The following is a 72089-nucleotide window of genomic DNA, read 5'->3' as shown; positions in this document are numbered from 1 at the left end:
AAAAAAGTATTTCCTTAGATTATTCCTAAGCCTATCACTTCTTAACTTCATCCTATGCCCTCTCATTCCAGAGCTTCCTTCAAATGAAAGAGACTTGACTCATGCGCATTTATGCTTCATACAGCTCTATCATATCTGCCCTCTCCCACCTTTCCTCCAAAGTATATATATTGAGGTCTTTAAGTCTGCCCCTATATGGTGCATGATGAAGATCATGGACATTTTAGTAGCCTTACTCTAGACTGACTCCATCCTTTTTATATCTTTTTGAAGGTGAGGCCTCCAGAATTGTACACAATATTCTAAATGAGATCTTACCAGAGTCTTAAACAGGGGCATCAATACCTCCTTTTTCCTACTGGCCATACCTCTTCCTATGCACCTTAGTATCCTTCTAGCTTTCGCCGTCACCTTTTCAACCTGTTTGGCCACCTTAAGATCATCACATACAATCACACCAAAGTCCCGCTCTTCTGTCATACACATAAGTTCTTCACCCCCTAAACTGTGCCATTTCCTCAGGTTTTTGCAGCCCAAATGCATGACCTTGCATTTCTTAGCATTAAATTTTAGCTGCCAAATTTCAGACCATTCTTCAAGCTTCGCTAGGTCTTTCCTCATGTTATTAAACATAGAAACATAGAAAATGACGGCAGAAAAGGGCCATCGGCCCAACAGTCTGCCCACTCTAAGAACCCTCCCCCCTAAGCACTTCCTCGAAGTGAACCCATATGTTTATCCCATTTTTTCTTAAAATCGAGCACGTTGCTGGCCTCAATTACCTGAAGTGGAAGATCATTCCAACGATCAATCACCCTTTCAATAAAGAAATACTTCCTAGTGTCACCATGGAATCTCCCACCCTTGATTTTTAACGGGTGCCCTCTTGTTGCCATAGGTCCTGTAAGGAAAACGATGTCTTCTTCTACCTCAGTATGGCCAGTAACATATTTGAACGAATCTATCATGTCTCCCCTGCAACTTACCTAGACGCTCTTCATATGGGAGATCTTTGAGTCCTGAGACCATTCTAGTGGCCATTCGCTGAACCGACTCCATTCTTAGCACATCCTTTTGATAATGTGGCCTCCAAAATTGAACACAATATTCCAGATGAGGTCTCACCATGGACCTGTACAACGGCATTACAACTTCGGTCTTTCGGCTGACAAAACTTCTACGAATGCAACCCAGCATTTGTCTAGCCTTGGATGATGTTTTCTCCACTTGATTGGCGGTCTTCATATCCTCACTAATGATTACTCCTAGGTCCCGTTCTGCAACAGTTCTTGTTAAGGTCTCATCATTCAGGGTGTAAGTTCTGAGTGGGTTTCCACTGCCAAGGTGCATAACCTTACACTTTTTGGCATTAAAACTCAGTTGCCAAGTTGTGGATCATTGTTCTAGTACGAGTAGGTCCTGCGTCATAGTGTCGGGCACGGTGCTTTTTCCCACTATGTTGCACAGTTTAGCGTCATCTGCAAGTAATGCAATTTTACCTCAAGTCCCTGAGGCAAGTTCAGTACAAAGATATTAAATAGGATTGGACCCAAGACCGAGCCCTGCGGCACTCCACTGTTCACTTCTGATGTTTCGGAGGGATTACCATTTACCACTACCCTCTCGAGTCTGCCACTGAGCCAGTATTTAACCCATGCAGTCAATGTTTCTCCTAGTCCCAACAAACTCATCTTGTTCAATAACCTACGGTGTGGGACACTATCAAAAGCCTTACTGAAGTCCAAATACACGACATTCAGGGACTCTCCCATATCTAGCTTTTTTGTTACCCAGTCAAAGAAGCCGATTAGATTGGATTGGCAGGACCTTCCCTTTGTAAATCCATGCTGGTGGGGATCCTTCAGCCTCTCGTTGCTCAGGATCGTATCTAATTTGTGTTTAATCAACGTTTCCATAAGTTTACACACTATTGATGTGAAACTTACCGGTCTATAATTTGCAGTCTCCGATCTGCATCCCTTTTTGTGTAACGGAATGACATTAGCTGTTTTCCAGTCCAATGGGACTCTTCCCGTGCAGCTAACGGCTTCGCCAGGATATCTCTCAATTCCCTAAGCACTCTGGGGTGCAGTTTATCCGGTCCCATGGCTTTGTTCACTTGGAGCTTTGATAGTTCTTGGTAGACGCTGCCGGTGGTAAATTCATAATTTCAGAATGGGTCTTCTGAGCTCTCCCTTGTCTGCAGCTGTGGACCGGAACCCAGTGCCTCACAGGTAAAGACTGAGCAGAAGTATTCGTTGAGTAGTTCGGCTTTATCGGAGTCCAATTCTACATAGTTACCGTCGGGTTTCCTTAGGCGCACTATCCCATCTGTTTTCCTTTTTCTGTCACTAACATACCTGAAAAAGAATTTATCCCCCTTTTTAATATTCTTAGCTAGATTTTCTTCCATCCAGAGTTTGGCATCTCTGACTGCTGTTTTAACAGTTCTGGTTTCACAAGATAGGCTTCTTTAGCTTCCAGTCATTGTGATTGTTTGTAGGATACAAGTGCTCTCTCCTTCTGTTTTACGAGTTCCGAGATCTCCGCAGAGAACCATTGGGGTTTATTATTTCTCTGTCATTTACTCACTGTTTTTATATAGAGGTTGGTTGCTTCCTGTGGGGTAGATTTTAGAGCTGACCACAGTACCTCCACACTATCTGTTGTGCCCTGGTTAGTCACGCCATCCGGGGTGTCTACTGTATTGCAGACTTTGGTATCATCCATAAAGAGGCAAATGTTATCTGACAGCCCTTCAGCAATATTGCTTATAAAAATGTTAATAATAACAGGCCCAAGAACAGAACCTTGAGGCACACCACTGGTAAGATCCCTTTCCTCAGACCATTGACCACTACTCTCTGTCGTCTTCCATTCAACCAGTTTCTGACTCAAGCCGTCACATTGGGGCCCATGCTGAGGGCACTCAGTTTAATTATTAGATGTCCATGTGTAACCCGCTCTTGACACTCCTCAAGGTCCGCCATGCCCATCTCGTGCTCTGAACGTACAGCAGCTGGAAACACCTTGCTAGACGCACAAAAAGATGATTTTGATTATTGGCACTTGGATGTCCTGACAATTAGGACGTCCAAGTGCTGATTTAGGATGCTTTTTGGACATTTATGTTTTTTAATTAAGTCCCCTTAGTGTTTTAAAGAAAAAGTGACATTGTAAATAAAATGAAAAAAAAAAAAAAAGAAGAAAACAAGATCTGTGCACTGTTAAAAAGAGTTAAAAAAGCCAAATGGAATGCATGCAGATTGTTTAATTTTTAAACAATTTAATATATACCACCCTTTTACAAGTCAGAGTGGTTTATAATTTAAAAAACTCTGAAGAAGAAGTTTAAAGACCTAAGTGCTGCTGCAGCTGCTTAGTGAATAGCTCTTGCCAGGCAGACTTATTGCACCAAAGTTGTCATCAATCAGCCCAAACCCTCTCAACATTCACTTTTAAACACTTTCCCAAAAATTGTTAATGCTTAATTGTCTTAGAAGAAATATTTTAGATGTACTCATCTAAATCTTCTTCTTAATTGGCCAGGGGAAGACTCTCCGACACAGAGTACATGTTTTGCCACATGTGTTTTCAAGGAATTGACAAAAATGACTTCAGCTAGTATTCTCTAAAAACAGCTTTGCGTGGAACCGCCTTATAGAATTTGCGCTTAACAGACATCATTCTGTAGCAATCTTTGGGCACCATAAACTGAATCTACCACTGTAAACCTATAATTAGGTACCCGGAGGACACCTAATAGGAGCCTTTTCCATAAAGGAAAGTAGGCACCTACATTACTTTATTGAATATTTATCAGAACTGTTTGCTTTGTTTGAAGGGAATTGTCCATTACGCACCACACCCTTATTTGTCTTTCTGCCTGTTCGAGGTTGCACTCATAAGTTCTATCAGCGTTTACTCATTTATCAGGCAGCTAGTTGGGTAGAGAGTTACGTACTCTGTTTACAAGGTCCGGCTCATACATAAATTTCTGAAAGTTGTTAAAATTGACCCTTTGGCACCCGGACATAGATATTACTGCCGATGACGAGCTTTGGCAAAAAATGTGGACTAGGGTATTTAAATCTACTTGATTGGCGTCAGTCCTTCAATCAATATACTTCCTATTGCATCGATCTCATTGGACTCCACAGAAATTTGCCAAATTTTCTAATAAAGGCTCCAATCTATGCTGGTCTTGTGGAAAATTCATAGGCACGCTGCCTCACATGATATTTCAATGCCCACATCTGAAGATATATTGGGACAAAATTTGGAATATTATATCCACCATCTTTTTTTTTAAATCATTTTTATTAGAGAGTCAACAAGAGAAACAAGCAGAACACAGGGTAAAAATAGGCAAACAATGGCAATCAGAGGAAGAGAACAACAGTCATCACCAAGAAAACATAATACATCATGAAACTACTGGACTGTCCAAAAAGCAAAAACAGCCTGTCTCTCACATCGGCTCCACAATTTTTGTTTCTTTTGACAACGTGGTTAGTAACCATCATCTTAAACATTCATGAACCTTTGCACCTTAAATTTATCATTCTGGGACAACATGGGCTTACATAATCTTTGAAAAAAAGAAAAACTTGGGAGAAAATCCAAATTATATATTGAATTCACAAAGGACAAAAATAATAATCAAATTCAATAAACAACACAAATAATAACATAAAACCTATATTATACTATATATTGTGAGTGCTCAGTATAAAACCCCATAAAAATACAGCGTTAATGCTCATTAGTGGTGCTCAAACCAGACATCATCGCACCCACCTGCCTGCCCAAATTGATATCTATAAAGAAGATCTTATATTGTATAGACGTTGTACTTAGATTGAAAGGCAGTGCTGCAAGTTCAACTTCCAAGTCAGGAGTGCGAGTGTGATAGAAAGAGTGATGAAAAGAGTCTGTAATGCTGGTTCTTTTCCAAAAATAATCTATTCCCCGAGCGTTTCTCAGTCCACAAGTGCTCCAAAAAACAAAAAGTGTCCGTGAAAACCTCTCAAATGAGCTAACGCGAAACTCCCATTTCCTCTCAGTTGCAGTGGAGAGTGATAGGTTGATAGGCAGATAGAGGGGGGATAGTGGTAAGAAGATGGGTAGAGAAGGAATTTAGGAACAGGTGGTGAGTTTAGAGGAGGAAAGAAAATGTGCAGTTTCCTCCTCAGTAATTTCAGCAAATGAAGATAAGGTGGCAAGGGCCGGGGTGGGGGGTTGGTAAAAAAGGCTGGGGGAGGTGGATCGGTTGAGAACTCAAGGTTAATTTTGTGAACCTTCTCATACTCAACCATAGTTTGGGGGGGAGAGTGACAGAGGTGACTGAGGGGACTTTGAGTAAGGAAGTTCAGTGTGACAAAGAGGCGGCGAGGGTTGGAGCCAAAGGAGTTAGTCAGACGAGTGTAATAATCTTGTTTGGCAAGTGAAAGAGCAGATTGGAAGGAGGTCAGGAGGAATGTGAAATGAATGAAATCAGCATGAGTACAGGATTTGAGCCAAAGCCATTCAGCAGACCTGGCACAGAAGAGTAAGTAACAGATTTTAGAGTTTAGTCATGACTGGAGTTTGGAGCAAGGGTATTTAGAACAGAGGAGAGAGTGGTGTTATAGGAGGAGACAGCCTCGTTTACAAACTTGTGTAGCATAGTGGTAGAGGCAGGGCAGGATTAATTCTTTGAGGGCCCCTAGGCACACAAGTATACTGGGCCCCCCTGATGCATTTCTCCAAACAAGGCTAGTCAACACTAACAAAAAACCATGTCTTTCAAACAAACAGAACACAGAAAACACCTTCTCCTAGTATGGAATATGTAATCACAAACTAACCTCTCCCCCTTTTACAAAACTGTAGTGTGATTTTTAGCCATGGTGGTAACAGCTCAGATGCTCATAGAATTCTGAGCATTAGAGTTGTTACCACCACGGCCGGCGCTAAAAAAATGCTCTACAGTTTTGTAAAAGGGAGGATAAAATAGAAATATGTAGACAAAGGTTAAATTGAACCACCAAGAAGCTAGACTCTGCATACAATACAACATCACAGAAACAGCGATGCATGTCCCCTAAAGCAAAAAAATAAATAAATAGAATTTTATTTTCTACCTTTTCTTCTCTGGTTTCTGCTCTCCTCATCTTCTTGTCATTCTCTTTCTTTCATCTTCTGTCCTTCTATGCCACTTCCAGATGTATGCCTCCCCCTTCCATATTTCCCTTCACCCCCATTGGTCTGGCATCCATCTTCTTCCATTCTCTCCTCCAGTGATCTGGCATCTCTCTCCTCTTCTTCCCTTCCCTTCCCTCTCCCATACCCACACCCCTATGGTCTGGAATTTCACTCTCTTCCCCCACTTCCATCAGCATCTGCCCCCTTTCTTTCCCTCCAACCCAATTCCATCCATTATACTTCCCCCTTATGTCTCCCCCCCCCCTTTTCCTGCATACCAATTCCATCAACATATGACCCCTTTCCTTCCCTCCAACCTAAATCCATCAAGTATCCTTCCCCCTTTCCCTGCATACCAATTCCATCATTAGCCCCCTTTCTTTCCCTCCGACCTAAATCCATCCAATATCCTTCCCCCTTGTTTTCCCCCTTTCCCTGCACACCAATTCCATCAGCATTTGCCCCCTTTCATTCCCTCCACTACCCTTTCCACACAACAGAAATGCACCCCCCCAGCAATGGCAACGGGTCCCCCCTACAGCAATGGGCCCCCACCTGGCATCGACGATGACAATACCGCCCCCCCAACCCCCGGCATCGATGGATGGCAACGCGGCCTCCCCCGGCATCAGCGTTAACGTGGCTGGCTTAGCTCCATGATGATCCCGGGATGGCAACGCAGCCTCCCCCGGCATCAGCGTTAACGTGGCTGGCTTAGCTCCATGATGATCCCGCGATGACTGTGTCTGCTGGAAGATGTAAGTGACGTCGGAGGGGGATGGACTGGCAGACGCATTCATCGCGGGACATTTTTGGAGCTGCGTTGGCTGCGTTGACATTGATGCCAGTGGTTGGCTGCATTGCAGTCCATCGATGCCGGAGGGGGGGGGGAGCCGGCATTGTCGTCGTCATCAGGTGTGGGCTCGTTGCCGTGGAGGGAGGTAAGAGGGAGGCCCCGTTGCCATCTGAAAAAAAATGGCATGGTAAGTTGTCCTTCAGTGGGCCCCCCTGACTATTTCGGGCCCTAGGCATGTGCCTACTGGGCCTATTCATTAATCCAGCCCTGGGTAGAGTGGAAGGGTGAAACAGGTAGAGAGAGTGCTGGGATGATGGCCTGAAAATTCCTAAATGTACAGGTGTAGATCGACTGAGGCTGGGGGAGGTAATGAATTGTGAAAGTTATCAGATGATGGTCAGAGAGAGAGGAAGGACTGCCATGGAGAAGTTTGTGATAGAGCAGTTGGAGAAGAAGACAAGATCAAAGCAGTGATCATTTTGGAGGGTAGGGGTGGTGAAGCAGGCGACCAGTCTATCCACTGACCAGCATATTCAGTGGGAGACAGACAGTTATATCCTGATGAATATCAGAGGTTAGCTGGCTTAGCGCTGTTTAGCTCACTAGGATCTGTTCTTTGCTGGCTAAATATCGCTGAAATTAGGCGGTTTATGTGCCTATTGAACTCAATTAAATTAAATTATTTGGTTTAGAACAATCCAGAGGACTGTGACTATTTTTGTGAATGAGTGAAGGAGTCTAGAAAGGATTGATAGAACTAAAGGTCTCCCAACATTTCCAGATTTGTTTTCCCAATTCACTGGTACCAGACATTTGAGCAGTGGAGAGAGCTGCAGCATCTGATATGTGGATGTTCCATCTCTTGTGAGGATGGGGTCGTGGTCCTTGTACAGGATATGAAAATCTTGTTACAATTATAAAAAAAATAAAATAGAAGGCCACAGGGAGATGCACTCATGCCATGGTTGGTCAGCCACATACATGCACATGCATAAATAAAAGCATAGAAACATAGAAACATAGAAATAGACGGCAGATAAGGGCCCTCGACCCATCTAGTCTGCCCACCTTAATGTCCCTCCCCTACCTTTGCCCTGTGAATAGATCCCATGTGCTGATCCCATTTGGCCTTAAAATCAGGCACGCTGCTGGCCTCAATCACCTGTAGTGGAAGACTATTCCAGCGATCAACCACTCTTTCAGTGAAAAAGAATTTCCTGGTGTCACCTCGTAGTTTCCCGCCCCTGATTTTCAACGGATGCCCTCTTGTTGTCGTGGGACCCTTGAAAAAGAAGATATCTTCCTCCGCCTCGATGCGGCCCGTAAGATACTTGAACGTCTCTATCATGTCCCCCTTCTTTCTGCGCTCCTCGAGCGAGTATAGCTGTAATTTGTTAAGCCGTTTTTCGTATGGTAGATCCTTGAGTCCCGAGACCATCCGGGTGGCCATTCTTTGCACCGACTCCAGTCTCAGCACATCCTTGCGATAATGCGGCCTCCAGAATTGCACACAGTATTCCAGGTGGGGCCTCACCATGGATCTATACAATGGCATAATGACTTCCGCCTTATGACTGACGAAACCCTTTCGTATGCAGCCCATGATTTGTCTTGCCTTGGACGAAGCCTGCTCCACTTGATTGGCAGACTTCATGTCCTCACTGACGATTACCCCCAAGTCTCGTTCTGCTACCGTTTTTGCTAGGATCTCGCCATTAAGACTTGCATGGATTCTGGCTGCCCAGGTGCATAACTTTGCATTTTTTGGCATTGAAGTTGAGTTGCCATGTCCTAGACCATCGCTCCAGTAGGAGTAGGTCGTGCATCATGTTGTCGGGCATTGAATCTTCGTCTGTTGTGCATTTGCCCACTAAATTACTCAGTTTGGCGTCATCGGCGAATAATGTTATTTTACCTCGAAGCCCTTCTGCCAAGTCTCTTATAAAGATGTTGAATAGGATTGGGCCCAAGACTGAGCCCTGTGGTACTCCACTAATCACCTCCGTCATTTCGGAGGGGGTGCCGTTCACCACCACCCTTTGGAGCCTACCTCCAAGCCAGCTCCCAACCCATTTCGTCAATGTGTTACCTAATCCTATAGAACTCATCTTGCTCAGTAACCTGCGGTGTGGTACGCTATCGAATGCTTTGCTAAAGTCCAGGTACACGATGTCCAGGGACTCCCCAATATCCAGCTTCCCTTTACCCAGTCAAAGAAGCTGATCAGGTTGGATTGGCAGGATCTCCCCTTAGTAAATCCATGTTGTCGGGGATCCCGTAGATTCTCCTCATCCAGGATCTTATCTAATTGGTGTTTGATTAGAGTTTCCATTAGTTTGCTCACTATCGATGTTAGACTCACTGGTCTGTAGTTTGCTGTCTCCATCTTTGAGCCTTTCTTGTGGAGTGGAATGACGTTAGCCGTCCTCCAGTCCAACGGGACGCTGCCTGTACTAAGGGAGAGGTTGAAGAGCGCGGACAGTCACTCAGCTCCCTAAGCACCCTGGGGTGCAGGTTGTCCGGCCCCATTGCTTTGTTAACCTTGAGCTTTGACAGCTCACCGTAGACACTGCTGGGCGTAAACTCAAAGTTACTAAACGGGTCAACTGAGCCAACCCTTGTCTGTAGCTGAGGGCCGAGCCCTGGCACTTCTCGGGTGAAGACTGAGCAGAAGTATTCATTTAATAGTTGGGCTTTTTCCGAATCCTTTTTCACATAGTCTCCGTCTGGTTTCCTAAGACGTACAATCCCGCCTGAGTTTTTTCTTCTATCACTGATATACCTGAAGAAGGATTTATCTCCCTTCTGGATGTTCTTTGCTAGAGACTCCTCCATGAGGAATTTAGCCTCCCTGACTGCTGTTTTGACGGCTTTTGATTTGGCCAGGTAGTCTGCTCTAGAGTCCTGCTTCCCTGGTTGTTTGTAAGAGATGAATGCTTTTTTCTTCTCCTTGATCAGGTCTGAGATCTCCGCAGTAAACCACTGTGGCTTATTGTTCCTTCGCCGTTTACTTACTGATTTTACATAGCGGTTTGTTGCTTCTTGTATGGTTGCTTTCAAAGTCGACCACATGTCTTCCACGTTATCGGTTTCTTCTTGGCTTTTTTAGCGCCTGGTGAACGAAGTCTCCCATTTCTTTGAAATTTGTGTCCTTGAATTTGAGGACTTTGGTTAGTGTAGTAGATTTAGTGAAACCTTTCCTGATATTGAACCATACCATGTTGTGGTCACTGGAGGCCAATGTGTCGCCCACCGAGACCTCTGTGACACTTTCTCCATTGGTAAGTATCAGGTCCAGTATTGCCTGATCCCTTGTCGGTTCCAACACCAGTTGCCTGAGGCTTGCTCCTTTCATAGAGTTTAATAGCCTCCTGCTGCTGCCGGAAGCAGAGGTAAGTGTAACCCAATCCACATCAGGCATGTTGAAGTCACCTAGCAATACTGTGTCCCCATGCAAGGTGATATTTTCTATATCTTCGATTATTTCCATATCCAGGTCATCCTGTTGTCTTGGGGGTCTGTAAATTACGCCAAGATACAAGCATTTGTCCTTTTCTCTGGCCAAATTAACCCAAAGGGATTCCCCAGTATACTGGACATCTGAGATTCTCGTGACCTTAATGTCATCTTTAGTATATAATGCTACACCCCCTCCCTTCCTACCCTCTCTGTCCCGGCGAAGCAAGTTGTAACCCGGTATGACCATGTCCCACCCTTGGGAGTCTGTGAGCCAGGTTTCGGATATCGCCACCACATCCAGGTCGGCATTCCTTATTTCTGTTTCCAATTCCAGGATCTTGTTTCCTAAACTGTGTGCGTTGACGTACATAGCCCTCCATGTTATATTTTTGTTATGTCTCAGTGGGGATATTCCTGTTTGAGCTATTTGAACACCTTTAGCATTGTTTGTGTTATTTGTGCTTTCCTGAGGCTCAGAACCACAATGTATACTCCCCATATACCCAGAACTACAGTGTGTACTCCCCCTAGACCCGGAATTACAATGTGACCCATAAATATGATGTGACCCTACTCCCGACTCAAAAGTGTGTGCACTCACCCCTGACCCAGAATTTCGGTGTCTACTTTCCTCAGCCTCATAAATGTATTGGCATTTTAGTTCGCCTGGTATGTTGTTTGTGCCTGTACCCTCCCCCGACTTACCGACTTATGCATGCACACATTCATAGATACATGCACACAGAGATATACATGCAAATACAAAATACAGACAGATCTAAAGATATGTATGCACACATGCAGTGAAACATACAGTACACACACACAAACTCACACACATATCCAATACAGGCACACACAAACAGAATACACCCACCCACATACACATACCAGAAAGTGACATTAGAGGGAAAGCCAATGCTGGCACGAGCAGCAGGCCGGAGAAGCTTCTTGCACTGACAAAGATTTAAAGAGGTCCTGGGGGAAGGGAGGGCGTGAGTGTGATGTGGGGGGAGGGGCGGGGAAAGACCGGGGGACAGAGAGGAAGGCATGGGGGGGGGGGGGGTGCCACTGCCCCGGGTGCCTCCTACCATCGTTACATTACTGATCTGGAATAAGCTAGGTCAGCAAAATGACTGCCCTATCCAAGTACCAGTTTGAATATCACCAGTACCCAGATATTAAGCACTGAATATCAGGATACATAGGAGCCAACTTTCCAAAATTATTGGGCCTGCTAAACCCAATGGAAATTGCCTCTCCTTGGACACAGTCAATAGGGGGGGGGGGTTGCGCTCAAGCACCCACACAGTTGGCTTTCACATGTTGAATATTGACCTCTCTAAATTTTGGATTTTAGGGGTAGTTTTTAGAGTTGTACTCTGGGGGGACCTATTTAATATCGGACTAACAATAAAACAAACTGTCCTCATTTTACTGCTGTGGAATGGACAGTGCACCTCAGTTTACAGATCTTGATAATCATAACCATAATACTGCAACTGCTGTTTGGTCCCAGTTGTTATTGAACTTCTGTTAACCTCCCTCCCCCCCCCAGAAAAAAAATTATCTATCTTTAGTCTGTTGGTTTTTTTTCCATTTAAAGCTGTACTACATGATAAAATGATAAGCTAGCTTTAAGGACTCTCTTAACCCAGCAGAAAATCCAGAGTCATTTTATATTCAAACAATTTTTATTGATGACAAAAGATATCCACAGTACAACAATCATGGCATCCAGTATGCAATTCAACCAGAATGCATCAGCCTAGCAAATAACAATAATGTTGTAGTTATCAAACATTTATAGCTTATTATAACCCAACTCCCCCTCCCCTCCCCTAGCATCCCCCTCCCTGTCGTTAAACAATTTTTATGATGACAAAGGAATGCCCAGCTGCAAGAAATACAAGGCAATGTACAAAACCTCCACCAATGCAGGCAAATATAGCAAAGGTAAATCCAATCAGCAAAAGTTTTGTAAAAAACATATCCCCTCCTCCCCAAATCAACCCTGCCCCCAAACCTCTCCTCTCCAGAACCACCCCAAAGAAAACCCAACAAACCCCCCAAATCAACAAGTTCAGAAACCAGAATCCTTACGGTTTCTGAACATAGCCAATCTTCCCAAAGTGGTTCTCCAAATAACCAGCTGAAACAAAATGAAAAAAAAGGGGGGGGGGGTGTCTATATAGATCTAATCACAACAAGTTCAAAAGTAGACTAAGTCTCCCCCCTGGGGGGGAGGCAAAGACTGTAAATAGGCATCCCAAATAAGCAAAAATATTTTCCTTCTGCCTGGGTGACCCTCCACCATTCTTGCTTCCCATGTAGCCAAGACATGAAGCTGATTTCTCCATTTCCAAAAAAGATGAATGCATTTGCGGGCCAGGAGACACACCTTACAACAAAAGAGATGATGTCCCCTAGGAGTCTCTCAGAAAGCTCGGGCCACATCCAAGACCAATTGTACCACCGTGCCCTCCAAGGGATTCCCCAAAAGGTTTCGCAAGTAATGATATATAGAGCACCAGCAGGTCCAAAAGGAATTTGAAAATGTATTAGGCTCCCTACAACATTTTAAATACAGAGGAGACTCTATTCCTCCCATCTTGTGCAATTGCTCTTGTGGCAGATAAACTCTATAAAGCACCCTAAGAGAACACTCTCTCAAGATCGCCCCCTCAATCAGTTTTGGTAAGCCCTGAGTATTACCCAACAAGTCTCAATCATTCAGAGAAATTTGAAGTTCCTTTTTCCAAGCAGTCTTAATAGACTGAACATCCCTGCTGCATTCAAGATTACAAAACGCCCAGTGCAATGAAGAAACTGAAGTGTTCACAGGTGCCACCCCCAGAAAAAATCCCCGGATCCTTTGTCACAATGTACAACTTAACTTGCCAGCTGGAAGGGAAGTGACATAATGTTTTACCTGACAATAAGCAAACACATTCCCTCACCAAACTCTCAAAGTGGGTATTAAATCAGCCAATGGTTGTAGAGTGCCAGTGTCTACCACCAAATGTTCCACCAAAAGAATTCCCTGCCGCTCCCAAGCTGCAAAGGCAACATTGTCCATCCCAGGTGTAAAGGAAGGGTTGCCCCGCAAGGGCATGAAAGTGGAGATACACAGATCTTCCCTCAATTTAAGCACCAAGAACTCCCAACAGCCTGCAATGACCCTAACAGGACACTCCCCCAATCCCCAGGTAAATTCCTACCAGGTAGGTGAAGCATAGCAAGAAGAGAATATGGGGCATAATAAACCACTTCCAAGGAAAGTGGAGTGTATATTGATTCAAATGTCTTAACAAGCAAGCCCAATTATATAAACCTAGATCGAGAAGCCCCAAACCACCCTAGAACCGCGATCCAACCAGATACAAGTAACGGAGTCTAGGTTTCTTACTCTTCCAACAAAATCAAGAAAACAATTGATTTAAGGTCCATAGGTCCCTGCGCAGAAGTTTCAAAGGCAACGTCTGTAATAAATAAAGCCACTGCGGAAATACCACCAAACGGATCAAGGTAATACACCCTATTAACGAGAGCAGTAAGGCCTGCCACCAATCCAATTGCTCAGTCGTTTGTTGCAACACTTTAGAAATATTAAAGGAATATATCTGTGCAGTCGTAGCCATAAGTTGGATACCAAGATAGCGGATAGAACACTCCGCCCAGCACAACAGAAAGTTAGAGCCCCAGAGAGATTTTATAGCTATGGTGGATGGCAGAAAGATTTAACCTAAACCTTACAAAATCTCCGTATTCCTTAATATTTTCCAAAAGAACATCCCAAATCTCCAGGGGTTCGTAAGATGAACTAAAATGTCATCTGCAAAGGCTGAAATCAGTCATATACAACCTTAGATAAAGATATTATTTAACCCAGCGGTGCAAACTGTGAGAAAGTTTCATTCACAGAATTGTATGCACTAAAGTCTTCATCGGTTTCAATGTTTTACATATTTTCTATAAATTTTTATATTTAAATACTTCATTTCATAAATAAGTTTTGAAAAGTACTCATCTCTTTTAGAGAAGCATAGCAGGGGTTCTTCACCAACATATGCTATGTTTCGCCCAGAGGACTTTATCAAGGTATTTTCCCCTTTATTATGCCGGTTCCATGAATACTGCTGAAAATGAGTACTTTTCAAAACTTATTTATGAAATGAAGTATTTAAATATAAAAATTTATAGAAAATATATAAAACATTGAGATCACAAACTGAAATTGAACCCAGATAAAACGAAATTCATCCTCCTAGAAAACAACAAAATACCAACCATAACCAACATTGAAATCAACGCAATCAACTACCCCATACAAACCACCCTAAAACTGCTAGGAATAACTATCGACAGATGCTGCACCATGCAACCGCAAATCAATAAAATAATACAAAAGTCATTCTTAGTCATGAGAAACTTAAGACAAGTTCGGAAATTCTTTGAGAAAACTCAATTTAAAATTATAGTGCATGGAGGTAAGCCTCGAAGACGTACTCAAGCAGATAGATAGACTAAAAACTGACAAATCTCTGGGCCCAGACGGAATCCACCCGAGAATACTAAAAGAGCTTTGAGACTGTAACCCCACTGTGGCCCGAGCAGGACTCCACAGCGCTCCAAGAGGTTACCTGGATGAATTACACCAGCGTGTGACCCGAAATGGAGTCACCCTGCAGGACTGGACTCAATCCGAAATTCACAAATCAGAGTCTCACAAATGAGGTTTGTAAGAAAATAGTTCAGCTTTACTGTTCCAAACACAAAGATAAGCAGTTCATAAATAAAAAGGCAAATGTCAGTAGTCAAAACAACAGCAAAGCCAAAATACAAAAACGGCAGAAAAATAAAGCAGCACAAAATAAAGTCAAAATGACAGCTGAGGTTTCAGCTCTCCTCAGAGCCAGCACAAGCCTGCTCCCAAACAGGTTGTTCAATTTATCACAATATAGTTCAGTGCACTGGTTCCAGCAATTCACAGTGCTTAAATTCAAATAAAGCCTCTGGCAGATTTAGTCCACTGCCAGGAAAGGAGAGTGTCTTAGGTTTTGCAAATTAAAGCCTCAGGAATGGCTTTCAAAACTCCCACCCAGGGTGACAACAAAACCTCTCCCCAAAATGACACTCTTAGCTTTACAGAAAACAAAATAGTCCAAAACAGGCAAATAGTCACTTGAAAACCAAAACTCACTGTTTGCAGCTGCCAGTCAGGCCCACCTGCATAGGCTCAGGAAAATTGGTATCCCCTTCAGGAAAACTCTCTTGGCATTCCATGGGCAGTTCAGCATCCAACAAAGACAACTCCTCAGCTGGTCCAGACTCCTCCACTTCCATCGGTGTAGGGTTAGTGCACCTGCTTAGCCCAGGGAGTACCTCAGGGAGACAAGGCCTAAACCTTTTCCCTAACCAGCCTACTTGTCTGTTCTCCACTGCTGGGGAATGTAAAGAACTTCAAAGGGACCTGAACAAACTGAATGAATGGGCAATTAAATGGCAGATGAGCTTCGGTGTAGAGAAATGTAAAGTCATGCACATAGGGAGAGGAAACCCGATGTACAATTACACGATGGGGGATGATATTGGGGGAAGGCAACCTAGAAAAGGACTTGGGGGTTATAGTGGATAAAACCATGAAACCGGCGGTAAAATGTGCAGCGGCCTCTAAAAAGGCGAACAAAATGTTGGCCATTATCAAAAAAGGTATCGCTACCAGAACCAAGGAAGTTATCCTCCCGTTGTATGGGGCGATGGTGCGACCGCATCTGGAGTACTGCGTTCAAATACTGGTCGCCGTACCTTAGGAAGGATATGGCGATACTTGAGTGGGTCCAGAGAAGAGCAACAAAAATGATAGAGGGCATGGAAAACCTTTCGTATGCTGAGAGACTGGAGAAGCTGGGGCTCTTTTCCCTGGAAAAGCGGAAACTTAGAGGGGATATGATAGAAACTTACAAGATCATGAAGGGTAGAGAGAAGGTAGAGAGGGACAGATTCTTCAGACTGGTGGGGACAACAAAGACTAGAGGGCACTCGGAAAAATTGAAGGGAGATAGATTCATAACAAATGCTAGGAAGTTCTTCTTCACTCAGAGGGTGGTGGATACCTGGAATGCGCTTCCAGAGGAGGTGATAGAGCAGAGTACGATTTTGGGCTTCAAAATGGGCTTTGACAAGTTCCTGAAAGAAAAGGTGTTTGAAGGGTTTAATTAGAGGGTTACTATACAATGCAAAATGGTTTAGAGTAATAGATTGCTTACAGGTCATTGACCTGGGGGGCCGCCGCGGGAGCGGACTGCTGGGCGTGATGGACCTATGGTCTGACTCGGCAGAGGCGATGCTTATGTTCTTATGTTAATTCCAGCTCATAGTTCAGTCCTTAATACTAGGCCTACTTGACTACTGTAATATCCTCTACCTCCCATGCCCTACAGCCATAACAAAACAACTACAAACTATCCAAAACACAGCACTAAGACTCATCTACTCATTAAAGAAACATGATCACATTACAGAAGCATATCTCCAATCGCAATGGCTTCTGATCCCAGCAAGAATACAATTTAAATTCTACTGCCTACTATTTAAGACATTATACGGAGACAGTCCAAACTACCTGAATAACCGCCTCATCCAAAACACCGCAACCAGACATAGGAAAACTCACACCCCATTCTCATACCCCCCAATTAAGGAGGTCAAACGGAAAAAACTATATGATGGCCTCCTGGCCACTCAAGCAGCCAAACTAGATAACCAAATCACCTATCTACTGACGGCATTCCTCGACTACAAGACTTTTAGAAAAGAAATAAAGACCATACTCTTCAAGAAAACTCTGAAAAAAGAAATAATACCACAAGTCTCAAACTTCACCTCTCACTAAAGCCAACTACCCCAAACAAATAACCTTACTCATTTCTCACTCTTTTTGAAAATGACCAATTTTTTTTTTTTTTTGTAAGTTCTTGTTGTAATACATCTTGGATAATTCTTTTGTAATCCACCTTGAACTGCAAGGTAATGGCGGAATAGAAATCCCTAATGTAATGTAATGTAATTGAGACCGATGAAGACTTTAGTGCATACAATTCTGTGAATGAAACTTTCTCACAGTTTGCACCGCTGAGGTCCTAAACGGGATAAATAATATCTTTATCTAAGGTTGTATATGACTGATTTTGGAATTTAACCTTGGAAAAACAACGTTCTATTGCCTTATATATCTGCAAAGGCTGCCAGCATAAAGCCACTATCACCAATTTGAATTCCCTTTATATCTGGGTTTGCATGTATATCATGGAACAAGGGATCCAAAGACAGAGTGAAAAAACAATGGAGACAACAGGCATCCCTGCCTAATGCACCTAAAGATCTCGAATAAAGATGACCTATGATCATTAACAAAAAGAAGCGCTTGTGGGGAAGTTAAAAGCTTCATTTCAAAATTGAGCAAAGAGATGTAATGGTAAGATTCCAGCTTAGTAGGATTTTTCCCCGGCTTGGGAAGAACTATACTCTGCTTCCACATTAATCATGATATTGAAAAGATTAGTAAGAGGTGACACTATATCCGGCTTAAAAAGTTTATAAAATTCTGCCCTATACCCATCCAACCCCGGCACCTTCATATTTGAGTTCTGCCCAATGGCCAACTCCACCTTCCCTTCCTGGATAGGTACATTCAACAAATCCCTTTGCATATTTTTCAGGCCAGGCAAATCCAAACCATCCAAATATAGTTCACCCAGTAGCTCATGATCTGAAGGGGTTGGATAAAACCAAGCATAAAACTCCCGAGACGAAATTGATGGCTAAGGTGCTGGCAAATCGATTGGCCAGAGTGCTGCCTTCCTTGGTATCAGAACAGCAGGTGGGTTTTGTGCATGATCAGCTGGCATCTAAGAACCTTCGCCGTATTTTGCTGGCCCTGGAGAAATCCGGGGTGGATGGTAGCCCCGCCTTACTTGTGAGCTTTGGCTTTTTTCTAACATATAACATTTCTTCTCCTGTTTACATCCCCTCTATTCATATGCTCTTATAAATCTTTGTCCTCTCTCTTCTTATATTTTTAAGCTTTGCAAACCATGTCGAGCTCCACTTCCGTGGAGATGATGCGGTATATAAACTTAAGGCTTAGTTTAGTTTAGTTTAGTTTAGCTTTGACGCCAAAAAGGCTTTTGACCGGGTGCGGTGGGAGTTCCTCTTTGCTACGTTGCGGGTGTATGGCTTTGGCCCTTTTTTTCTTAATGCTATTTTGGCATTATATAGTGATCCTGTGGCGCGGATTTCGGTGAACGGTGGCTTTTCGAATCCCTTTCCCATCCGTAGGGGTACTCGTCAGGGCTGTCCCCTGTCGCCCCTGCTGTTTGCGCTTCATTTGGATCCCTTGATCAGGGAGCTGCAATCTAACGTTGACATCAGTGGCCTTCAGTTGGGTGCCTCTCATTTTAAGATTGCGGCCTTTGCCGATGATCTTTTGGTCTTTTTGACTGACCCGCACCGATCTTTGTCTACTCTCTCTTGGAGAGTGTTCGGGAGTATGGGGATTTTTCAGGGTTCACCTTGAATTTGAAGAAATCGGAGGCTTTGGCCTCTACTGCGCGTATTCGGCGATCTTGGAGGGAGACCTTTCCGTTGCAGTTGGCTGATTCCTCCTTTCGCTATTTGGGCATCCAATTGTCTATGGATGTTCAGGAGCTTTACCGGTTGAATGTCACTCGCTTGCTCTCCACTACTGGTTCTGTCTTGGCAGCTTGGCGTGATCTGCCTCTTTCCTTGATGGGGAAAGTGCACCTTTTTCGGATGGTTTTGTTCCCTAAATGGCTTTATGTCTTACAGACTTTACCTTTGTGTCTCTTGCGTAAAGATATCCGGGCCCTCTACTCTTTGTTGTTGAAGTTCCTATGGGGGGGTTGGAAACCTAAGTTGCGGTGGCAGTTGCTGGTGGGTTCCTGGGGCCGGGAGGTTTTGGGGTGCCGGATATTGCTCTTTATAATCAGGCGTGCCTTTTGCGCCATGTCAGGGATTAGGTCTTAGGTACTGACCTTTATACCGACATCTCCATGGAGCGTGATTATTTTTATCCTTCTCACCTCCTTTCCCTGCTTCATGCTCGGTTGGCGGTGCTGCCAATTTCCTGTCGCCGTAGTATTTTGTTTCGCCCACTTTGGGAGGTGTGGCGGCGGCTGCTGCCTCTTTGGCGGCAGGATCCTCATGTTAGTGTTTTGCTGCCTCTGACTGGTAACCTCTCCTTTCCCCCGGGGCTGTTTCCCTCTGTCTTTGGGCGCTGGCGAGCTCGAGGTTTTGAGTTTCTTTTTCACATGCTACGGGATGACGGAAAGCTCCTCTCCTGCGAAGAGTTGCTGCATTGTGGTCTGCCTTCTTCGGGTCTTCTCTTTGCTCATTGTCAATTGCGGCATTATATGCAGTCCCTTCCTCAGAGTTCTCTTTCTTTAGATTTTGGGATTAGTTTTCGGGCCTTTTTGGAGGGAGGGGACCCTGAATCTCAGGTCTCGGTCTCCTTATATCATAAACAGCTTGGGGCTCTTGGACCCCCGCGGGATTTTTCCTTTGTGCTGACGACTTGGCAGAGGGATTTGGGGCGGGAGCTTGGGGTGGATTTTTTGCTGCGGGCTCTTCGCTGTATCCCCGCTTTGGTACATAGTGCGTAGCTTCGAGAGTGCCACTTCAGGACCTTGTTGAGAGCGTATGCCTCCCAGAGTCGGGCCTACCATATGGGCTGTGTTGATACCCAATACTGTCTCACCTGTCACACAGAGGTGAACTCTTACTTTCTTGGCCTTTGGGGTTGTGAGAGTATTCAGAGCTTTTGGGGGGCCTTGGCTTCCTTTCTTCAGAGTCTTCTACAGGTTTCTGTTCCTGTCTCTGTATATCACATGTTGTTCGCTCATTTTTCTCTGTTTTCTGTGTATACCTCTACTGAGAAATTTGTTTTTGAGCAAATGTTATATTCTGGGGAAAAGGTGCATTCTGAATTTCTGGTTGGCTGATACTCCTCCCTCCTTCTGGTACTGGAGGAATAAATTGCATGACCTTCTAGGCTGGGAGGCCAACCTGGCTTCTTCCTCTCGTCGACGGAGCAGAGACTTTGTTCATATCTGGTCACCCTATTTGGACAGTTTGTCTCCTCGGGTTCGTAGTCGTATCTTGAACAGACTGCAGTTGTATTCCATTCCGCCTGTCTGATCTGGGGGGAGGGGGCTGGGGGGGTTGTTTTTTTGGGGGGGGTTGGGGGTTAGGGGCTCTTTGTAACCTGAGAGGACATCAGAGTCCAGTCCTCTTGGGGGGGGGGAGCCTTGTTTTCTTTTTTGTTTGTTTTTACTTGAATTCTTGTCTGCTGTTTGAATTTGTTGCCGTATGGTTTGTTTCTTAATAAAAAAACAGATTTCAACTAAACTCCCGAAAAAGATTGCAGATTTTAGCATCATCAGTGACCAGCTGGGAGCCCATAGTCTGCATAACTAAGATTTTCTTCTTTCCCTCCCACTGGGAGATGAGACAGGACAATTTACCGCACTGATTTCCACAGGTATGAAGACGATACTTATAAAAATGAAGTGCATGTTGGGTTCTCCGAAGAAGACACTCATTTAAAGCCACCTGAGTAGCTAATAGGGTGTTCTTGTTTATTAAAGTAGGATTGTTCCCATACCTTTGACGCTCCAGCCCAAACTACTTCGATAAGAGTAAAATTTCCCTGTCCTGCAGTTTATATACTTGGCTAGTGTAGCTGCTTTTGCAGTTTCCCAGTACAGAATCGGATCTTCCTCATGTCTTTGATTATGGTATTTACAATTTTTTTTAGACCGTAACATTAATGGATGCTAGAATAAATGTGTAGACTTAGGCATTTCTTTCTTTCTTTCTTTCTGTCTGATTGTCTTTCTTTCTGTCTCTCCCCCTGTCTGTCTTCCCTTCTCCCTTACTTTTACCTACCCCCTGTCCAGCAGCACCCCTTCCCTGCTCCCTCCTGTCCAGCAGCACTCCTTCTACTTACCTTTTACACCCCCCTGTCCAGCAGTACTCCTTCCCTGCTCGCTGGCCTACAGTGTACACATGCGTGGCAGCGGTGCCATTTCCCAGCTTGGTATGTTTTATGAAGCAGCTCTGGCAGGTTTGGTAGCGATAGGGAAAGCGTTAAAAACCACCATAGGCTCAGCTGGAGGAAACCACCGCACTCGTCAGACACGCAAATCGCCACAGGCTAGCAATAGGGGAAGCGTCACACACCGCCACAGGCTCAGCTGGAGGAAACCGCTGCACGCATTGGACTCGCAAACCACCATATGCATCACAAACCGCCAAAGGCTCCTACTGTGCATGCGGTGACATAGAGCCATGGATCACGAATCAGGGATCACAGCCACACGGAGTTTCAACTGCGCATGCATGCTAAGGGTTTTATTATAGCGGATAGTCCTGTCAACATTTTACTAAATAAGTAGAAAAGTGTGGGTCCTTCACCAACCAAAGTGGATACTTCCATGCCAGTCTCCCCAGGAACCCATCCGGCAGTCTCTACTCCAAGCAAACTCACATATGGTCAGGGATCGCATAGGGCCCAATCTCTGCCTGGTCAATATTAGCAAAGAGACCATGAGAAATCAGTCAATGCAAGACTGTATCACATGCACTCTAGACAAGTAAGTAAAATCTCTCTCACCTGGATGGAGCATCTTCCATACATCAATAAGATCAAAAAGGAAGGTAAGCCTTTAGCTTCAAAGGGCTCGTTCGATTGAGGAAGTACCAATCTATCCAAATGAGATGCCACATTAAAATCCCCCCAACAAACAAGAGGAGGCCCCTTGAGAGAGAAGTATTGTTTGCAATTTATTGTAAAATAATAATAATAATAATTTATTTTTATATACCGCCAAACCAGAGAGCTCTAGGCGGTTCACAACAGTTAAGTTTCAAGTTTATTAAAATTTTGAAATAAACGCAATATCAAATATTTTCAATGCGTATAACAATAAAAAAATTTTGGGGGGAGGACAACATAAAACAATTTAAACAGGCAAACATACAATCAATGTACACAATTAATAAGTGATACATAAGGAAAAAGGATTGAACTACAATTATTAAAGAAAGTAAGAGAACATTTAAGGAAAAACAACATCAGGAGGGTAATTAAAAATGTTTTACAAATAAAACAAGGTCTAAAAATGAAAGGGAGAAGTTGTGAACTATATATAGATCTGGTTAGATATAAATATTTGAACCTGAGATTGTTGATAAAAGAGTTATCCTGTTTATGACTCGAATGCATCTTTGTATAGGTGACTTTTTAATGTGCTTTTAAATTTTTCTAAAGAAGTTTCACCACGCAAATAAATTGGTAACTTGTTCCATAGCTGGGGTGCTATGATTGAAAAAGTTGTAGCTCTTCTGGTGCCTATTATTTTCAGAGACGCATGGTCAGCAAATGCTGATCTATTGATCTTAAAGATCTGGCTGGGGAATATGGTATCAAATAACGATGTAAAAATATTGGTATGTTGGTTTGTTGAATTTTGAAGGTTAATAGTGCAATTTTATAGATTATTCTATGTAAAATTGGTAGCCAGTATGCTTTTTGTGTGTGCATAGTAGAGACTTGGCTCTCTACTGGAGAAGAGGCTTATCTTTCTTTCACGTGTCCCTCAGGATTTTCTTACATTTATAATCATAGAATAGAAAAAAAAGGGAGGTGGATTAGCTGTCATTTTTAAACATTCATTATTATTTAAAGTAGACCAATCTCCAACAGGAGCACTCATCGAATTCCAACATTTTAAAATTAATACTTCCCCACCAACTGACTTTTTGCTTTTATATATTCCTCCACCAATGAGTCGTGACACCTTTGATTCATTACAAGCACTATTATTTGATTTTAATTCATTATCAAATAATGTCATACTGCTTGGTGATTTTAACATGCACTTAGACGACATATGTAATCCTTTTACAGAAGAATTTTTAGAATTAATCTCAAATCTAAATCTTACCACTTTAATCAAAGAACCAACTCATTCTGCTGGTCACACATTAGATATGATTCTTACTTCTGCATCTCTTAAAGAAGCTTTTTCAAATCTTAAAATTACCTCTGTTCCATGGTCAGACCACTCTCTGATTACCCTGAGTTTTCTTTCTAAATCTATTAGGAACAACTATCGCTCAAAAACAATCACCTATCGAGATTACAATAAAATTGAACTTTCCTCAATTATCGCTTCATTTGACCTAAAAATAGAAGATTTTTACCTTTTACCAATAAATGAACAAATCAAAGCTTGGTCCATTGCAACAGAAAAACTAATAGGAAATTTAGCTCCATTATTCACAAAAACTATTAGTCAAAAGAAAATAAGAAACCCTTGATTTACAGAAGAACTCACTCTAATTAAAAAACAACTTAGGGCTTTAGAACGGAAATGGAGACGAACTAAATCAAGAGAGAATTTAAATAAATATAAAGAACAACTGCTATATTATGAAACTAAAATAAACTTAGCAAAAACAACATATTATTCTAAAAAAATTGAAAGTGCTAAAAACTCTTCTGCCCTCTTTGCTATTTTAAAAAATCTTACAGCCCCCAAAATAATTGAAAACCCTGAACTAGAAGACCAACAGCACAAAATCTAGCAAATTATTTTGTAGACAAAGTTAATAAATCGTTTGAGATTCGACAGATTAAGTGCATACAATATAAAAAGAAATACATACAATATAGGAAGAATACAACAATGTTAACATAAAGTAAAAAGTTAAAAGAATAAGATACATTAAAAACCCAGCCTGTTAAATAATTGAGTTTTTATCTGTTTTCTGAAATCGAGATAAGAAGAAGCTTCTAACACAGTTTTTGGCCAGCCATAAATTCAGTTTGGCCGCCTGAAAAGAAAAGGTTCTCTCAAGGAACCTTTTATAATGACATAATTGTATTGAGGGATATGTAAACAAGTATCCTCCTGGAGGATGTTGTGACAGAGATTACTGTTCTGGGATGCAAGCGCAAGTTGGATGCACACCTTCTTGCAAATCATATTGAGGGCTACGGTATATCTGGGTCTCCATTCGGGAGTACCTAAAGGGGCCACCGTGTGTGCGGATCGCTGGACTGGATGGACCTCGGTCTGATCCGGTGAGGGCTTTTCTTATGTTCTTATGTTCTTATGTATATTCTTCGAGAACCCTTGTTAGTATAACTCAAAGTAAAATGAAGAGTAAAATAACCCGGTAACATGCCAAATACTGTTTTGTAGCAAATGCATGAAAACTTAAAACTCTGGATGGAAAACAAAACTCTGGAGTAAAAGGAATGGTCATAAGTGTTGGAGGCATAAACACTATCACTTTTTTGAAAAAAACCTTATATCAAAAACAAGAACCTATTTACCAACTGAGACACACAGTTTCACCATGCATATTGCTCCCTTACAGGTCTAATCAATTCAAACCCCAAAATGGTGAAATTTGGAGGCTTCATGGGCTTCATGGGCCAAAAAAACTACCAACACCTCTTTTTGCAAGGTTTGTTGCAAACATTCTAATCACATCAAAAATCAAAATATAGCAAAAACAGTTCCCAGCAGCAAAATTGTCCTTCCAGAAATACACAGCAGCAAATATCCAGCAAATGTCACTTAGCTCTTATTGATGTTAACCGTGCTCCATTATTGATTCAAACGGTTGAGTCCCGCAGTGTTTATTTCAGCCGCGTTCTCCACTTGCTCAAGTCCAAATGTGAAGATCTCTAATTTTCGGTCGATGGGAAGCAAGTGTTTGTCGAGAATTGCCTCGAGCATCGCAGTGATCTCATGAGTGATCGCAGTGATCTCTTGAGTGATCTCAATGATCCAAGTAGAGGCAATGGAGGACTCCACAGGGCTAGGAGGCGCCACCATTTTTTAAAATCTGGCTCATGTGTCTGGTCTCTCTCTCTCTCTCTCTCCATACCACTTTGTGAACATTATTGCAAATTGCCTCCTCCTAGGCCGCTAACATATGAAGCAGCTATCACCAACACTATATAGCTATTGGAGGTAGAGATTGAAAATCACTAAAAAAGTGAGATTGTTCAGGTTGGGCTGCAGGAAAGCTATGCTTCAGCGTCTTCTCCTGAGCATAGCGTCACATGATCTCAATCCAGAGTCATTTTAAAAAAGCATGCATAACGTTTATACCTGTAAATAGCAGTATTTAATTATATAAACACCCTGTTCCCCAAATTGTATATATGGTATACAAAATTGTGCATGCACATGCCCAGTCTGCATGTACAATTCAATTGAATAATGAACTAATTAGTGCCATTAATTGGGCAATAACAATCATTGGTGCTAATTGGCAATAAATCACAATTTACGCTTGCATCTTGTTAAGCATATTCTATAAAGATGTGCATGTAAATTCTAGTGCGTGAATCTGAAAAGGGGGCATGGCTGTGGGAGGTGTATGGATGGGTCTTGGGCGTTCCAACAATTTGCATGTACTGTTAGAAAAAAATCTGCCTGATCTGTGCCAAATTTAGGCGCACGGATTTACACCAAGTTTCAGTTGGTGTAAATCCTTGTGCCTAAAAGGTGTGGATCCCAGCACTAAGCCCTATTCTATAAATGGCACCCAAATCTGAGTTCCGTTTATAGAACAGCCCTTATTACGCATTTTATCAGCACCAATTTTTTGGCGCCATATATAGAATTTGGTGCTATGCACTTGTGTGCAAATAGATCTCATGCATATTCATTGGGGAAATCCTGAAAGCCCGAATGGGTTGCGGCCCACGAGAATCAAGGTTGCTCACCCCTGTCCTAAATATCTATTAGCCCAATATATGTATCCCTTCTGTTCTGTTGGTTTTCTGTTAACAAAACGCATGGTAAGGGGGTTGGGGAAGCAGACTATCCTGAGCGCTGACTTCGTGGGGGAGTGCTGCTGCCTCTCCTCCTCTCCATCCCCAGGTACTTCTTTAAATGTTCGCTTGCACGAGCAGCATCTTCTGCTTGCTGCTCGTGCCTGACTTGTTACAGGATCAGGATGTGATGTCAGAAGGGAGCTGAGTCCAGCACGAGCAGCAGATGGAAAATGCTGCTTATACTGATGAACATTTCAAAAGGTACACAGGGGATGGGGGTGCGCAAGCAGTGAGGAAGAGTATGGAGGCGCATGGCGTGGCGATGCTGGGTACCACTGCTAACCTCCCTCACTACACCATGGATACAAATATCCACACTGCAGGCAATCTTTCTTTTAGTGTTATTAACTGTTATCTCAAGGAAACACTGTGTGCTGAGCCAATCTGTTGATCAGTTCCTAGCCTGAGTTTGCAAGATATATTATAGAATGACAACACTTAAGCACCCAGAACTTTGAGAAGCTGAGACTGGAGAAGTTGGAAAGAGCAGTGAGTGTTATTTTCTTGTATCTAACTTTCAGCATCTAATTAAAATTATGGAGGCAATTCTACAAATGGCTGCCCTTTTGTAGGCACATTGATGCCATGCCAGGAACACCTGTTCATCAACAGCATTTGAACATCCAGATTTTGTTAGAGAATACTAGCATAACCTGGCACCAGTGCACCTTTCATGTTGCCCCTGAGCATGCCAAAATGTGGCAAGGGTGCGAAAAATTTATGGTATTCTATAAGTTGCACTTTTAACGGGGAGATATACCTATGTCCTGTCCATGCGTAAGCTGCACTTGCATTTGTGTTAATGAGCACCTATGTACACCCTTACAGAATACCACTTAAGTTGCTTACATGCAGAAGTTCTACATTATAATAATAATAATAAATAATAATAATAATAACAGTTTATATACCTCAGGACTGTGAAGTTCTATGTGGTTTACAATGATTAAAGAGGTTACAGGTTGAGTGGAATAAACAAAGTTCAAAATTAGTGATTAACAGTACTAGAGATCATATGTTGAGGACTAAGGTTGTATAGGTCAGTTACCTAAGTATTTCAGGAACAGATGTGTTTTTAGGCGCTTCCTGAATTCCCTATAAGTAGTAGGCATGAGCAGTTGAGCAAAGGAGTCCTAACCTCAGCCTTTTAGTTATAGAATTGTCCCTTATGCGTGCGTGTGTGTGAGGGAGGATTTTAAAAGCCACTTATCTGAGTAAAAAGCACTGCCTGAAAACTGCCCATCCTTAGCCCAGCTACAAGTACCCATTCCACAGTACGTGCACTTTTTACGGGGTTATGGGGAGGATATTCATGAGTATGTGTTTTAGATGGCATTAGGAAGCAGCACCTGTACATTGCGTTTTCAAATGCATACCTGTTGTTCCCAGTCAAATTTAGTCTTCAGGCTGGTTGTATTTGTAGACAATTTTCAAAGGGAGAGTCTACATGGACTTTATGGCTACAGATTGGGTCAAGCTTGCGCCGCTTTACTATACGTATAATTATACCTGTTTATTCATCTGTTGGCTAAAAATTTGAACTTTCTCATTGCTTTTACACCATCGAGACATAGGAAAAGGTAGGGGAAATTGAGAGCCATGTTCAAGCTTCAGAGCCGGTCTAACACTTTGGGGTCTCAACCGGAGTGAGGTACATAACACTCTGAGGGCCACCGAAAGATTTTAAGCTTACATATACAGTACTACTTATTTTGTAAACCACCTTGACCTACATGTATAAACTGGGTATTAAACATTAAAAATTAATACTAATATTGATTCTACAACTTTTCAAGGATATATTTTGTTTATTTGGGTATTAAACAGGGCATCCTAGATCGACTGCAGCTAATACAGCGGCCAAACTTATCTTTGGAAAGAGAAAGTATGATCATGTGTCCCTGTTGTTGAGATAGCTTCATTGGCTCCCAGTTTGTTATAGAATACAGTTTAAGTGTGCATGTGTCGTTTTTAATTTCTTTTATGGAATATTTGATCCTTCAATCCCTCTATGCTGGAATGCTATTAGATCCTGCCATTCAAGGATTGCAACAATTTATAAATTATCATTTCCATCTTCTAGAGGACTTAAATGTTCCGGGAAACTTAGCAAAACTTTGTCATTTAAATTGGTGGAAATTTGGAATAAACTGGCAGATTCTTTAAGACTGTTAGGTCAGTTACAGCAATTTCAGAAAGATCTAAAAACTTGGTTGTTTACGCAATAGTTATTCAGACCAGTTCCTCCAACTATTTAAATATCTATCTAATCCTAACTAATAGTATTCTTTCCATTCGCTCTACTAGATGTTATCTTATTTTTTAATTGTAAACTGAATCAAGTTCCTTCGGGAAAGGGTTCGGTATATAAATTGAAGACTAGATTAGATTAGATATTTTAAAAACTCACTTTATTTTGGATTGTCAACAGTATCAAATTCCATAAATGAGACACCTGAGTAATGCACTCAAGAGATTGTTGTAGTTATTATATCAAGTGGATAAGATGTGATAAGATGTGAAATTAACACATTACAGCATTTGAAGAACATTTCAGCAAACTGAGGGCCACCATTGAGGACTTCAGGGACTGCATGCACTCTGGGATCACATGTCGGAGACTACTACTGAAGATCATCGCAAAGCCCCTTTGTTAAAGCCTGATTTTTGTAGGATACTGTCAGGTGGAGAGAGAGAGAGACCAATAATAGATATAATTGTCCCTTGTTAGCCTACCATATAAATTTTGCACAGAGGGAAGCAAAAAATTAAAAATAAACTATTACATCAAATCCAGTATTCTGTTTTCTTTTTTTTTAAATTCTTTATTCATTTTCAAGCTTACAATAAGTGTGATAAAATGTCCAAACAAATTAACAATATCAATATCGCTTAATCATCAATGGTAACAGTGATAAATACTTAACTCCCACCCTTACCTCCCTTACCTATCAAATAATCAATATTTATACAATACATAACTATAAAATTCCCCCCTTCCCTCACAATTGAACTTGTAAATTTAAGGGAAAAGAAATTTTCATCTATTCAGTACAACACTTTGTTAATGGCTCCCAAACATCTTGAAATTTCTTAAAACTACCCTGCTGTATTGCCAGAAATCTCTCCATTTTATATATATGACATAAGGAATTCCACCAAAAATTATAATTTAATCTACTCCAGCTTTTCCAATTATACGTAATTTGTTGAATGGCAACACCAGTCATTATGAGTAATAATTTGTTATTGTTTGTAGAAATCTGACTTTTTGCTCTCATTGCCATACCAAATAGCACAGTATCATATGATAATGCCACTGGGTTATCTAATAAACAATTAATTTGGTCCCAAATTGATTTCCAGAAATTCACAATAAATGGACAATAGAATAATAAATGATCTAAAGTCCCTGACTGGAAAAACCTTAATAATCATTATAGTATGGAGTTTCTATGTTTTCAGGCAGACTTCTTGGGTCACCAGGCCGCCCAATGGTATAAATTATTAAATTGACTTATTAAAAAGAAATTAAACACTGGTCTTAGAGACATTTAGAGCATTGAGCTTAAGCATCAAATACTGTATCTCAATGGCCACAAATTTGGTCTTAGAGAATGAGATGTACAGTGTCAGCATCTATGAGACAAACTTGGTTTTTTTCTGTTACATAGAGCGTTATGGACCCCTGTTCGGTTACAAAAATTGGATAGCTCTAAGTCTATTAGATGTTGGCACTGTCATCTCGAAGCAGGGACTTTAGATCAGTATTCTGATTTCTTAAAGAACAATGGAATAAGTAAGCCCGAGAGCTTGTCTCGACGGGCGACCCTAACGCGGGGCTGGGTGGCCCGCTGAGTCGCCCGTCGGGCTAGATAGGATAGAGGGAGTCAGGATAGGAGAGGGAATGAGAAAGCTGGGGGAGGGGGGGGGCGGACCGTGGTCGAGAGATCTCTTCTTCCCCTCGCTTCGGGTTGTCGCGGCCGAAGGGGATTGTGGGTGGGAGGGGTTAAAAAGGAAACGTGCTCGGAGGACCTAAACGGTTCGGTCCTCCGAGACAGCTTTGCTCACCACGTGCGGGTCCATTCCGGGGTGCGCGGCCTACTGGTTAGGATCGTGTCTGGATTGCTGCGTGCTTCTTGCTCCCAGTCGGTGCATCGGTCCTGGCTCCTCGATGGCACGCACGCCTCCTGCATCGGCCGCGGACACAGCGGAGCTGTCCCTTTTGGCGGGCGACTCCTTAGACGAAGGAGACACAGCTCCGGTAAGTGCGGCTGCGGGTGCGGGTCGGGCGTTGCCTCCCAGGCGCTCGCGTTCGGCCGCCCGAACAGCGATTGCGTTGGAGGTAGTGGGGGAGTTGCCGGTAGTTCGGGAGTGCGCAGGTTTGACCCACAGGGGTAGGGGCCGCCTGCCTGGGTCGTGCTCACGTGGCAGGGCCTCGGCTGGGAGGGCGGTGGTAGTTTCCTTGCCTGTTGCTGCTTCGGAGCCCAGGGTTGTGTCTCGGGAGGCTGGGGTGGTGCCGGACGCGCGGGCAGAGGACCGGCAAGTTTTGGGGGTTTCTTCTTTAGCAGGGTGCGTGAGCGGAGCGAGCGGGTTTCCGGGGGCTCCCATTCTCCCTTCTACTTCTGGTGCGGTTAGTGGCCTGCAGGGGGGCACGGCGGGAGGTTGGTCCCCATGGGGCATGTGGGGTTCTCCTTGGGCGATGGGTCCATGGGCTTCGGTCCCCCCTTCTTTTCCGGCTGTGGGCCCTTCGTCTCCTTGGGGTCCGGGTTTTGTTGGGGGCTTAGGGGGGGGGTGAGATCCGTGGTGAGGCTACGGGTCCTGCGGGGCTAACTCACCCTCCTGCTGTTCAGGTTGCTGGCCCCTGTCCGGATTTCTCCCCACAGACGGTCACCGCTGGACGTGTTGCCATGGCCGGCACATCTACTGCGGGACCAGTTCGTGAAGGACACGCTGGAGCCGTGCGGATGAGCGTCGAGGAACCTGCCCGGACTGCTCAACGTCCTGCTATGGCGGTTGCTGCGGAGGGCGCCGCTTCTGAAGCTGTTGAAGGTGGATGTGGACGAGGAGATGACCGGATTATGGGTAACATGGCCCTAGGGGCTGGGGTTAATAGCCGGGGTAAGAGGGGGAGGAAGAAGGGTAAGGGTAAGAAGCGCCGTAGGGACAGGGATTCTTCTTCGTCCTCTTCCTCTTCTTTAACATCCTCTTCCTCTTCTTCGTCCTCTTCCTCTTCGGGGTCCAAGCGGCGGGTAGCGAGTGAGGGTCTAGTGCAGGAGGGTGCTGATAGGGGGGCTCCCGCCTTGGTTGCATTGTCGGAACTGTGGGAGAAGGTCCCGCGGTCCCTGCGACGTAAAATTAGGAGGCGGGGCTGTGTTGATGTCTTCGCGCTTATGGAAGGTCGAGTTCGCAGTAGGAAGAAGAAGGGTAAAAAGGAGGGTGGGAAACCCAAGGTGGGTGTGATTTCGCGCAATATTGTCAACTGGACGCGCGCGTTTTTACGGTTAGCCAGTGTCTGGGGGAGGGAGAGACCTCAGGATTATGGCCTTTTATTGGCATACGCGGACTCCGTCTTGGATGCGTATCAGCGCTTCGGGGGTTGGGCGTGGCTGAATTACGACGAAGCGTTCCGTGACAAGATGGAGGAAAATCGGCATATGTCCTGGGGTACGCAGGACATTAATCTCTGGCTCACCCATATGGCGAAGCCGGGAGGTTCGGGTCCTGGAACTTTGGGTAAGCAGGTTCCGCCGGCGGAAGGTGGGGGGCGTTCCTTTCGTCCGCCCGGGGGTGCGGGTGCCGGGGGAGGTCCAGGCCTCTGCTGGCAGTTTAATAAATCAACCTGCTCCTTTACTGACTGCCGTTTTTGACACGCTTGTTCCCTGTGCGGTCAGGGTCACTCGGCAATCAAGTGCCCCAAGAAGGGAGCAGGCTTGCCTCCTCCCCCGATTAAGTGAGTCGGGGTCCCGTGGGTTGCCCACTCCGGTTGTGGTGGGTGCCATGCGTCCGTGGCTGGCTCAGTATCGGGATGCGAGGGCGGCGGACGTTCTATTGGGGGGGTTTAGTGTGGGATTTAGGATACCGTATAGGCTGCCTTTAGCTAATGTTCAGACCTCTAATGCTTCCTCTGTGTCGCATCTTCGGGTGGAGGTCCGCCGAAAGTTGTCGGAAGAAATCGAGCTGGGGCGGGTGGCGGGGCCCTTTCGCGATCGCCCGTTTCCGGTGATGGTAGTGTCCCCTCTGGCTCTCATTCCTAAAAAAGAGCCGGGTAAATATCGCTTGATTCACAACTTGTCTAGGCCGGCTAGACGTTCGGTAAATGACGGCATTCCGCGTGATCTATGTTTGGTCCGCTATGCGTCCTTTGACAGTGCCCTCGGTCTCATTCGTCGGGTTGGCCCTTTAGCTTTGTTGGCTAAGGTGGACATTGAATCGGCGTTTCGGTTGTTGCCGGTTCACCCGTCTTCGTATCCTTTGTTGGGTTTTAAGTTTGAGGGAGCCTTTTATTTTGATCGATGCCTGCCGATGGGGTGCTCTGTTTCCTGCGCCTTTTTTGAATTATTTAGTTCCTTTTTGCACTGGGTCACGGTTCGGCGGGCGGGAAGGGACTCGGTTGTTCACTACTTGGACGATTTCCTTTTTGTAGGGGGAGCGACCTCTGGCGATTGTTTCCTTTTGAAGTCCACTTTTGAGAACATGGCTGCAGAATTTGGAGTTCCGTTGTCGGCCGATAAGTCCGAGGGTCCTTCCACATGCCTCACGTTCCTGGGGATTGAGATCGACACCGTTGCGATGGTTACTCGGCTTCCTCAGAGTAAGGTGCGGCAATTGTTGGACTTGATATCGTTGGTTCGGGGTGCTCGTAAGCCGACTTTGCGAGTGGTGCAGTCCCTGTTGGGGTCTCTTAATTTCGCCTGTCGGGTTTTGCCCATGGGTCGCCCCTTTTCCCGTCGTTTGGCGTCGTCGACAGCTGGGGTTCGAGACCGCAGACACTTTGTGCGGATTTCGGCTGGGATTAGGGCTGATTTGCGGATGTGGTCCCTTTTTCTAGAGCGTTTCAACGGATCGCTTCCCATTCAACTGCCTGAGATTACTAATGTGGATCTCGAACTGCAATCCGACGCGGCGGGTGGTGTTGGTTTTGGTCTTTACTTCCAGGGCGAATGGTGCACGGCGGCTTGGCCGGAGGCTTGGAGGCAGGCGGGACTTACCCGTAATGTCACTCTGATAGAGCTTTTTCCGTTACTGGTGGCTTGTGAGTTATGGCCGGGCAGGCTGCAAAACAGGCGAGTTGTGTTTTGGTGTGACAATATGGGGGTGGTCGATGTGGTCAACAGGCAAACTGCAAAATGCTTGCGGGTGACTGCGTTGATGCGCGAGCTCGTCGTGCGCTGTTTGAGGCTTAACCTGTTCATTCGGGCGCGTCACGTTCCTGGAGTGCAAAACAGACTAGCTGACGCTCTTTCTCGTTTTCGCTTTTTGCAGTTTTGTCAGCTGGCGTCGGAAGCGCAGCCGGAGGGATTGCAGATGCCGGAGCATTTGTGGAGCCTGGTGGGGAGCGGATCTGGTACCTCTTGCAATGCTCCATAGCGCCGTCTACATGGGTCCGGTACAACAGGGGTTTTGTAACAGTATCCGGCTTTCTTCAGTCTCGGGGATGGACCCCTGGACCTGTGTCTGAGATGCTGCTGGCTGACTTCTTGGCCTCGTCGCAGCTTCGGGGCTGCTCCCGAAGCACGGCGGCGGGTCATCTTGCGGGCTTCACGTTCTTTTTCAGGGCCCTCGGGTGGTCTTGCCCTTCGTCCGGGTTCTTGCCGCGTCGGATGTTGGCGGCTTGGGGTAGGATGGCTCCGCGAGTACCTGACTCTCGTTTGCCTATTACCCATGCTTTGTTGGTTCATCTCGTCAATGTGCTGCCTCGGGTGACGAGATCGGGTTTTGAGGCGTGCTTGTTTCAGGCTGCTTTCTCCTTATCATTTTTCGGGGCGCTGCGGATGGGTGAGCTACTTGTCCACCCGTCGGATGTACGGGGTCTGCGTGGCTTGCTGCGCAGTCAGGTGTGTATCTCCGGTCCCATGCTGCGAGTCTTCATTGCTCGATCTAAGGCGGATCAGCTGGGCAGGAGGCGTACGTTGATCCTGCATCAGGTGGAGGGTTGTGCGTCATGCCCCGTCCGATCGCTGGATGCCTATATGGCGATCCGTCCTTCCTCGGCCTTGGCGTTGTTGGTGCATGAAGATGGCGCTCTTCTCTCACGGTATCAGTTCCTGGCGGTGTTGCGGCTAGCTTTGGGCGTGTGTGGTGAGGACCCGGCTAGTTACGGCACTCACTCATTTCGCATTGGGGCGGCTACCAGTGCGTTCGCGGCAGGGGTACCGGACGCGGCCATTCGACGGCTGGGTAGGTGGTCGTCGGATGCATATCGTGGCTATATTCGCCCGTCGAGTTCGACTCGTGTTGATTCGCGGTTGGGGAGATTGGAATAGCGGGTTACAGGTGGGGCATGTGTTCGGGGCTGTGGTATGTTTCGGGTTGTAGGGTGAGGGGGTGGGGTCCCTGCATGGCTCCCTTTTACTAACTTTCGGATACGGGTGGTCCGTGTCTTACTGCGGGGTTTTCCTTGCAGGTGCTGTGCAGCGGGTCCTGTCTGTTTGGATTATCGGGCATTCCTTCGTCCACTGGGCTGGGGAGCGTGCTGTGGTCCGGCCCGGCGGTCGACACCTGGGCCTCGGGCATCGTGGTGTGTTTGTCTCCTGGTGGGGGCAGCGGGGCATGCGCTGGCACCAGTTGCTCCCTCTGCTGAACGATCTTCGGCGGCGTCCTCGTCGTCCAGATCTATTGCTTCTTCACCTGGGGGGCAATGATGTTGATGCCCTTAGTGGCAAACACCTTATCGATATGGTAATTGGGGATTTGGGAGTGGTACTGGGTTGGTTCCCCGGGGCGCGATTGGTCTGGTCCGATATCATTCCTCGACCCAGCCGATTGGCGTCTCGGAGGTGGACCAGGAGGCTCGTTAAGGTTAATAGGCAGGTCGGTCGATGGGTAGAGTCTCGGGGAGGTATTCAGGTTAGGCATGACTGGGTGGATGTGTCTTGCGCGGGGTTGTTTTATAGGGATCAGGTACATCTGTCCGATATAGGTTGGGATTTGCTCTTAGATGACTTCGCCTCATGTTGTGAGCGTCTGTTGGTCTCCTAGCCGCAGCTCTGTTCCTTGTGGGGTGGGGCCTGTAACTGGTTATAGGCCTGTGGCGGTATCCCGAGCTACTGGCGACTGGGGCTCATCAAGGGATGAGCGGTGGGCCGGCTGGGAGCCGTGCCTGGTGGGTCGCTTGACTCTTGATAATGGGGCATGTGTGGGACATGCCACCCCTCAGACCCTAGCTTAGATGGCGGGGTCGGGGGCCAATTACTTCTGACGGTAGCTCGGGATCAGGTAACAATGGTGATACCATTGTTATGGGGTATTTGTTAATGTTTTAATTGTGGCTGTTAACTTATGTATATTTAATTGTGTTAAGTGTTTTAAGAATATGTTATTATTCAATAAACAGGGCAGCGGCCAGGTGTTTATCAACTAAGGTGTATTTGTCTTCTTGGGATTGGGAAGGGGTATGCTGGGGGGCGGGGTCAAGTGTAACAGGAAGCGGGTCACTCCAGGTACTGCTGTTATTGCTTGTAATCATTAAGAAATCTGTAAGAGATGTAACTCTAGTTTACTTCTTTACAGCTGGAATTGTGCAAGAATGTTGCAAGAGGTGAGTGTACGGTCAAATTACTTCCTCTGCACTTTTTTGGGTTTTGTTCCCCTTTTCTTTTCTTTATTTTAGATCTTCCTCTTCCTCCAGTTTTTATGTAATGTATTTTTGAAGACTGTGTTCTGAAGACTCATGCTCATCTCAGGGTTTTTAAATATTGGTTCTATATTTGGTTTAAGCAGATTTTTAATACCATGTCCTTCCTTCCTATTTTGCTGGATCTTTAAGCATTTTGGAAGAGTGTAGCGCAGAGGTTAAAACTATAGCCTCAGCACCCTGAAGTTGTGGGTTCAAACCCACGCTGCTCCTTGTGACCCTGGACAAGTAACTTAATTCCCCCATTGCCCCAGGTACATTAGATAGATTGTAAACTCACCAGGACAGACAGGGAAAAATGCTTGAGTACCTGAATACATTCATGTAAACCGTTCTGAGCTCCTCTGGGAGAATGGTATATAAAATTGAATAAATAAATATTCAGAAAGCTCCAGGACCCTTTATTTATAGTGATTATCAGATATGCTGTAGATGGTACCATTCATCATAACTACTGAATTTATTTTATATCTAATAACACTAGCTACTTTTTTTTTTCTTTAAGCTTTTGTAGTTGCAGCTGGTTGGATTGTCTTTCAGAAAAAAACATTTTCTCATAGGAGTATAATTTTATTCTTCCCTATGAGTTGTGGGGTTTTTTTTTTGTGTGTGTGTATATATTGTCACGTGGTGGACCCTATGACTAAGAAGGGTAGTAGGAAAATAAATGTGCCAAGTGCTAGGCAAAGGAAAATGCAGATCCAAAATGAAAATACACTACTGACACCTCAGCCCAGAACTAGAACCAGTTAGGGAAGGTTTAGTAAAAAGCAGCATAATACCCATTTATTTTCACCTAATTTATGGAATGGGGAACAAGAGGCAGGTGGAACCAACAGTGCTGGGAATATTGTTCATAGGGGGAATGTATATGGGGTAACTCACAACATTCATGGGGGACCCAGTTTAGATCAACACCAGGAACATTCTAGGCACCAATTTAGCCAGAAACAAGCCACACCTGCAGCTTGTTATCAGGAGGCTTATAAGGGCCAGCAGCAGTGCTCACAAGACAAGCAACCACTGAATCAACCCAAGCTGGAAAGGAAATCTTATGAAGAAGCCAGACCAGTTCCTAGGACCAGCTTGCCTCAGCCAAACATACAGGTCAGATCTACTCATAATTATTTTGAAATGCTAAATGATGAGCTTTATGAAACTTCTGAGAATAAAGAGAATTTATTGTGTTCAATATGTTTATTGGTATTTAGTAGTACAATGAAGTACAACAATAAACAGAATAAACAGTGAGAACATCAACCGTAGATAAGCAAGGAAAAATAAAGCCAACGTCCAGAGCATAACAAAAGTAAATCCCAGATCAATTAGCCAAGTTACATATGATCAAGAAAGAATGATAAATAAAGGATTGCAATATACCTGTATATGTCATATAGATGAGATAGAACTGTAACAAGTAGCACATATGATACACTTGATGGTAAGGAACATTAGAATTATGAAAATCAATGTAGTGTCAAGGGATGAAATCATTGGGGCCTACACAGCAATATTCTATTGAAAGGTCACTTGGACACACAAAGTCAGAGGTGTGAAGAAAGTACAAGTTTTATTCACAGCATGCATGCTGGACCCCTGAGCTCCAAGCTGGCTCAGAAGTGCCGAAACCAGGAAGTTACAGAGATATTTATTCATTTTTCTGGCTATACAACTGAATTCTAGAAAAAGCTTTTCACGTGTTACTTTTCTTAACACTCATTGGTTCTAAGCTCACACTAGCAGGTCACTAGAAGGACACCTATCTAACTCTTACAGTTAAATGTACAGAAGGGCAGGGTACATCATGGCTCAAACTCTTATCTATTCAGCTTACAATGTGGTAAGGTAGGGACATACATTTTAGGCAGATGCAGTCAATAGATTATACACTGTTTTCAGCTATGTAGGCCAGAGCAATATTTTAAACAACAGTTAACTATTTCATGACCCTACATTCCCCCCTTTCAGGCTGGCGTACCTAAGGAGCCAAGCCTGACAAAATAAAGTTAGGGGTCAGGAAAGTCGGGGTCCCCAGTGGGTAAGGGACGATACTGGGAGAGGGCCAATGCAGCAGTGGAACGTTTGACAACAGAGTCCATAGTTCAGTGGAGCAGCTTTATGGCTATGGGGACCATACAGGGCAGGCAGCAAAGGAGCAGAGAAGACAGGGCAGCAACCAGCAAGATGATCTTCAATGCTGAACCAGAGGGCAACCAGGAGCTGAAGGTACCAGAGATCCAGTCTGCAGTAAGGTCACGCCAGGTCTGGTCAGGAACATGAGCCAGTTTGGTGATATGATCCACATCGTTCTCAATCACTTTACTCAAGTTCAAGGCAGCATTTGGAGAGGTTGAATTTATCACAGGCACAGCAGCTAGTAAATAGTCCAAAGCTAGACGATTCTGATAAATAGCAGTGCACATTTTAGCATTCGCTCTGCCAATGGTACTCAAAGCTCGGGAGGTCTCATTGGTTATCAGTTCAAGTACAGCTTATAGACAAATAATGCAGTTCAGCATATAGATTGGGGTCCGATAGCCCCAGGTGTCATCCTCGGTCCATGTGGCAGGTCCATAAGCAGCAATGATCCGTTCTGCAGGCCAGTCATCACCCCATTCACCTATTTTAAGGGAATTGGTGGAAGTAGACCGCTTTTGGCGACCTCTGGTGTTGAATACAGGGGCTCCCAGGTGTTCACCATCGGCCAGCGGTAACAGGAAGAAGCTGGGACGGATCATGCAAAGCACACATGTACCAGTCCATTAAGCAGGCAACCAAGAGTAGGCAAACGGATCACAGAGCCAATATCAACTATCAGGAGCTGACCATAATTCATAGGAAGTTCCATTAAGCAGTGTCTGAAGGGCTGAAGACAGTGGGAAGCAACAATGGAGGTTCACAAGGCCCATCGTGAAGGTCGTGGACCTGACGTAAAAGTGAGGGTCTGTGAAGTCAGGTTTAACATGTCCAGCTGCATTGCCTCCCATAGCCACTGTTCTCCCATACCAGTCCCTCCTCATACAAAATAATTGCTAACATTAAGAGTCTGACCTATAGTTTCAGCAAACTATATAAACAGATTTCTAGTGATTACAGGATATTAGTATCTACTTTCATAATTTCATAAAACTGGGGAAACACCACAGAGTGATAGACAGGAGCACATGAGTGGGATACAATTCGGACATATACATCAGTACCTGGGTCTCACCTTTTACCATCAATATACAATGCCATGCAGTCTCTGGCCTTCTGGACTTGGACATTGGCATTCCAGTTATATGGGTCAGTGATAGTGAAAACCATGGGATTACAGTAGCCTGTAGTACACAAGGGGCCGGAGCTAGGACCTATAGTAAGGGAGGCAGACGGGGTATTCTTTCTCATAAAGGACAGGCTCCACCATTAGTGAAGGTTTCCTCATAGGGGCAGTTCTTAAAGGCATCAGGTTATACAGACCTATATACTTAGCACATTTGGTATAATAACGCTGTCAATCTAGGGAGCCACACAAAACTGAATTAGGGGTAGTACCATGACCTTGAGAAACATCAAATAGCACACATGTATCACAATACAAAGACACCAGGCGAGTGGGGTCTACAATAAGAGTCTAGTTGATAAGTGGACCCTCAACATCATCAATGCAGATTTCCGCCCACTTTTAAACTTCATCACCAGTAGGTTGGAAACAGAAAATACCCTCAAATGTTTGACACTTTCTGTACTTAACTCCTTCATGCAAACAAACATCAGGCAAAGGGGCTGCACTTGTTAAGTACAAAATACAGAAGAAAGAAACATAAGTGAGGGCAACACAAATATCATATCTATATATACTAACATAGGAAGCTCATTTTTCTTTCAGGCACAACTTAGAAAACTTCAAACAGTTATACTCAAGACACTTGCTAAAGGCAGTGTGAACCACAGGCAGTCAATTAAACTCAAACACTTATAAAGAATTATATTCAGAACACCTGCTAAGTACAGTGGTAAATATTCAGAACTTTTGAGGTCTTAGAAAGCTTCAGCTGAAGATCCGTGTTGTAGTGGAACCAAGTTTCATGTCCGGACACCTTGACAACTGTAAGAGAAGAAATTATTACAGTAAAAGGACCTATCCACCTAAGTTTCAGGGGGTCTGACTTCCAAGTTTTAGCCATACTGTATTTACAGGGACATACCCATGGACTTGTGTAGCTATCGATAGTGGGGCCCTTTCCAGGACCCATTTGTGGAGCTCTTAAAGGGCTTTAGCTAAAGACTGGACCTGACTCTGGAGGATATCTGATCCCAGAGTAGCAAAGGAACCAGGATCTGGGTTCACAATGGGTGGTGGCCGGCCGGACATGAGCTCAAATGGGGCTTAGATGGGATGCATCTAATCTGAAAAAGAACAGAAGGCAGCAGGACAGGCCAGGACAGATTCGTTTCTTCAATTCATTTTGTGAGAAGGGTCTTAAGAGTTCTGTTTATTCTTTCGACCTGACCAGAGCTCTCAGGATGGTAAGCAGCATATAATTTCTATTCAATTTGGAGGGCCTGAGCAATTTGTTGGACAACATCGGCAATGAAAGCAGGGCCATTGTCACTGCCTATAAAAACAAGGAGATCAAGGCACGGAATTATTCAGGAGGTGTTTGGTTACGTCTCTGGCACGTTCAGTGCAAGTAAGGAAGGCTTTGACCCATCTAGTCAGGGTGTCTGTGAAGACTAGGAAGTGACTGAGGGAACGGGAAATGGGCATGTGGGTAAAATCTACAGACAGAACCTGCATCGGATATGTTCCAATAGGTTGGTATCCAAGAGGTGGCAGTCATCTGATTGGGAATTTTATTCTAGAACCGACAACACACTGTCGGACCATATTCCGGACTAGCTGATCAAGGTGATTGATAAAGAAATGTCTCTTGAGAGTCAATTTTCATAGCGGGTTCTCCAGAGTGTGCCAGATCATGGCATCTTTTGACAATCGTGAGGGCCAGGTGTTGAGGAATAACTATGAGGGTGCTGTGCTTGCGTTTGAAGTATCAGTGTGTGGGTCTGGATTGGCACTTGAATTGGTGCATTTTGTATCCACCCCCCTTTCAGGACAGACTGGCCCAAAATAATGCATGCCCAAGTCTGTTCCTGAGAAGCGTACTGGGGTGTAAGGGAATCCAGAAAAGGAATGATTGTATACAGAGGAGCCGAAAGAGGGGGCAGAGACTGGCAGCTCGGGCTGTGCGGTCGGCAAGGGCATTGCCACGAGAGACAAGGTCCATCACGCGTCTGTAAGCATGGCAGTGCATAACAGAAACACATGAGGGTAGTTGTACGGCCTCAAGAAGGTCAAGAATGAGGGGAGCATGATGGATCAGGCGGCTGGAGGCTATAAAGAAACCTCGATGTTTCCAGATGGCCCTATGGGAATGCAAGTTAAGGAAAGCATATTTGGAGTCAGTATATATATATTGCAAGACTGAGAGGCAGAGTGGCGCAGGGCAAAAGTGAGGGCATAAAGCTCAGCTTCTTGGGCAGAAGGGCCAGAAGGCAGGGGCCTGAGTCAGAAGTTTTTGGAGACAGCGAAAAGACCGCTCCTGAAGTTGGGTCCAGACAAAAGGGGCTGAGTCAGCGCCTTTGGTGGAATCATACAGAGGACGAGCAATAGTAGAGAAATCAGGGATCCAGATGGGACAGTATCCTGCAATACTGAGAAAGGTGCTCAGAGCCTTGCAGTTATCAGGGACAGGGAGACTACAGACAGCCTGGACCTCGGTGTAGGAAGGGACCTGGTACCCTTGGAGATTTGAAAGCCAAGGTAGGTGACACGAGGAAGGCATACTTGAAATCAATGTAAATATGGTCACAGGAAAATTTAAAAGGCAGACCCACTATCTGAAAGACAGATAAATAATAATAATAACAGTTTATATACCGCAATACCGTGAAGAGCTATGTGGTTTACAAAAGATTAGAGAAGGTACAAAATAATTGAACTTAAGATGTGTACTAACACATAAGAATTGTTCTCAATCCCTATTCTATATCAGGTTCCTACCCCAAAGAGCTGACTTATAAAATTAAGCTAAAAGCAGTTCTGGATCCACCCACTAAACAGGGTAGTCTGACACAAGCGCTATCTAAAGCAGCAGTCCCTTCACTATCAGCTGACTGGCAAAAATATTTACTTCAATCCAAAGCATTCCTAAAAATTACATTGTTATACCTAAACTTACATTTTTTATATATAGAAATACAAAACAAAGATTGGAATATACAGTAAAACTTTGGATTGCAAATAACTTGGTTTGCAAGTGTTCTATAAGACAAGCAATGATTAAATTTTAACTTGCTATACCAGCAACGTCTTGCAATACACGTACATACAGTATAGAAGCATCACATTTTCACAACTGAGCCAATGGTTCCTCTCTATATGACGCTGCAGGAATGCAGTGACTGTTCCAAACGAGCAAGGGCTTGCAATACAAGTATGTATATTTTTGTACACTAGTGCCCTGGAATACAAGCATACTTCTGGAACAAATTATGCTCCCAAACCAAAGTTTTACTGTACTCACAAGTTTAAACATTGTTCATTTTTATTTTTTTTTACAATCAACATGGGTCTCAGTAGAGACTTACTCCCCCTTCCTACAGAATTTCACAAAGGAGAGAGAGTTGCTTAAAGATCAAAGAGATCAAATTACAGATGTAGTCCTTTTCAGAACTTTTAAATTTAGACAAATAACTACTAAATTTGGACAAAGAACTTCTTTTTAGCATGGAATATAAGTTCCAGAAATCATATTTTTCGTTTATATGCATTTCTGAATATGCATATACATTTTATAACATAGCCAAAAACTTCAAATGCAAAACCACTTATCTGTTTCAGGAGAAACCACATTGGAAGTGCTACACACTTCATGGCCCTTATCAGCACAAAAGGAAAAGTACTCTCCTCTCATGCTGTGAACAACTGACAGTTTAAACTTCACTGATACATTTGAACAGACAGAAGTCATAAAGAACCCGGGATACTGCAGAACTTGGGAATCAGATGAAGGGAAGAATTTGGCAAGGTCTGAAGCAAGGGCAGTGCTGAATAGAGAGGGGCTAATTTTAAAGCCCTGGGGTAGACGGGTCCAGGTTACTTAGGAGGTTTGTCCAGTGGAAGGGTTTTCCCATTGGAATGCAAAAATTGGCTGACTGGAAGAGGAACTGACAGCAAACGAATGCATAAAAACCTGACGAGTTATGTCCTCTTCCAGGGATCCAGAGGGGGCCAGCCCACACCAAATATCGGCCATTCTAACTGGCACAGACAAATAAGGGTTGATTTGTTAAGTATAATCAAAGACAAATTCCTTTTTTAAAATTAGCTAACATATCAAGGGATCCCCACAGGTAGACAGACATTCCCCCATTGTGCAATGGAGGACAAAAACACTTCCCTGAATTCCTGGCCCCGCCCATCTCCGGACTAGGGAAACGCAGTACTAACAGGTCCACACTCGCTTCGTCCTCAAGGACGTCTCAGACACTCTCAAACACACAAAACACAACAGATTTCAGTTCAGTTACTCAACCAGAAAATAACAGTTCCTAGAATCCCTTTCCCACAACTTTTCAGCGACAGATCACGTGGCTTACTAGGCAGGAGACGAGAGACAGGATAGGGATGATCAATCCCCACTTACCAGATAGTGGCCACTCCAGGTACAGATACAGATACAGATACAGATTCTTGTACTTTAAACTGAGACTAGATAAGTCAGTTGAAGCGGTCCAACGTCCTGAGGTCTGCCAACCCCCCAAAAGGAAGGCAGCCGGCTAAGCAGACATATCAGCCGTAGGACCAGAAACAAGTGACCAATCGAGTAACCAGTGGTCAAGAGACCTTCAAGTCCCTGTTCGGGCGCCAAATGAAAGGTCACTTGGACACACAAAGTCAGAGGCGTGAAGAAAGTACAAGTTTTATTCACAGCATGCATGCTGTGAATAAAACTTGTACTTTCTTCACGCCTCTGACTTTGTGTGTCCAAGTGACCTTTCACTATAAGGGGGGCCCATACATCATTGAATGTTCTGAGGGAGCCAGTTTTCTCAGCATATATACGCTCATATTTTATAATTGTAGAAACATAAATCCACCAACCAGAGTAGGAGGCGGAGGACAGGTCTTTCCAATTGGTTAGTATCACCTTCAAAGCCAGAACCAATAAACCTCGTAACAAGAGGGAGTTGTGATATGTAAGAGGGTAGGGGATCGCCCAGGATCCAAATATAATTATAGCAAAGGAAAGGGGTTGTTTGAGTGATAATATCTCAGTAATTGTCCGCTATACCCCGCTCCAGAATTTTTCTAATAGAGGACAATCGTAAAATATGTGACGGAGAGAGACACCTTTCGCTTTACAAGACCAGCAGGCATCTGGATATGTGGGTCCAATTTTTGCAAGACGTGGAGTCCAGTACGCTTTGTGAAGCGTAAAGAATGCAGTTTGCAGTAGTGAAGATGAGTGAAGGATCTTACCACAATTCAACCATACAGCATTCCAACTGTTGTCATCCAAATTTAGATTAATTTCTGCTTGCCACATCTCTCTTAAATGTCGGTCAGGAGTAAATTTGCAAAATTGAAGGTACTTGTACCATGAGGATACTTCATGAATTTTAAAGGAGAATTTATCACAGTTGGAGAGAAGTGTGGGGTATTCAGTACAAGCATATAGTGAGAGAAGGTCCTTCCTTATAGCATGGGTGAGTTGGAGCCATCGAAAAAACTGCGAGAGAGGTAGGTTGTACATTCGACAGAGGTCAGCATAAGTGAGCCATTGCTTACCATCATAAAGTTGGTTCACCGTCCAGATGTTACAATCTTGCCAAATCTTCCAAGAGACCAGATTGTTTTGTATTTTAATTCTAGGGTTATTGCATAATAGAAACATAGAAGATGACGGCAGATAAGGGCCATAGCCCATCAGGTCTGCCCACTCTACTGACCCACCCCCAAGTCTACTATCCTAGGGATCCCACTCCTGGTGACAGGTTCCCTTGGCTTAACCCTCTAAGGGATCCCACATGGGCATCCCATTTGCTCTTAAATTCTTGCACGCTGTTTGCCTCGATCACCTGCACCGGGAGCTCATTCTCTCGGTGAAGAAATATTTCCTGGTGTCGCCATGAAATTTCCCGCCCCTGAGTTTGAGTGGATGCCCTCTTGTTGCTGAGGGTCCTTTGAGAAAGAGAATCTCTTATTCCATCTTGATACGGCCGGTAATATACTTAAACGTCTCGATCATGTCTCCTCTCTCCCTACGTTCCTCGAGTGAGTACAGCCGCAAATTTTTCAGCCTTTCCTCGTATGATAGATCCTTGAGCCCTGAGAGCCCCATGATCTTGCATTTCTTAGCGTTTAGATAATAAAGTAAGTAACCTCAACAGGAGGATGTCCTCAGAGGCCAAACAGCCTGTCAGTAAAGGAAAAGGTGTACACAACAAACTATGAGATGAAGTATACAGTGTACATGTACCCCATATCAACATCTACCGCAGAAGTTGAATAATAACTGAAATGAAGAGATCATGTCTTATCTATGGTACTCGGTGCAAGGCGCTCCAGGTAGTCAGCCAGTTCGATGGGGTTCACAAAATTTTTTGTGCAGTTGTTATGAGTAACCCGCATCGTGGCAGGGTAGAGGGAGGCCGAATTTTGCTCCTAATGCTTTCAGCCGAAGACGATACTCGAGAAGTACTTTTCGGCGCTTGACAGTCTGTTTTGCCAAATCGGGCACAATCATCACTGATGAGCCATCAAATTTTAGAGGATGTTTAATCTTAGCATGTCTCATGATTTCCATCACTTGTGCATACCGGAGCAATCTCATCACTATGGGCCTAGGATAGCATGCGCTGGAATCAACCACGTGCGTCGGCACTCGGTGAGCACGATCAATCTCGAGATCATATTTAAAGCTAAGATCAAGGATTTTAGGGAGCATTGTCATCAGAATGGCGATCATATCACGCCCTTCCCGTCCCTCCGGTATCCCAAGGATGCGAAAATTGTTCCGCCGAGATCTATTCTGCGCGTCCTCCAGTTCCTGTTTGAGGATCTCCATTTTTTTCATTTGGCGCTGCAGGGATTTAATATTCATCGCATTAGTTTCAACGCGTTGCTCAGCAATATCAACCCTCGAGTGGAAAACCGCCATTTCAGTAGATAAAGAGGTGAGATCAGTTTTCAGATCTTCAGTGTTTTGAACAGCGGTTTGAATGAGATCCTGCATAGTTTTTAGTTCCTCCATCACAGCCTGCAAGGCCTCGCCATCACCCTCCGATTAAATCAGTGTAGGTTTCTGCGGCAAAATAGGTTCAACACTATTCCGCTTTCCCGACTTATTAGTAGCCATGAAGTAGATCTGCCATCCAATGATTAAATGGAAACAAAAAGGCCAATATAAATGAATGATATTAATTCTTTTTAATAACTGGTTGGCGGAGCACAGGAACTATGCGGCCATACCTCGTCGCACTCTCTAGCACCCCCTCCAATAAAGAGAATTTAGACTCAGAAGAAGCCATGGACTGTTATGAGGGAGATTCTGGGAATAACCTGTATATCATGGAAACTGATATGGATTGAAACTGAAGGTTTGCTGAGAGGTTTTTTTCCTTGTTTGTGAACAAGCAAGCCCAGAGGCTAGAACTGTTGGTTAAGGTGCTGCTGAGATTTTAAATTGTCTTGTGGTTTTGTCTATGAAGATCTTTGAGGCATGAATGTTACAATATCAAACCAACTGTAAAAGTGAGTTTGTGGTATATTTGATTGAGTGCCCTTGCTCAAAGATCTACATAGGCAAGATCACAAGACAATTTAAAATCCGGATGGCTGAACATAAATCATGCCTCCATCTGTAATGCAAAGAGGCTCTACTTGTAGCACATTGTTTGCAATATAATCACACATTTGACAAATTAAGATGCCTGGTTATGGATAAAGTACAGGAATCAGAAAGAAGGGGGGACGGGGGAAAAATTATTACAGGTTGAACAGTGATGGATACACCGTCTCTAAGGAGCACCAGATGTTAAACAATGCACTACTCTGGTTGTTGGATCTGGAGATTTTATCACCATAGAAGTTCTTCCTTGCTTTTTTAGTACTGTATTGTAGAACTTAATATTGTCCCTCCAAGACTGTCTGTCCGCAGGGGATTTAGATTTTTTCCATTTACGCTCCAGTACTTGACATTTCTGCTTCAGTTCTCTGTGATACAGAAGATACCAAGGGGCCTTATGGGAGTAGAAGACAATTTTAGTAGATAGTGGGGCAAGGGAGCGATAGGTAGTCTCAGAGAGGTTTACCCAGTTGTGCCAGTTGAATTCTGGGTCAGCAGGCTTAGGACAGGAGGGAAGCTGGTTGAGAAATTTGGTCCAGAACAGTTTGCTTGCAATTTTTTTGTGGAGGGTAATCTTATATAAGTGGAGGGTAATCTGATATAAACTGCAATGATTCCTAGTAGACATTTGCGGGGTATATGAAACAAATAGTAAAATTAAAACAGGTCTAGCTCAAGACATCTAAATATTGTCCTGGACATCTTGGATGTCCAAGGGCTAACCACACCCAAATCCTACCCATAATATGCCTTGAACTTTGCACTGTGGACAAAAAGCCTAGCAGGGCGTCTAGGAAGTTGGTTTTGAAAATTGGCATTTGGACATTTTGGCAATTAAAACATCAAAGTGCCAATATATGCAGTTTTCCTTGGACATCTTTCTTTTTTGAAAATGAGCCCCAATAAATCCAGTATGTCCTCATCCCGCATGGGTTCCGTGCCAAATGGTTGGGCTGGCACTGCTTTTAAGATGAAGGTGAAAATGGATAAACTCAAGAGTAATCTAGGGAAATACTGTTGTTCTTCTTAGAAAGGCTAGTGAATGCATGACACAACCTCCCAGTGGAGGTGGTAGTGGAAGGACAATATCTGAATTCAAGAAAGCACTGAGGATCTCAGAGGAAGAGAAGAGGATTGCAGAGCTAAGTAGGTGTTGTGGGTGGGCAGACTGGATAGACTATATGGAGTTTTTTTTCTGCCATCATATTCTGCATTTCTACTAATCATTTATCCAACATAATATGTAACTTTAGTATTTTGCCTTTCATGGGGCTGACAGTTTTCACGGATTGTTATTTTGCAAGGCTCAGGGCTGAATGTTGAAACTCTGTGTTTCCGCAACTGTACTAGCAGCCAGTGGAAATCAGGACTGCTTTTAGCCCTCTTGCAAAATAAGATAACAGTCACTGAAATTCATCAGTGCTACTGTTACACTCAACCCAATAATTTTTGCCATTGGAAAAGGCAGGTTTCCTTTAACACTACATACACTGATTTCAGCCTGGTAAAAAGATGGTCGGTCCTTCTTTCATCTCAAAGCCCTTCCTATCCCTAGTTCCCATGGATAACAATGCAAAGTAAGGGCAATTTTCAAAGTGATCTACATGAAAACAAACTGTTTGACCAATGTAAAATGTGCTCACCCTCACTGGGGGAAATTCTACAGGGTGAGACAAAATAAAAGTCCCTAGAGTTTTTTTATGGGTTTAAAAAAAAATTTTTTTAACGTGAAATTTTACAGCTTTATTCGTTTTTATCTGCATTTATGAAACATAGAAACATGATGGCAGATAAAGGTCAAATGGCCCATCTAGTCTGCCCATCCGCAGTAACCATTATTTCTTTATCTCTCCAAGAGATTCCCATGTGCCCTTTTGAATTCAGTCTCTGTCTTTACCACCTCTTCTGGGAGACTGTTCCATGCATCTACCACCCTTTCTGTAAAAAAGCATTTCCTTAGATTACTCCGGAGCATATCACTTCTTAACTTCATCCTATGCCCTCCCATTCCAGAGCTTCCTTCAAATGAAAGAGACTTGACTCATACACATTTATGCCACATAGGTATTTAAACGTCTCTATCATATCTCCCCTCTCCTGCCTTTCCTCCATAGTATACAGACTGAGATCTTTAAGTCTGTCCCCATATGCCTTATAATAAAGACTCAAACTCAAAGAAATAGTGCACCAAGGTTCAAGAACTAATCAATAAAGATTAATAAAGTTTAAATTGGTGGGGATTGAGCTAGACCCAGAGCCAGATAAAAGCTAAGTGACTGTTATTTTCATCACTTTTGCTATAAATGCTATTATACTAGGCATAAGTATCTTATAAACAAATAAATTATTAAATAAAGGAAAAGAAAAGTATAAAAATAATGAAAACTATACACGTTATAAAGTTCCTATGAGGACAGCTACCATACGTTATCATAGTGTGGCAAACTGAGGAACCAGTGATTAGTTTTCTATATATCTCTAAAAATTATGTGGCTAATTTAAACTTTTATAATAAAGACAGCATACCATTTTAGTAGCCTTCCTCTGGACCGACTCCATTTGTTTTATATCTTTTTAAAAGTGCGGCCTCCAGAATTGTACACAATATTCTAAATGAGGTCTCACCAAAGTCATATACAGGAGCATCAATACATCCTTTTTCCTACTGGCCATACCTCTCCCTAAGCAACCTAGCATCCTTCTAGCTTTCGCTGTCACCTTTTCAACTTGTTTGGCCATCTTAAGATCATCACATACAATCACACCCAAGTCCCGCTCTTCTGTTGTGCACATAAGTTCTTCGCCCCCTAAACTATATCGTTCCCTCGGGTTTTTGCAGCCCAAATGCATGACCTTGCATTTCTTAGCATTAAATTTTAGCTGCCAAATTTCAGACCATTCTTAAAAATTCGACAGGTCTTTCTTTATGTTATTCATACCATCCGGCATATCTACTCTATTGCAGACTTTGGTATCATCCGCAAAGAGGCAAATCTTACCCGACAACCCTTCAGCAATAACGTTTATAAAAATGTTTAAAAAAACAGACCCAAGTACAGAACTTTGAGGCACACCACTGGTAACATCCCTTTCCTCAGAGCGATCTCCATTGATCACTACCCTCTGTCGCCTTCCACTCAACCAGTTCTTGACTCAGCCCATCACTTTGGGACCCATTCTGAGGGCACTCAGTTTATTTATTAGACATTTTTGTGGAACACTGTCAAAGGCTTTGCTAAAACCTAAATACACCACATCTAGTGCACATCCTCTATCCAATTCTCTGGTCACCCAGTCAAAGAAATTGATCAGACTTACCTCTAATGAATCCATGTTGCCTCTAGTCCTGTAATCCACAGGATTCCAGAAACTTGACCATTCTCTGTTTTAAAAGTGTTTCCATTAATTTGCTTACCACAGAAATCAGACTTACTGGCCTGTAATTCCCTACTTCTTCCTTACTTCCACTTTTGTGGAGAGGGACCTTATCCGCCCTTCTCCAGTTCTCCGGTACCACTCCCCACTCTAGAGACTCATTGAAAACGTCAGTCAGCAGAGCTACCAGAACTTCCCTAAGTTCCTTCAGCACCCTCAAATGTACACCATCTGGACCTATCGCTTTGTCTACTTATATTTTAGCTAGCTCCTCACAACACAACCCTCTGAAAATCGATCAGGGTCTATTATTCCTCCATCCCTATTCACATTTGTTTTCTGTGGTCCTGCTCCTGGCGCTTCACCGTAAACACAGAACAGAAATATTTCTTAAGCAATTTGGCCTTTTCTTTACAGCTTCTACATATTCCTCCCCTTCACCTATGAGTCTCACAATGCCACTTTTGCACTTCTTCTTATCATTAACATATTTAAAAAATGTCTTGTCTCCCTGTTTTGCTTTCCTGACTACATGACCAGCCTCTCTTAGCTTTTCCAGATATTTTTGCCTGTCTTCCTCTTTCTGTGATCTTTTGTAGTTTATGAAAGCCAACCTCTTATTCCTTACCTTCTCAGCTACTACTTTTGAGAACCAAAAGCAGTCTTCTTTTCCTCTTACTTTGACTTACTTGCCTCACAAAAAGAGTTGTCGCCCTTACAATTGCTCCTTTCAGTTTTGATCACTGCATTTCCACTCCTTCCAGATGTTTCCATCCAGACAATAATTCCTTGACATAAACCCCCCATCTGAACAAAGTTAGTTTTTTAAAGTCTAGAACCTTTGCTTTTGAATGAGCCCTCTCTATACCCATCTTAATATTAAACCACACCATGTGGTAATCACTGGATGCCAGATGATCACCCACTGTAACATCAGAAACACTTTCTCCATTTATAAGCACTAAGTCCAGTATGAACCCATCCTGTGTGGGTTACATTATTAACTGCTGGAACATTTCTCCTTCTAGAGAATCCAGAATCTCCCTACTTCTAGAAGACCCCACAATAGACATCTGGCATGTTAAAATCACCTATTAGCAAGACTTCCCCTTTTTTAGATATATTCTGAATGTTTACTATTAAATCTCTGTCTACTTCTTCCGTCTGTGAAGGAGGCCTGTATGTCACACCAATGGAAATATATTCACTATTCCCTCTTTCCCAATTGATCCACGGTGCCTCTTCCTAGCCCTGCTGATCCTACAATTGTGTGACTTTAATATGATCTTTAGCATATAACGCTATTTCTTCTCCTCTTCTTCCTGTCTTTCCTGAACATATTATAGCCCAGTATAACTACATTCCAGTCATGGTTCTCTGTGAACCATGTCTCTGTGATCGCCACTATATCCAACTCCTCTTCTTCCATCACAGCTTCGAGATCTAGAATCTTATTTCTCACTAGTCTTATAGCCTGTTAAATTAACGGGTGCTAGAATATATGTGTGTGTGTCTGTCTTTATTTATTTCTTTCTCTCTCTCTCCTTAGCCGCTTTCTTTCTTTCTGTCTTTCTTTTTCCTTGGCTGTCCATCACCACCACTTGCCTGCTCCCCCTGTCCATTCTCCCTTCCTTTTACCTCCCCTGTGTCCACCACCACCCCTTCACTGCTCTCCTTATGCAGCAGCAGCCCTTCTCCCTTTGTTTTACCTCCCCCCTGTCCAGCAGCACCTCTTTCCTTCTCCCCCGTCCAGCAGTAGGCGTCCCTTCCTTTTTCTCCCCCCCTCCTCCTTCTTATCCCTATGATACACTTACCTTGCTCTGCCCCTGATCAGAGGTTCCCGACAGCCACTCAGTTGCACCCATTGGAAAAGTTCCCTCTGCCGCATCCCGCACCCCTCCTGACGCGACTCCCACTGTCTTTCTGTCTCTGGCCCCCTTTGTCTGTCTGTCTTTCTGTGTATCTCCCTGCCTCTGTGTTTTTCTTCTTTTCTTTCTGTCTCCCTTTCCCCCTCTGTCTGTCTGTCTGTTCAAAGCAGCATTCCCTCCCCCCACACCAGTTCCCTGTGCAGCAGCATTAGCGTTTCCTCTACCCCCCTTTCCCTTCCCACGGTCCTGACTACAAACCTGGTGATTCCAGCAGCGTGTGCAGCAGTCTTCACACGCTGCTTCGGGTCCTTCTACTGCCCTGATTTACTCTGGCATGTCCCTGATGACATCATCAGAGACGTGGCAGAGCAAATCAGGGCAGTAGAAGGGCCCAAAGCAGCGTGTGAAGACTGCTGCACACGCTGCTGGAATCGCCAGGTTTGTTGTCGGGCCCATGGGAAGGGAAGGGGGCGGGTGTGGCAAAGGACTCAGGTCCCAGGCGGCAGGGTCAGTTTAAGAGCCGGGGCGGAAAGTTGCTGGGCTCCTCAGTGGGGGCGCTGAGCGGCCGCGATCCCTCTCCTCCGAGACCCCCCCCCCCGCTGGAGGAACGGAGATCGGCGGCTGGCCGGCTTGTGGAGGCGATCGGTGGCTGGTGACGTAGTAAGCGCGCATGCGCACTCTTATGGCCACATCCTGACGGAACAGGGAACATGGCTTTAGAGTGCGCATGCGCGCTTACCATTTTATTATTATAGATACTTCAAGCATTAGTACTGCTTTCCAGACATTACCCCCTTTTTCTATCCATGTAGAGATAATAATAATAACAACAGCTTATATACCGCAATACTGTGAAGTTCTATGCGGTTTACAAAGATTAAGCAAAGGTACAAATTGATTGACTTTAAGAGGGGAGGAAGAAAGAGGGTTAATAGGACAGGAAATCCATTTTTGAGGAGAGAGTGATCAATAGAACAAGTTAATCGCTATAGAGGGGAGAGAGATCAGTTGTCTAGATACTTTAGGAACAGGTGTGTTTTCAGACGTTTCCTAAATTCCTCATAAGTAGTGGGCGAAAGCAATTGTTCTAGGTCTTTACCCCATGATGCTGCTTGGTGCGAGAGAAGATGTTCATGGTGTTTTTTCAGTTTACAACCTCTCACTGGGGGGGAAACGAAGTTGGAATGTGAGCTTCTCTTATGTCTGTTGGCTGAGAAGACGAAAAGGTCAGTTATATATTTAGGGGCAAGTCCGTATAGTGCTTTGAAGCAGAAGCAGGCAAATTTAAACTTTATGCGCGCCTCCATTGGCAGCCAATGTAGCTGCCAATAGTAGGGTGTTACGTGGTCAAACTTCCTCAGCCCAAAGATCAGTTTGACCACTGCATTTTGCATCAATTGTAAACGCTGCATGTTCTTTTGGGAAATTGCTAAATAGGCGATGTTACAGTAGTCAAGTAGACTCAGTACGAGGGATTGGACTAGGGTTCTGAATGCCGCTCTATCGAAATAAGCTTTAATGGATCTGAGTTTCCAGAGAGTGAAAAATCCTTTCTGATCAAGGAGTCCACCTGGTCTCTCATGGTTAGGCACTGATCCAAAGTTACACCTAGTATCTTTATGGTAGGTTGGATAGTGTAATTAAGATTATTGATACATAGTGGTGATTTGGTGTCAAGCGGATGTGGCGAAGCAACGAAGAAAGTTGTCTTTTCTGAATTAAGTTTGAGCCTAAAGGTTGTCATCCAGTGCTCCATCACGTTTATGGCTTCTGAAGTTTAGGAATAATTTCAGAGATAGAATTAACGAATGGGATGATGATCGTAAAATCATCTGCATAACTAAATAGTTTTATCCCTAACTGGGTTAGCTGTGTGCCTAGTGAGGACATGTAGACGTTGAAGAGCAATGGAGATAGCGGAGACCCTTGTGGCACACCGGATGGATTGCTCCAGGTATCTGAAAGTTCATATTTAAAACGTACTTGATAAGTGCGGGACATAAGGAAGCCACGGAACCAATTCAGCACCTCCTCCCTGATACCTGATACCCTGGTATTCAGTGATTTACGTACCTGAGGGCTTATACTCACCTGGGAGCATTGATCACCCTGCCCCATCACTTCTAGTTTAAAGCCCTCTTCAGTAGATTAGCCAGCCTGCTGGCAAAGACACTTCTTCCCTTCTTTGATAGATGCATATCATCCCTGCTCGGCAGCCCTTGGAAGATCATCCCATGGTCTAGGAAGCCAAAACTTTCTCGAAGACACCATCCACGTAGCCATGCATCCATCTCCAAGATGTCAGCTTCTCTGCCCTGGCCTTTACCTTTGACAGGGAGGATGGATGAGAAAGACAGAAAGAAAGAAAATGGAGGACAGGGAGAGAGAAAGATGGACAGAAAGAAAGGGGGGTGCAGGGAGAGAGAAAGACAGGAGAGGGGGCAGGGAGAGAAGAAGAAAAAGTTGGACTCGTGGAGGGACAGAGAGAGATGTTGGTTGGGGAATGGAATGAGGTCTGGAGGAGAGGAAGCATGCAGGAGGCAGAAAGAAGGGAAGAAATATTGATGCACAGTCAGAATGAAGTGCAACCAGAAACTCATTAAATCACAGGATAACAAAGGTAAGAAAAATGATTTTATTTTCAATTTAGTGATCATAATGTGTCTGTTTTGAGAATTTATATCTGCTATCTATATTTTGCAGTATGGCCCCCTTTTCTAAACCATCATAGCAGTTTTTAGTGCAGGGAGCCTATGAGCATTGGGAGCAGCACGGGGCATTCAGTGCAGCTCACTGCGCTCAAAACCGCTCCCTGCACTCAAAACCGCTATTGCAGTTTAGTAAAAGGGGAGGGGTATATTTGTCTATTTTTGTGTAGTTGCTACTGAGTTGACATTGCATATTTTAGTCATCTGCCTTGACCTGCTTGAAAAAAACCCTGAATATAAATGATAATTAACATTTTCTCTGCGTACAGTGTGCTTTGTGTTTTTAAAAATTTTATTGTTGATAGATCATGTTGACTTGGTCATTTTAAATGTAGCTCGCAAGCCAAATATGTGTGGGCACTCCTGTTGAAGGATTTTTATTCTGGATCTGACAAGTGAATTGGAGCACCAGGGCTATCAGGATTATGAATGCTGTTTTCTTATGCTGGGATTCTTTTGGCTAAGAAAGCTATTCTACATAAGTGGATTGACATGGAGCCTCCTGTCCTCTGCCTCTGGACTAACAGCATGTTGGAAATGGCTGGCTGGTAGAGTCTTTGCTGTTCTCAGCGAGGGACCTCAATGGCTGCATATGCTTCCTTATGAAAATGGTTCAGAGCTCTGAATAATGCATGCTCCACAGACTTGGGGGGGAGGGGGGAAGGTTAGGAATAGGTGTTCGACTGTAGACTGTGATGCATACCTGTATAGTAAGCGAGGTTGTTGTACACGTCACTTTGTTGCTTATGTTATCTTATTGCTATGTCATGTATACTTTAGTTACTAAACAAAACTAAAGCTTAACTTTATATACCGGGTCAACAACCTAAGGAAGCTCGACTCGGTTTACAACAATTATATAAGAACTGAAAAGAGTAATAACAGAGGTTTCAAAAGAGATAAATTTTCAAAAGGTTTTAGAAAATTATGAAAAGATTGAGTTGATTTAAATAAAGTTAAAAAAAAAAGTCTACTCAAAAGCTACGTGCTCTTCTTTTAAATTTTTTGCTTGGAATTAAGTGCTCTTTCTGTATATGTCACTACACACAACTGTCTAAGGAACAGCCTTTATTATAAAATTATACATTGGGTTTCCAACAACACCACCCCAGTAAGGGCACAAAAAGAACCAAAGTAGTGCCTTGGGCGTTTGAGGTCTTGTGAATATAGCTATATTGTACAGTTTGCTCTCTTGTGACATTTACATTGATGACTGAATCTACTACCAGATACCCATCAGCAACTGTCAGATGCACTGCAGTCTGCATGGCTCCAGATACCTCTAGCAGCCACCCAGCATCTTATAGAATCACTCCCATGCCGTCTCCTCCTTTCTCCCCTCCTACCTATCCACCTCCCTATTCTCTACCCTCTCCTCCCCTCTCTCCTCTCTCCAAGTCGCCTTGAGCCTATATAGGTTTGAGCGATGCACAAATAGAAGATTAGATTAGAAGATTCTGGATATTAGCAGGTTGTCATAATAATGTGACTCAACCGTATATAATAACAAGAATAACTCGGATATGAAAAAGCAATATATATAATGGTAAACACTTTCAATTACAATTGATGCTGAAATGTCCAATGGTATAGTGTAAGAACAGCATAATCTATTAAATAGTTAAAACTGAAGGAAATAGCCTCAGCCAAGGGCCCTCCCACCTCCACCAGAGTGGTTTGCTAAAGGTGGTTGAGCGGTCACCTCATTGGCAAAAAACTTTCAGTGAAATAAGAGCTTTATGCTGTGCTTTGCTAGCGAAAAACAAAAGATAGAAGAAAAACTTTTCCACTTATCTTCAGCTGATCGGTACACCAACGGTGGCCAGCGTTTCACAAATCTGCTGGCTCAGGGTGTATCTCGACCGATCAGACTTTAAAGTGGAACGCCAAGAGCGTCTCCCGCCCAACATTTTGAGCCAATCAGGGCCTTAGGCCAAATCCACTTTATCCCAAAATGCATTGGAAGGGGGAAGGCCTGTCATTCTGAAGAGGCGACCATCGGCAGGAGGGAATGGGCTTCCCTCCTGCTGATTTTTCTTTGGAAGGTACAGAGGGTGTCAGGGGATCTTTGGGATGTCAGGGGTGTCAGGGGAGGGGTGTAGGGCTGGAAGGACAGCAGCTCTCTGTGGAGGGGGGCAGGGAGGATCAGTGGGTGTGACGGAGGGAGAAAGGAGGAATTGCAGTTCTCCCTACTGGTTCAGCTGATCCCTAATTAGGTGAGCTAGCAGAACTCCAAGAAACCGGTTCAGCTGATCGGGATTCCCCTGCCATGAACAGTTGATGGGAAGCCATTCGGACAAGGTAGTTGGGTTCCACATGCTAGCTGTTTGGACATCTGAAAAGTTGGCTTTTGTGCGTTTAACATGTGGACATCTGTATATTTGAAAATGACCATAAAAGATAAACATAGTAAGGGTTTTGTTCATAAAATAAAATAAATGGCTGACAGCTTTAAAAATGGACATTTTTTCTATTAGGTTTGTGGCCATCTTTCCCAAAACATCCAACCTCAGACTTAGATGTTCTATTTAAAATCTCTCTCTCTCTGTATATATGTGTGTGCATATGTGTATTGTGTATATATATATATATATATATATATGTAAAGAGAGAGATGTGAATGACTCAAAAAAACATGTATATCAGAACAAATAAGCATTAATCATAATCAATTTAATAAATTGCAAATTATGAATTAAAAGCTATATATGTACAAAAATGAACAGTGTATCTATGGAGTACTCAACAATATATGCAATATACTTAAATTGCCAGGGGAGCATTAACACTGATAATTTGTTATTAATTTATAATTTATTATTGATTATCCACAATTATCCCCCCCCCCTTTTTTTACAAAGCTGCACGGCAAAAGCCTTGAAGTCTTTTAAATCTCTAGGGCTTCAGGGCAGTTTCCACAGAGGCAGCCACTAGTGCGACTTTATAAAAGGGGGCAGGGTTATGATTAATGCATATTTATTCGAATATAAATGTTTTTTGAGGGAGGCTTTCAAGAGATGCATGGTGGAGCACCACCAAGGCATGTTGGATCGGGGCACCACAATCCCATGAGCCAGTTCTGGGGAAAAGTACTGCAGATGTTGTCTGGGAATGGGTAAAGCTGTTTATTCTGATCACTTTCTCCTCTGTTTCTCAACATCAACCCATTTGCTTTTGCATCATGCATGCTCCAGTCATCGAATGAAACGCTTCAAAGTGAGAAATTCACTGACAAACCTTTTATCACATTTACAGAAATATTTGGGGCCTCTTCTATTAATCTGCGCTAGCAGTTTCTAGCGCAGGGAGCCGCGCTGCTCCCGACGCTCATAGACTTTCTATGGGAGCAGTGTGGATGCCTTGGGGCAATATCATCAAGAACATTAATACTTGTGGCCTTCCAATAGGAATAAAATTCCAAAGGAAAGGAAGGGCCAGAATTTGAATCATAGCATGCCCAAGAGGTCACCACGTCTACAAGGCCCCTTACAAAAACTTGACAAACTGTAGGGTTCCTAGAATTATGGTTTAAGGGGTATTTACTTTTGATTGACCGCCTTTTCCAACAAATGGATCAAAGCAGTTTACATAAAATATAATTAAAAGAAAGGAACTCCATAATAAAATAATAGATTAAAGCAAACATTCACTACACACATTTATACAAGAGAGAACATCGCATCCTGGTTCCTTCTCACCTGTCTCCTTCAGAGGTAGCATCAGAAGTGGCATTGAATCAGGCAATCTCAGATATCTAAGTGATCAAATGTTTTACTAAATAGGTGAGTTATAAGCAGTACTTTAAATTTTGCAAATGTAGATTCTTGTCTACTATAGGATGGGAGATCATTCCATAGTTTAACTGCTGCCAATTTAAATAAAAAAATGAGCAGATTTCTTTATTGTCAGTTACAATAAATTTGTTTCTATCTAATGTTATAAATAAAAAAATCCTCTCCCCCCCCATAAAAATAATCATAGTGCAGATAAGTTATCAGAAACAGGGCAGTGCCTTTAAGGAATAAAGAGGTGGCAGGAGGTGTTATGCTCACTCACTTGTGCTCTCTCTCTCTCTTTGTTGCATAAGGGGATATAAAAGAGACTGTCTTAGGAAATACAAAAACATAAAAAGCCAAAAAAGGAGAACGGTAAGAGTCCCTGTAAATTCATACTTTCTTGCACATGCCATTAATGTGTTCTTCTTTATAACAATTACATTCTGTTGGTGTGAGGGACATTTAATGTAAGGTTTAGATGCTGTTTTAAATAATGGACAGGAATTGCTATGCGGGTGAAGACTGTTGTTTACTAGGTCCATGAGAGCACTATATCTTGATTCACTGTGTTATTTATTCAGATTTATAGCTTATGCTTTTTCACTGAAAGCTCAGAGTTATATTCAGGTATTTCTTTCTTCCCAGAGGACTTACAATTTAAGTTTGTACTTGAGGCAATGGAGGGTGTTAGGACTTGCCTAAAATCACAAGCAGCAGTATTTCAGCCCAGTGAAGAAGGAGATGATGATTTAAATTGGTCATTCACAACTATTGTTTCTAACAAGGAGCTTGCTCACTATGATAGCCTGGTTTTGTTTCCCTGTGTTATATTTGGCAGTAGATGTACTTAAACAATTGCATGTTTTAAGAAGCCTTCTTATAGTATTTGCTACATATTTTCTTGTGAGACAAATTGATGCATGCAAGACTTAATAAACAACCTGCTATACATTTCTTATTCTACCATAAGGTTACTCTGCAGTTTTGATTTTTTTTTTTTTTAAGTTTGTGAATGCAATGATGCCATTTTCTCCACTATGCTGTTGTTTCATTTGGTTATTCTATCAGATGACCAAAATATTACTGTTTCTAAAAGGCATTTCTGTAATGTGGATATATACATGATATATCGGTTATTGGTTGTTGGGTTTTTTTTAAAAATAAATTTGTTTTTATTGAAAAAAATATTCTTAACCAACAGAGACATACAAGTACATCACAAAAACAGTTGTAACATGACTCTTTGAAACAAGGCAACCAACTCGGCAGCAGAAAGTACTAGAAGAAATGCTGCTGCACAGGGAACGGGGGGTGGGGGGGGCGCAGTAATGTTACTGCTGCACAGAGAAGGGGGAGGGTAGAAATGCTGCACAGGGAAGGGGGGGGGGGAGAGAAATGCTGCAGCTGCAGCACCCAATTGGGGAGAGAGAGGGAAGGAGGGAGAAGGAAGACAAGGGAGAGGAACCAGAGATGCCAAGTCCATGGGAGGGAGGGAAAGGGAAAAAAGGAAATGACATACCAGACCATGAAGGGGGAGGAAGAGATGCCATGGCATGGGGGGGTAGAAAGGGGAGGAGATAGAGACACCAGACCATGGTGTGGAGTGGGAAGGAAGGATGGAAAGGAGAAGAGAAAGAGAGAGATGCCAAAGCATAGGGGAGGGTTGGAGACAGAAAAATGGAGAGGGGTGAAGCTGAAATGAATCATGTACAAAGGAGAGAAGGGACACAGGATATACAGTTTATTGAAGGGACATAGAAAGAGGGACGATGCCTTATGGAAGAGAGAGAGGGTGGACAGTAGATGGAAGGGGCAGAGAGAGTGTGGGCAGTAGATGGAAGGGGTAGAGAGAGGGCAGAAGCTGGGTGGAAGGGGCAAAGAGAGGGCAGATGTTGCATGGAAGGGAGAAAGGACAAATGATGTACAGAAAGAAGAGAGCAAAGAGAAGATGATTAAAGCAGAAACGACAAAAGTTAGAAAGATTTTTTTTGCTTTACTTAAAATCAAGGCTTTTCTTTTTAAAGATGCATATGGTGTATAATAGTCCTTTTAAGGATGGTAACTATTCCTTGCCATCTTTTAATCTTTTTAGCTTATTTTATATAATTCTAGATTTTTTATACTTTGTTCCCCTTCCTATTGTTTTGATCCCTCTTCCCCTCTCTTTCTCTTCATACAAATTGTATTTCTGCCCCTCTCCATCTTGTATTGGTAAGTTTATGTTCGTCAGTGAGTTCAATTGTTTGTAATTTGTTTTTAATGTATGTTTTTACTATACTCTGTTTTTATATTATGTAAAACCGTTCTGAATTTTTAATAAGGCGGTATAACAAATTTTTAATAAACCTGAAACCTGATAAAAGTTTATAAATAGGAAATAGAAATAAGGCAATTTTTTGGACTAAACCCCTTTCCTCAGGTCAGGACAGGATACCATAACAGCAGTATACTGTACGGTTCTGAAGAAAGATTTGGCCTCTGAAAGCTAATTGAAAAATTGGTTAGACCAATAAAACGGTATTTTCTTATTTCTCATTATTTGTTTTATTTTTATTTGTTAATTTGTAAAGTGGTGATTGTTATGTATCAGTTTTTTCAAATTTACATCTACTGTCTTTATATTTTGCACAGTATTAGGAGACATGTGTCACTGTTTTTGTGGTGTTGTGGTGTTGCATTGTATGCAGAGTCTGGTTTCTTTATGGTTCATTTTAACTTTTGTCAACATATTTCTATTTTTAGTTTGTGATTATTCCATATTGGGCGAGGGTGTATCTCTGTTCTGTGTGTATGAAAAGGACATAGTTTTCAGTTGGCATTGGCTGTGCAGGATCAATTGACTGTGCGGGATCTGGCTTGTTTAGTTTTACAATGTATGTGTTGGTGTTCTAGTGCTCACTGCAGTGTTTAAGATGCTGCCTTTTCCTAGGTACACTCTTGTTGTGCAAAATGTGGATTGTTACTAAAAATCATATTTTTCATATAGATGAGAGGAAGGGTGTCAAAAAATGATGGGCCTGGGGTGTCACATATGCTAAGTATAGGAGACTGGTGTAATCATGAGATGTTATAGTAAATTTACTGCAGAAGCAATGAGAAAACAATATCAGTTTTTATTGCTCATTGTGGAGGTGGAAGGGCCCTTTCTGAGGCGTTTTCCTTCTTTTTGAGCAATAAAAACTGATATTGTTTTCTCATTGCTTCTGCAGTAAATTTACTATAACATCTCATGATTACACCAGTCTCCTATTGGAAGTGTTATTTATACATACATTGGTTTTCAATATATCTGAGTTGTTTATAACATATGCTAAGTATGCCACTGGCAATGTGAATGGTGGAGTGACACTTGTCTTACCTATTTCTTTTTATCTATTGTTTTTTACTTTGTTGGAAGAGAAATGTTTGCTTCTTGGTGTTGCTTTGCGTGTGGAAATTGCAACAGCCTATGCTTGCCTGCCTGCCTGTGTATCTGGGATCCATCTCATCTGTCTGGAGTTGCATAATGTTGTTACTCCTACATCCTGCTTTCCTGGGCTGTGGGGTTATTCTATATTTCTGAGTGGCTAGGAGGCAATGGAATTAGGTAGACCAATACAGAGCTTAAACATTTCTCTGTGACCTTGTGGTCATTTGCAAAAAGGAAGGCCAGGGCCCATTGAGATGCAGTAGTGTAGTTAGTTTTGGAGCCCGGTTTAAACCAGTGACAGTTACACATTCTTCAGCAACACATCCTCACTCCAAGCTCCCTTCCACTCTGTCAACTAAACTGAAGTTGGCACACATGGACAGCCAGAGAAAACCAAACAGGACACCTATAAACCAATTCAAATCTTTTTATTTTTAAAATATTTAACTTTTTTTTAAAAAAATATATATATATTTTTTAAATAAAATAACTTTTGGAAACAAAATATATTTTTCTTTGGTAAAATAAAATTTTTAAACAAGTATAAAATTAAAACAAAATGGATTTTTTTTCCCAAAAATAAAAATTGGAAAGGGGAAAGGTGCCCCCCCCAAAAAAAAAACAGCTGGAGCTGCCTCAGGAGGAGGTCAGACTATGGACATTGGGAGGGGTCATGCCCTTGGGATGGAGCATGCCCTTGGTCACCAGAATGGTTCCCTAGGGCATGCTCCACCCTGTCCACACGCCCTTCCAATGCCTATAGTCAGCCTAAAATGGCCTCCCCCATGACCCTCATCCTCTCCAATACATCAAGGATTCCAGGGACAGGTACAGCAGCAGGTGCACCTCTCCCTGGATCCATCAGAGCCTCTGCTCTGTGTATTGGAGAGGATGGGGGAGGGTGCAGGAGGCCAGCCTGTTGTGACCCAGGTGACAAATTCCCCTCATGAGGCAGGTCAAGCTGCTCCTGGGGAGTGGAAGGGGCATAGGGGGGAAGGGGGTTGGATGGGGGCAAGGGCAGAAGGTGAAATGGGTCGGGCAGGGGCAGCAGAGTGGGGGAAAGGGGTTGGATGGAGGCAGAGACAGGAGGGGATGGATGGGGGCAGCAGCTTCAGCTTCCTCTTCCTCCCCTGTGGGTTCTCCTTCCCCCGTCTCCTCTTCCTCAGTCTCTTCAGGCTGGATGGGACTAGCCCCGGCGCCCTCTCCAAGGGGTGCTTCTACTGCTGCTTGAACTAAATAAGAAGGAAACATGGAAATAGGATATGGTCAGGTAGTGTCAACTACACTTTTGAACATGACATATTCTTTGTTGCTCTTTTTTCTTCAAATGTTAATACAAGCAGGCACATACCAAGGACTCCTTAAGCAGTTGAGACTTAAGTGCAATATATATATATATATATATATATATATATATATATTTCCACCACTTTCTGAAGTTTAGATCATCTTATAAAATGGCCACATCCATGCAGAGCAGAGGAGTATCCTAATGGTTAGAGTCAAGGGCTGAAAATCAAGGGACCCAGGTTCAAGTCCTACGTCAGTCATTTGTGCTTTTTTTGTTTTGTGAGCCCTCCAGGAACAGAAAAAATACTTACTGTACCTCAATGTGCACCACTTCAATAGCCTTCAGGCTTGCAGATGACAAACTATCCTTATTAAGGGTTAATAATATAAACTGTCCACCTGATAACATATGGGACCCATAATAAAAAAACCACAGATGTCCAAAAAGCATCCTAAATCAGCACTTGGACATCCTATTTTCCAGGATATCCAAGTGCTGATAATCAAAACCGTCTTTCTGTATGTCTAGCAAAATGTTCCAGCCTCTCTACATTCAGAGCACGAGATGGGCGTGGTGGAGATGAGTTATGGGCGGGCTTTGGGCAGTCTCAAGGGAGGGCTAGACATGGACGTCTTGCAGCAATAATTAAGCATTTTGCAAGACATCCTGGATAAAACTTATACGTTTGGAACTAGACCAGTTTTAGAAGGGTCCAGGTGCTACAAAGGTGCCCAAACTGACCAGATAACCACTGCATGCATCAAGGTAAGACAACCCCACACTCCCCCAGTGCTCACAGACCTCCTCACACCCACAATGATCAGAATACAAACGTACATACCTGTCTCCAGAACATCAGCACCTGGTATAGGAAAGTCGAGTAGAGCTACACACAGGTGTCTTAAGTAGCCTGGTGTGTGAGCTAGTGCAGTGTTTCTCAATTTCATCAAGCCAAGTACCCCTAGGTCTAACAAATATCAACTCCACCCCAGATCTGTCCAGGCTCTGACCCTGACCCCACCCCCATAATAATAGCACTAATTGCAATGCAATTTCTTCCATCCATTTATCATATACACACAATATAATCTTAATGATACATAATGGTAACCACAAAATTTTCTTAAAAAACCAAAATACACTGTATGCAGAGAAAATGTTAATTATTTATATTCGGGTTTTTTTTTTCAAAGAAGTCAAGGCAGATGACTTTAATATATGTGTCATCTCAGTAACAACTATTGAAAAACAGAAAAATATAGCGCAAAATATAGACAGCAGATATAAATTCTCAAAACTGACACATTTTGATCATTAAATTAAAAATAAAATAATTTTCCTACCTTTGTTGGCTGGTGATTTCATGAATCTCTGATTGCACTTCCTTCTGACTGTGCATCCAATATTTCTTTCTTTCTGCCTCCTGCACGCTTCCTCTCCTTGGACCTCATTCCATTCCCCAACCAACATCTCTCTCTCTGTCCCTCCATGAGTCTAACATTTCTCCCTCTCTCATCTCCTGGATCATGTGCAGCATTTTCACCACTGCCCACCAGCCCTATGCCCATTTCTCCTTCTATCACCCCTCTCTAGCACCATGCCACATCTCTCCTTCCATTACTATGTCCAATATGCCTCCCTCTTGCATCCCCTTCAATCTGTTCCTCTGTTCCCTCTCTACTACCATATCCAACATTTCTCCCCCTCATCCTTCTCTTCCCCATGTATCTCTACCTCTATCCTCTCTCTGTCTATACCCAATATTCCTTCTTCCTTTCCCCATGTGCCACCATCTCTTTCCCTCTCAATCACACACTCATGTCCAACAATTCTCCCTTTCTATTCCCTCCACCAATGTCCCAAGTTAGTGCCCCCTTCCTCCCTCCCTTCTGTGTCCCAGTGGGGGCTGGTGCAGTCCAGGGGAGGTAGAGGGGGGTCTAGTGGGGGGGAGGGAAGGGGGTCTAGCGTGGGGCTGGGAGAGGTTTTGGCAGGAGGGATTGGGCATCCCTCCTGCCAACGATGTATGGGGGGGGGACTGGAGGGGGGTTCCGGCAGGAGAAATTGGGCATACCTTTTGCCCGCAATGTATGGGGAGTTATTCCAGCAGGAGGGACTGGGCATACATTTTGCTGGCAATGTATACGGGGTTGTTCCAGCAGGAGGGACTGGGCATCCCTTCTGACGGCGATGTACGGTGTGTGTGTGTGTCCCGACAGGAGGTACTGGGCATCCCTCCTGCCGGTGATGTACAGGAGGGGATTCTGACAGGAGCGACTGGGCCTACATTGTACACGTCTTCTGCAGGCCTAGGGAGGCACGTACAGCTGCCTAGTTCTGCCTAAGGCTACTTCCAGGCCAAGCCATGCCCACGCCTAGCCTTAGGCGAGCTTAGGCGGGCTTATGCACATCCCTAGGCTCCTGGAGGAGCCTCCAATGTAGGTGACCTGCCTCATAAGGTTAAAAAAAAAAGTGCTTCCCAATTGGCCTGGTTAGGCAGCAGTCGGAACGCTGTTTATAGAATTTGGTCCTAGGAGTCCAGATATTCGATTGTGTTATAAATGAGTCCGTGTCATATCAGTTCTATATATTGTAAGCAATCCTACATTATAATATTGCCCATTAACACTAGAATTTTGCCCATTAATACCTTAAAACCATTCTTAAAGATCTGTTTCATTTCTATTTGATTTTTTCAGGAATGGAGATGGCTAATGTGACCATACCAATGGAAAATGCCACCTACTCACCTTCCTTTTCAGCCACATTGCTGGAGAATGCCATCTCTACACCTACCTTTTCAGTCACATTGGTAGATAATGCCATCTTCTCAACCACCTCAAAAGGCTCAACTACCCTCCGAAGATCCAGAAGACCAATAACACGTGTAAACAAGTGTGATTTCTCAAGCATTGAAGACTCCATGCAAATATTGTCCATTGTGATCTTCAGCATTGCTTTTATCTTTGGTGTGATAGGCAATGGCCTAGTCATCTGGGTCTCTGGTTGCAAGATGAAGAAGACAGTTAATAACATGTGGTTCCTTAATCTGGCCATTGCAGATTTCATCTTCACATTGTTTCTTCCTCTTACAATTACCCAAAATGTAATGAAATTACATTGGCCCTTTGGGAAATTCATATGCAAGATCAACAGCATGCTTGGAATTATCAACATGTATGCCAGTGTCTTTTTCCTGATGGTAATCAGTATAGATCGTTGTATCTCAGTGGTCTTCCCTGTGTGGTCCCAGAATCACCGGACACCAAGGTTAGCTACCATTGTAGTTTTGATCATATGGTGTTTGAGTATCCTCTTCAGTTTGCCAGCCCCCATTTTCCGTGATACTTTCACTTCTCCACAAAATATCACCTTTTGCTTCAACAACTATGCCCTAAATACTGACACTAGAAATCCACAGGCTGTTACTTTGAGGGCCACAAGACACAAGGCCATCACCATAGTTAGGTTTATCTTTGGTTTCTTTATTCCGTTCTTCGTCATTGTGACCTGTTATAGCATCATTGCATTGTTCTTGCAGAAGAGCCGTCTAACACCAAAATCCAGGAAGACCTTCCGAATCATCACTGCTGTCATTGTGTCTTTTTTTCTCTGCTGGTTCCCATTCCATGTCTTCAGCTTCTTGGAGCTGTCATTGTACAGAGATTACAGCTGCAAAGTGCAACAGGTGGTCAGGATAGGCACACTCATAGCCAGCAGCCTGGCTTTCCTCAACAGTTGTATCAACCCAATCCTCTATGTTTTCATAGGTCGTGATGCCCAGACCACTATCCGGAAATCATTCTTTTTGACTTTTGAGAATGCTTTCAAGGAACTGCCTTCTCAGGTCACTTATAGCAGCCGGTATCAATCAAAAACTGTGTCTGAAGCTGAGACACTTAATTTAAGAGTGCATAAACAGATGCCAAGTCAATCAGATGCTGGTTTTTTGTGATGTGACCGTGTTTGAAACTCATCAGCATCTAGGGAGAGCAGGAAAAGGGCAGGGGAACAGCTATTTGTAATGTTTTAGACACACGAGAAAAAAGGCACTGAATTCTTTAAAACGCTTTTATCCTGAGTTGTCTGTCAGAACGCAAGGGATAATTTATAACATAGTAAATGACAGCAGATAAATACTAGCATAGCCCATCCAGTCTGCCTGGAATGGTGGCTAGGATTGTCTCTATGATTCTGTGTGGGTTGCTCCCCCTTCACTTTGTCTTTTGCATTGTTATTGACACCCGGTGCAGTCTAGCCACCTCTTTATTGCTTAAATATTTAAAGTGTGAAAGTTATTTAAGATTTAATGTCAATTTATAAGGGATTTGAGTGCATGGAAAAGCATTGAACGTGCTCAAATAGGCTCTTGTAATATTGCCCAGGGATATATGCCACTGGATATCAACTTTAACCAAGTACCGGTATAGTCCAGAAACAGAGTCAAGGTAGATTCAGACGTGATGTGTGCTGGTGATATTCGGTGCCAGTGCCGATGCCCATTTACCTAACCAGGCAGACAGGGCCACACAAAATGTATCCTGTTTTTATTGGTTAGGAACGCAGGTACTCTCATGGAATATCAGCTGGCACCCACATTAGAGCCCAACCAAAACTAGGATCTTCGGTTTCTGCAAAAACGGATCTGCAATCAAAATTAGCTGTTTGGTTTCGGCCACAACTGAAGATGAAAACTAAATTTTCCCTTCCCTCCACCTGATCAAAAAGTGGACCCATCAGCAGCAGTCCCTCTCCCATACCCAACTCTAAATGGAAGCCTCCTCAGCAATGAATAGCCCAACAGCAGTCAGCACTAAAATAGAATGGACAGCTCAGCATTTAGCTTGTGTTGTTCAGCAGTGCAGCTTGATAAAAGAGGGATTCTTGTATTTATGCTTATATTTAGTCATTTTACTACTGTTATGCTGTTAACAAAATTGTAAGTTTTATGTTAAACTGTATCTGCTGTACATTGGGTGAATCTCTTTATAAAAAGTCACTTTTACAAAGCCACGGTAGCAATGCTGCCGTGGAAAATGCACTGAAGTTGCGGCATTCTAAAAGAGACCCAAAGGCGGTTAATAAATCCCAATAAATAATAAATAAAATATAGTAGGTGCAACAAATCTACCACCAGAATGGAATGAGAAGATTCATTGCCGCCGTTTCAGAGAAGCCATGCCGAAGCGGCTGCAATGAATCATCCTATTCCAGGTTTGTGCAGCATTGAAGCCGCGGTTGCAATATAAGAGAGGTGATGGCAGGAGAGATGCAGCTGTGGTGTTGGTGGCAACAGCAGTGATACTAGAGCAGTGGTGGCAGGAGAGGAGCAACTGTGGTGCTGGTGGCAACAGCGACAGTAGTAGAGGAGGGGTGGTGCAGAGCAGCCCTGGTAAGGAGAAGTTCTCTTCCCTTCCTCCAAAGCAGTGGCATAGTAAGGGGGGGGGGTTGGACTGCCCCAGGCTCTATCTTCATAGGGGTGCGCCAGCATCTCTCCTCCTTTCTGCCCTTCGGCTCCTTCCCATCAATCCCCCGCTGTCACACCTTCCCTCCCCCCAATACCTCTAGCTCTTCGTCAGTGCGAGCATCTCCAACCTGCTGCTCGTGCCAGACTGGGCTCTCCCTCTGACTAGGGTTACCAGTAGTGTTGCCCGATTTACGATTCGAATCGGTTCACCGATTCACTTTGGGTGAATTGATTAAAATCGATTAAAAAAAAAAAAAAATCGGCCACACCTGTTTTAGAGGGCGAGGGAGGAAGTTAGTGCTGGTGTTCAGCTTCCCCCCCTGGCGTCCGGTTTCCCCCCCGGCGTCCGATTTTCCCCCTGGTGTCTGGCTTCCTCTCTGGCCTCCGGCTGGTGTCCGGTTTCTCTGCCTGGCCTCCCGTGCACCGTTTACCTAATATGAGCAGCCTGCAGAGAACGCGGTGCTAGCAATCTTTGCAAACTGCTTCGGAGCTGTTTCCTCTGCCACGATTCTGCCTCTGATGTCAGAGGAGGGGCGGGACCGTGGCAGAGGAAACAGCTCCGAAGCAGTTTGCAAAGATCACTAGCACCGTGATCCCTGCAGGATGCTCATATTAGGTAAACGGTGCATGGGAGGCCAGGGGGAACACGCAGGCCTTCCAGAGTGTATGTGTGTGTGTGTGTGAGAGAGAGCAGTCCTTCGGGGTGGGGGTGGGACAGGCCTTCAGAGGGGACAAGCCTTCAGGGATGGTGGCACAGGCCTTCAGGAGGGACAGGCAGGCCTTCAGGGATGGGATGCAGGGCTTCGGAGGGGTGCAGACCTTCGGGTGGATAGACCTTCAGGGGAGGGGGGCCCTGGTGTAGAAGTACATGGAGGGCGAGAGGGAAGGGGGGTTCAAAGAGACATGCATATGCCAGACTTTGGGGGGGAAGAAATAATGGGTCTAAAAACAGAGGAGAGGGCGAGAGATGGTGGACAATGGGATTTAGGGAGGGAAGGAAAAGAAAGGGAGAGAAGTTGGACACAAGGGATGGTGTGGAGGGGGATAGAGATACTGGATAAGAGGGTAGTTGGGAAAAGAAAGGGAGAGATGGTGGACCCTGGGGTGGTAGGGAAGGAGGGAGAGATGCTGGATGAAAGGGTAGTTGAGAAAAGGTGGATCTGTGGATGGAGACGAAAAAAAGGAAAGATGCCAGACCTCCAGGGAAGGGAAGGGAAACGGAAGGGGAGGACAGAGATGGCAGATGGATGGTTAGCACAGAGAAAGAAGAAAGAAGGAGACCCTGGCAAGCAAGTTATTAGAAGACAACCAGAACCTGGGACCAACAAGATTTGAATAATGACCAGACAACAAAAGGTAGAAAGCATAATTTTATTTTTTGTGATTACAATATGCTAGATTTGAAACGTGTATCCTGCCAGAGCTGGTGTTAGACCACAAATGTGAGCTAGGATTTAACAGAGAGAGGAAAAATCTTTTTTGTTTGTTTATTTTGTTTACACCACAGCGCCAGTGTGTTGTAGGAGAAGGCAAAAGGGGTGAAGAGGCTATAAAATAAACCCACCAGGATGTTTGAAAAAAACACCCAATTGGGCAGGAAAAGTGAATCGAATCGAAATTGATTCAATAGGCTGAATCGAATCAATTTTTTTTTTCCTGAATCGGGCAGCACTAGTTACCAGGCGTCCCGATTTCCCCCGGACATGTCCTCCTTTTGAGGACATGTTCGGGGGTCCGGATGGCTTTTCAAAACCCAGCACTTTGGGTTTTGAAAAGCTTCCCCTGAAATTGTGTTGGGCAAGAGGGTATTCATGCATGCACGGATGCCACGCGATGACATAATGTGCACGCGCGAGTGGGTGTGACATCATTGTGTCGCACCCATGCATGCGCGGATACCTTCCTGCCTGACCAGAGCAAGCAGCAGGGGCAGGGCTAGGGTGGGATTAGGGGCAGGACTGGGGTGTAATGGGGCAGGATGGATAGGCGGGCCTGGAGGCAGGTCTAGGGGGGTCCGGATTTTACGAATGTAAAATCTGGCAACCCTACCTCTGATGTCACTTCTGGGTTGCAGAACCAGGAAGTATATCAGAGGGAGAGCTGGAAGTTGGAGATGCTGCTTGTACCGGCGAAGTATGGGGGAACTGATGAGAACGGAATAGACATGCACAGTGGGGAAGCAGGGAGGTGGGGAGGCGGCGGGGGTGAAGAAAAGGGTGGGGGTGGGGCACCACCGCCCCGGGCACCTCCCACCCTCACTATGTCACTGCTCCAAAGTCCTGATGTTGATGGAGGGCCAGGCCCAGAGTTGCAGCTACATAAATTCTGCAATTCTGTGATGGGAGACTGAACTTTAAGAAAATGTTGAAAACATAATTATTTGTCAGTGCCTTTATGCTGTTAATGCTTTCCTGTCCTGTAAATGATTTTATGGGATTTTGTCTTTCCATCTTGTAGGATGAATTTAGAAGAAGGTTTTAATAATGATATCATTAGTTAATCTTTTATTGTGTTTGTTTTGTCAAAACATGTTTAGCATTTTTAATATGTATGCATATAATTTTGCAAACCGCATAGTTTTTATGCAATATATAAATGTTTAAATAAATAAATAAAGGAGCAGCAGAAGCAGGAAGTTAGCTAGATTGTGGACAGGGAGGAGAGGGGGAGGGAAGAATTTGGGGCGGTTTGGGGTCATTGCCCTACAAACGATTCATTGTGGCCGTTCGTTTCATGGGCTGATTCAGCGTTGAAACGGCCATGATGAATCATCCTAGACCCCCACCTGGATGCCTTTTCTGCCTCGAAGACCTATTATAAAACTGTGTCCCATATGAGTAATCCAGGCTTTAGTCTATCTTGGATCTAATCTAATCTGATCTTCAGTTTATATACCAGGTCATCTCCTGAAGGAGCTCGACTCGGTTCACAATTGATTAAATTAAAGTGACATAAGAATAAGCCTATGAAAGAAAGTATTATTAGTGTATCATTTTAGAGACAGCGCTGGAATTTAAAATTAAAATGTAAAATTAAAAGACTAAAAAGATTAAGATATAAGCTTTT

General features: G+C 43.7%; 1 protein-coding gene across 1 annotated transcript; it reads left to right on the top strand.

Moving 5' to 3' along the window:
• The first annotated feature begins 37262 nt into the window (after positions 1-37262).
• LOC117345516 (chemokine-like receptor 1) lies at positions 37263-69458 on the top strand. Its single transcript, XM_033914280.1, has 2 exons — positions 37263-37347; positions 66256-69458. The coding sequence occupies exon 2, from the start codon at positions 66258-66260 to the stop codon at positions 67509-67511; it is 1254 nt and encodes a 417-aa protein (XP_033770171.1). The 5' UTR covers positions 37263-37347; positions 66256-66257; the 3' UTR covers positions 67512-69458.
• The last annotated feature ends 2631 nt before the right edge of the window (positions 69459-72089 follow it).

This window comes from Geotrypetes seraphini, chromosome 11 (genome assembly GCF_902459505.1).
Source record: "Geotrypetes seraphini chromosome 11, aGeoSer1.1, whole genome shotgun sequence".
NCBI lineage: Eukaryota > Metazoa > Chordata > Amphibia > Gymnophiona > Dermophiidae > Geotrypetes > Geotrypetes seraphini.
This window is presented reverse-complemented; position numbering and strand designations above follow the sequence as displayed.

Excerpts from the sequence above, each read along its gene's own strand:
- LOC117345516 (XM_033914280.1), top strand. The coding sequence starts at position 66,258 with ATGGAGATGGCTAATGTGACCATACCAATGGAAAATGCCACCTACTCA.